At 32.9% G+C, this 71,769-nt stretch overlaps 7 protein-coding genes and 1 pseudogene across 11 annotated transcripts; 4 read left to right on the top strand and 4 right to left on the bottom strand.

Moving 5' to 3' along the window:
* Positions 1-21,984: 21,984 nt before the first annotated feature.
* LOC106360598 (1-Cys peroxiredoxin PER1-like) lies at positions 21,985-23,152 on the bottom strand. The gene is made up of 4 exons (NM_001315637.1): positions 22,999-23,152; positions 22,744-22,892; positions 22,477-22,605; positions 21,985-22,398 (listed from the first exon to the last, which is right to left on the bottom strand). Exons 1-4 carry the CDS (start codon positions 23,114-23,116, stop codon positions 22,144-22,146), a joined length of 651 nt encoding a protein of 216 aa, NP_001302566.1. The 5' UTR covers positions 23,117-23,152; the 3' UTR covers positions 21,985-22,143.
* A 1,184-nt stretch (positions 23,153-24,336) lies between these two features.
* On the bottom strand, positions 24,337-25,236 carry LOC125588420 (glutathione S-transferase T3-like). The gene has a single exon (XM_048759756.1). It carries the CDS (start codon positions 25,234-25,236, stop codon positions 24,337-24,339), a length of 900 nt encoding a protein of 299 aa, XP_048615713.1.
* Positions 25,237-29,100: 3,864 nt separating this feature from the next.
* LOC106452456 (kinesin-like protein KIN-5D) lies at positions 29,101-31,047 on the top strand. 5 transcript variants are annotated; one of them, XM_013894581.3, is made up of 7 exons: positions 29,109-29,311; positions 29,432-29,538; positions 29,777-29,825; positions 29,899-29,971; positions 30,082-30,122; positions 30,350-30,501; positions 30,606-31,047. In XM_013894581.3, exons 2-7 carry the CDS (start codon positions 29,440-29,442, stop codon positions 30,813-30,815), a joined length of 624 nt encoding a protein of 207 aa, XP_013750035.1. In that variant the 5' UTR covers positions 29,109-29,311; positions 29,432-29,439; the 3' UTR covers positions 30,816-31,047. The 5 variants fall into 5 exon arrangements, 3 of the variants coding, with proteins under 3 accessions (XP_013750036.1, XP_013750034.1, XP_013750035.1); XR_001289797.3 differs by having other exon boundaries at positions 29,101-29,538; positions 30,078-30,122; positions 30,584-31,047; XM_013894582.3 differs by having other exon boundaries at positions 29,102-29,538; positions 30,584-31,047.
* Positions 31,048-38,315: 7,268 nt separating this feature from the next.
* LOC106452455 (29 kDa ribonucleoprotein, chloroplastic) lies at positions 38,316-40,193 on the top strand. The gene is made up of 4 exons (XM_013894578.3): positions 38,316-38,878; positions 39,022-39,123; positions 39,435-39,848; positions 39,939-40,193. Exons 1-4 carry the CDS (start codon positions 38,498-38,500, stop codon positions 40,002-40,004), a joined length of 963 nt encoding a protein of 320 aa, XP_013750032.1. The 5' UTR covers positions 38,316-38,497; the 3' UTR covers positions 40,005-40,193.
* An 11,056-nt stretch (positions 40,194-51,249) lies between these two features.
* LOC106345462 (cytokinin riboside 5'-monophosphate phosphoribohydrolase LOG4) lies at positions 51,250-54,065 on the top strand. The gene is made up of 7 exons (XM_013784666.3): positions 51,250-51,500; positions 51,886-51,983; positions 52,077-52,107; positions 52,430-52,529; positions 53,302-53,372; positions 53,447-53,590; positions 53,726-54,065. Exons 1-7 carry the CDS (start codon positions 51,378-51,380, stop codon positions 53,804-53,806), a joined length of 648 nt encoding a protein of 215 aa, XP_013640120.1. The 5' UTR covers positions 51,250-51,377; the 3' UTR covers positions 53,807-54,065.
* Positions 54,066-56,225: 2,160 nt separating this feature from the next.
* Positions 56,226-60,270, bottom strand: BNAC06G14620D. The gene is made up of 2 exons (XM_013896313.3): positions 57,254-60,270; positions 56,226-57,153 (listed from the first exon to the last, which is right to left on the bottom strand). The coding sequence occupies exons 1-2, from the start codon at positions 57,344-57,346 to the stop codon at positions 56,443-56,445; spliced, it is 804 nt and encodes a 267-aa protein (XP_013751767.1). The 5' UTR covers positions 57,347-60,270; the 3' UTR covers positions 56,226-56,442.
* Positions 60,271-61,194: 924 nt separating this feature from the next.
* On the top strand, positions 61,195-61,972 carry LOC106452453 (60S ribosomal protein L12-2-like). Its single transcript, XM_048761046.1, has one exon. The coding sequence runs from the start codon at positions 61,277-61,279 to the stop codon at positions 61,775-61,777; it is 501 nt and encodes a 166-aa protein (XP_048617003.1). The 5' UTR covers positions 61,195-61,276; the 3' UTR covers positions 61,778-61,972.
* Positions 61,973-63,606: 1,634 nt separating this feature from the next.
* Positions 63,607-63,701, bottom strand: LOC125589495 (annotated as a pseudogene).
* Positions 63,702-71,769: the final 8,068 nt, after the last annotated feature.

Here is a 71,769-nt window from a genome sequence, read left to right as displayed (position 1 = left end):
TAACTTTTATAAATTCTTAGATGATTGAAGGGTGATCTTTACAATGCACGTCTAGGAGCTTATATAAGGCTCAGAGACAAAGGTCCTAACGTTCTAAAACAAATAGAAAGGGAAACAAATCAAAACTAAGCAAGAAATCGAAAACTAGCCGTTGGAGCCTTTTGTGAGATTTTGGCTCCAAGTAAAGAATCTGATCTTATTTGAACCTGGACGGTTTTAATGGATAAGAGAGCTTCCTTGGGATCTTCTGTATGGCTTGGAAGGTTCTGATGTCGTGCATAAACTCAAAGAAAAAGAGCTGTTGGAGTTTGAATGCACGAGCTTCCAAATAAGGCAAGTTGGAGTTAATGGGGATCCTCTTGATCCTATGTTGGCTGGTGCATGGTATAAACTTTTAGAACTCCTCTTGGCCGTGTATGATGTCTCCTGATTGGTTGAAATGATCTCCTGGTCGCCAATTTCTGGTTTGAAGCTGATTGAACCGGTTAGCTTCCAATTGAGACAAGTGTAGAAGTGGTTTGGCCGGTTCTGGAGAATGGATCATAACCTCTGATTTCCGTGTCCATTTCTCCTCAAATTGGTCTTGCTGGAAAGATGAGAAATACCTCTTTAATTCTGTGATAGGCTTTGGTTCAGGCCACTCCTTCTTTTGGCTTGAATCTCCTTCTAAAGTCGGGTACTCGTAGATGGATGGGCTGAGAAACCTCTGGCTTGTAAAATTCATAACTCTTTGGTCCGTGAGTCTTCTCTTTAAATTACAAGCCCCAATGACTCCTTTATGAGTTATACTTCTTGTAAAATTGGTTTCATAGACAAAATCTTTCTGGTTGTCTAGATATACTCCTTGGACTGAACGTCTGTCGCTGGTGTCTTCTAGATGGCCGGTTTGGGAGGTTTGGTGAGACTCTGGTTGAACCACGGATTTCAGGGCTACAAAATCCCCTCCCTCTTGACAAGGTTTCGACCTCGAAACTGTATAACCTGCACCAAGATAGAGAAAATCAGCTTTCATTCTCTTTTGAGTTTCTAGAGCCTTACCTTGGTATTGTTTCGGTTTGTGAATGGGTTGTGTATCAGGTGGTTCTCCTTTGAACAGATAGGATAGGATAACGCCTCTGCTCTGGACATGGTTATTGCATCTCTTGTGAAGTACATGGTGCTCCACACTTCTGGTACTCTCTTTTTGGCCATCTTTGGGGCTGATTCTCCTAGCATCAAAAGAGTATCCGGTGAGATTTTTTTTAAAGCTTTCTTCTTTGCAACCTGAAATAATCTCAACATTCTGGACAAAAAGCAAGTGCATTATATCTGTGTTTGGACACTGATAAACATAATGTGAAAGTTCTAGACTTACTTTGATAGCATCCACAATTTGAAGAATGATTTTCTTCTTTGGGCAACTTGTGTTGTTTAGCTTCAACTTTTGATCTCGGTTTGGAGGTCCTTCTCTTTTCTTTATTCCTGTATCAAAACTTTCTTGGCTTGATGTTTCCTCCTCTTTTGGGTCTAAAATGTCCTTGTTCCTTGGACATAATTTTTTGAGAATTTTTGGTTCCAACAAGAATGTGGTCGGTTTTTGTTGTACCTCAAGACCTGTTTTAGCATTCTTGGACAAAGACAAGTGACCATACCAGTGGGAGATGATTTATAAACCAAATTATCAAGTATAGGACTTACCTTAGCCTTTACTTGGACAATAACAGGTTCGGACTTTTCTTTGGAACCATGAGTTAGATACCTCCTTGGGTATATCTTTTGGATCTTAGAACTTGTGAGTTCTGGTGCAAATTCATTCCTCATGACTTCCTTAAGAGTTCTCCACGTTTTGATAGCTGGCTCCTTGTAAAACCATCTATCATCTTCCTCTCGTACCCACCATCTAAAGGCGTCACTTCTTAGTTGATCAATGGCAAAAGATAGCCTCTCTTCCTTTAGGGTGTGGTTGTAGTGAAACCATTCATCAAGGTTCCTCTCCCAAAATAGATAGCTTCTTCCTCCTGAAAATGTAAAGAGTTCAATTTTATCAGCAAAAGAATTGTAATCAAACCGAGAATTAGCAATATGATGAGTATGGATTTGAGAAGTTGGATGTTGATTGATCCATGAAGGATCTGGTGGCTTGGTCTCGACATAGACAGCCTCTGGTGCATCTCCAAATCTTCTTTCTCCTTGCTGTGGTCGTTGGCCTTGTGCCTTGTGTCTTTTCTCCAACCGAGCAATCTGATCTTTTACTTTCTTTAAATCTGCCAAAAGAGTTTGGTTTTCCTTGAGAAGTTGCCTCTGGGTTTCTCCTACCATGGCTTCCTGAAAACATTCTCAAAGATCAAGTGAAAGATATGGGAAGTGATGGTCGAGCAAGAACAATGGAAACAATGCAAAACTAATTAAAACTTAAACCGAGAATTATGCCAATGTGAACCGAAATGAAATCAATTATGCAAAATGATTTTTCTTTTGGTTTTCTCAATGAAAACACGAAATGAAGACGATATGTAATGATAATAAACACAAATAGAAACTAAATATGGAAACAAACTAACAAGGATATTTTTTTTTGAGTTTTTAGTTTAAGAAATGCAATAAACCTAACAATATGCAACAAATGATGTAAAACTATGATGAATATATATTTTTTTTAATGCATCAATATGATATACACGAAATGATTCAATTAATATGGTCTATCAAAATAACTACAATTATTTTTAAACTTGATATGCAATGCAAAAGAAAATGGCAACACCTTAAATGTAGAATTTTATGGCTTTTCTTTTTATGGAAACTAATGAATTAAAACAACTATGACTATTTTTTTTTTGAATTTTCGTGGATCAAAATAACTAAAAACTTCTTCTTTCCTTTTCTTTTATGGTTTATAGGAATGATGAACAGCAAGAAAAGAAAAATACGAAGAAACAAAACTTGAAACAAAAAGACAGTTTTTATGGATTTTTGGTTTATGAATGGAAAAACAAATGCAAGCAATGAATGATGCAAGGATAGAATGACCTGATTCAGGAGCTTGAGCTCTGATACCGAAATGTTGTAGGCATAGGGGGGGGGGGGGGGGAATGGTGGAACCAAGCTTAAATCGGATTGACCAAAGATATGGCCGATTGGTCGATATGACCGGATTATGATTTGATAACCTGAAAAAATACTAACAATAACAGGAATAATGAAATGAAAGAAAAGGGATAGATATGGCGGAATCAAGCTGCTGGATGTATATCACTCTCAGCTTGATCAAATGATGGCTTGAAGTGGAATTGCGGTTGAGGGTTTGATTGAATCTCTCAATCTTGTGGAATGATGGAACAAAGTGATTGACTCTCTCAATCTGTGTACTGAGCTTGTTTGATTTGCACAAACAAACTAGACTCACGAAATCAATATAAAAACAAAGAATCACTCTTTGAATCCTAAAGACCGATATTTTATGCAAAGAACACTCTTTGATAAAAACTGAATAACTTTTATAAATTCTTAGATGATTGAGGGGTGATATTTACAATGCACGTCTAGGAGCTTATATAAGGCTCAGAGACAAAGGTCCTAACATTCTAAAACAAATATAAAAGGAAACAAATCAAAACTAAGCAAGAAATCGAAAACTAGCCGTTGGAGCCTTTTGTGAGATTTTGGCTCCAAGTAAAGAATCTGATCTTCCTTGAACCTGGATGGTTCTAATGGATAAGAGAGCTTCCTTGGGATCTTCTGTATGGCTTGGAAGGTTCTGATGTCGTGCATAAACTCAAAGAAAAAGAGCTGTTGGAGTTTGAATGCAAGAGATTCCAAATAAGGCAAGTTGGAGTTAATGGGGATCCTCTTGATCCTATGCTGGCTGGTGCATGGTATAAGAACTCCTCTTGGCCGTGTATGATGTCTCCTGATTGGTTGAAATGATCTCCTGGTCGCCAATTTCTGGTTTGAAGCTGATTGGACCGGTTAGCTTCCAATTGAGGCAAGTGTAGAAGTGGTTTGGCCGGTTCTGGAGAATGGATCATAACCTCTGATTTCCGTGTCCATTTCTCCTCAAATTGGTCTTGCTGGAAAGATGAGAAATACCTCTTTAATTCTGTGATAGGCTTTGGTTCAGGCCACTCCTTCTTTTGGCTTGAATCTCCTTCTAAAGTCGGGTATTCGCAGATGGACGGGCTGAGAAACCTCTGGCTTGTAAAATTCATAACTCTTTGGTACGTGAAGCTTCTCTTGAAATTACAAGCCTAATTGACTCCTTTATGAGTTATACGTCTTTTAAAATTGGTTTCACAGACAAACTCCTTCTGGATGTCTAGATATACTCCTTGGACTGAACATATGTCGCTGGTGTCTCCTAGGTGGCTGGTTTGGGAGGTTTGGTGAGACTCTGGTTGAACCACGGATTTCAGGGCTACAACACTACACCAAAACTATAATTTTTTTATTAATTTATAGACATATTAATTTATCGATATACTAATTGAACCAAAAACTCAATTTGAGACTATAAAATTGTATTATTTTATAGAGATTTTTAGTGTAAATTAATTTATAGAGTATTAATTTAAAGAGGTTACACTGTACCTATACTAATCACTTAAGCTAATTACCTATACTAACCACCTAAAACTAAACAATGTTTTTAAAAAAAAATTAGAGAGAGGGAGAGGTTACCTTAAGAGGAGTGGAGAGGGATTTGGGAGGAATGAATGAGTAAAGCTCGTTCTGAGGCGTCACCTATATATAAGAAAAGGCATTCCTCGTAAAGTCGTCATAAAGTTACGACGAAGTTACCAGGCCCGCGGATTTTCATTTACGACGAAATTACCAGGCCCGTGTTTTTAAGGTTACGACGAATTTACGTGGACCATGTTTACGAAGAATTTACGTTGACCAGGTTACGACGAATTTACCAGGCTCATGTTTTTGTTTACGACGACTTTACGAGGACCATATTTACAACGAATTTACGTTGACCAGGTTACGACGAATTTACGAGGCCCGTGTTTTTGTTTACAACGACTTTACGAGTCTTAACCCTAAACCCCGAAACCAGAAAACCTAAACCCCAAAGTTACTTATCTTATAACATCATCTCTTCTTCTTTACATCTTCTTCCTCTTTATCCAACTTAAACCCTAAACTCCAAATTATTATTATTATTTTTTTTAAACATATTATATAAACACAACTTTTTGGTACACATATATTAAAATGAGAAAATGAAAAAGAAAAACAACATTTGTTACATAGATTAGATCATTCTGAATCGTTTTTGTTCTCATCAAGATCAGTACAATGATCATCGTCGCTTCCATCGAACTCGTCTTCACGTGCTTCATCTGTCACATCTTCGGGAAGATCTTCATATTGTTGATTTTGCGGATCGATCAGAAGGATTTCATTAAGTTGTTGATCAGGTACATCAACTTCATTGATAGCGTCTTCTTCTTGCAAAGGTGGTTCTTCTCCAGCAACAATTCGTCCACGAGGTGTAATTTTTATAATAGCTAACCAGTTTATCCCAGAACTGCGAAGGCGAGGGTATGGAAGGAAGCTAACTTGCTCGGCTTGAGAAGCTAGAATGAAAGCCTCAAACTTGTTGTATATTCTCCCAGAATTGACATCCACAACACCAAATTTGTTAACCCGAACACCTCGGTTCACAACGGGGTCGAACCATTCACATTTGAAGATGACGCATTTTAGTTTCAATAACCCCGAAAATTTGACTTCAATAATCTCCTGCAAGATCCCATAAAAGTTTGTTTCACCTTTCACACATATTCCGTAGTTACTTGTTGCCCGATGTCTCTCATACTCGTATGTGTGAAAGGTAAAACCTCATGTGAAATACATAGGTGATGTGGTGACCTTTGCTACTGGACCTTGGACCAAATCGTGAAACCATACGGGGTAATATGGATCGTCATACTTAACCTACAAAAAGCATCACCATTAAAATTATCTTATAGCATCAATGCTAAAATGAGAGATATATATATATACATGTGATTTTAACCACTTGACAGATTATCTTTTCGTGCGTCAACCTCAGTTGAGAATATTCCTGGTATTGCTTCTTCAACTTGAGATACAAACATGCTGCAAATAAAATGAATGCATTAGAGCATATATAATTAACATTTTTCATATAATTAACATTCACAAGAATATTTACCTCTCAAAGGAACGGATTATTGCATCCTCGCAGTTGAGCAAAATATAAGTGTGGGCACTATGCTTATCTTCTTCACATGACCACCATACTTCTTTCAGTTTACCACCAAACCGTCCAATTTGACAGAAAATGTCAGGAACACCATCAACTGCATATGATGTCGGTACTCCTCCATCATCATATCTTCTAGGAACTCTTTTTCTCGTACGAACAGTTGGAGCAAAGTAGTATGATGTGAAGTTAGATGTTTCTGCTGTCAAACTCCCAGCAACTATTGAACCTTCGACCTTTGCAAGATTTCTTGCTTTTCCCTTCAAATGTTTCATGGAACGCTCAAACGGATACATCCATCCGTTGTGAACGGGTCCACGAAGCAATGCTTCATACGAGAGGTGGACAACTAGATGCTCCATGACGTCAAAAAATGATGGTGGAAATATCTTCTCCAGATTGCACAATATGATCGGAATGTTCTCATGAAGTTGTTTGATGACTTCTTCCTTGAACGTACGTGTGCTAAGATCTCTGAAGAATGCTCTGATGGTTGTATATTGCAAAAGTAACCCAATTAATAACATTTCATAACATATGTACATATATTATAAATAAATATTTACCTGCAATTTCTTCATGTACATTTGTTGGAAGGAGCTCGACAAAAGCAATTGGAAGTAGTCGTTGCATAAACACATGACAATCATGACTCTTCATTCCTGAGAACTTTTGACCTCGTTCAACACATCTTGACATATTAGAAACATAACCATCAGGGAACTTAACTTCTGATGCAACCCAGTCAAACAAGGTTGTTTTAGCTTCTGATGACAACCAAAAGATAGGAACATGAACGTTGCCATTGCTCTTGATATGTAACTCACTTCTTGAGCAAATATCCGGTAAGTCCATCTTTGACTTCTTGTTATTTTTTGTCTTCTCAAGGACGTTCAGTATTGTATTCATGATGTTGTCAAAAAAGTTCTTCTCTATATGTATCACATCCAGGTTGTGACGTAAAAGAATATCCTTCCAGTAAGGCAGCTCCCAAAATATATTCTTCTTATGCTAATTGTGCGCCACACCATACCCATCAGGTATATTTCCAGGAACATGCCAGTTTCCTCCACACTTAACTGTTTCCTGAGCTCCGTAATAATCAATGTCCGCTTCGATCTGTTATCCGGTGAGATATGGAGGAGGACTGTCTCTGACAACTCTTTTGAACCTAAACAACATCTTATTTCTTCTGTACGGATAAGAAATGGGGAGAAAGCGACGATGACAATCAAACCAACAACTCTTCCTACCATTCTTCAGTTGAAAAGCATATGTCGATCCAAGACAATATGGACAAGATAATTTTCCATGTGTTGTCCAACCAGACAACATCCCATAAGCAGGAAAGTCACTTCTCGTCCACAACAGAACTGCTCGCATCGTAAAATTGTTTTTCAACGAACAATCATACGCCCTCACCCCGTCTGACCACAACTCCTTTAGCTCTTGTATCAATGGTTGAAGAAAAATATCTAGTGACCGTTTTGGATGCTTCGGCCCAGAGATTAATATGGTTAAGAATAGAAATTCTTGTTCCATGCACATTTCCGGCGGCAGATTGTACGGCGTAAGAATGACTGGCCACAAAGAATATTGTCTCCCAGACATTCTGAATGGACTAAATCCATCGGTGCATAACCCAAGATAGACATTCCGAATATTTCTACTGAAATCTGGGTGTACCTTGTTGAAATGTTTTCACGCTCTTGCATCTGATGGATGAGCGACCTCGCCATCCCTCTGGACATGTTCGGCATGCCACCTCATCGATGCAGCAGTCCTCTCAGATTGATATAACCTTTTCAATCTCTCTGTAATTGGTAGGTACCACATCCTTTGGTATGGTACCCTATTCCTCCCACGTCCTTACGTTTTAAATCGTGGTTTCTTGCAGAATCGACACTCTTCTGGCTTCTCATCATCTTTCCAGTGGATCATGCAGTTGTCGATGCAAACATCTATCATCTCCGAAGGCAACCCAAGACTATAAACCAATTTATGAATCTCATAATAAGATTCAGCAGGCACGTTGTCTTATGGAAAATACTCTTTAAATAACTCCGCCCATGCATCCATGCAATTTTCAGGTAAATTATGATCTGTTTTAATATTCATCATCCTAGCTGCTAGAGACAATTTAGAGAGACCTTCTCTACAACCAGTGTAGATTGGTTGATTTGCAGCATCTAGCATTTCATAAAACCTTTTTGCATCCAAATTATATTCTTCTACATTTTCAGTTCCATCAGCCATTGTTGTAGTTGTTTCTAAAAATGCATTAGTAATCATGTCTTGAACCCTATCATGATCTACCATCTGCTCCTCTTGATGGTAATTACATTCATTATGCAAATGATTCAGTTCTTCATTATTATCAGCATCCTCAAAATTATTATTACTACTACTAGCTTCATTTCCACCATAACCCTCTCCGTGTTGATACCAAATATAATATTCAGGTGTAAATCTCCGGTTTACTAAATGCTTCCATACAGTTTCACTACGTGCAAATTTTGAATTCTTGCATTTCCAACAAGGGCAGAACATCTTACCGCTTTCCTGCGTGAGCGGTGTAGAGCCCGCTGGTACATGAATGCATCTAGCCCACTCAGAAATGCATTCGTCACTCTCCTTTCCAAATCTTTATGGGAATACATCCAACTCCATAACTCGTAAATATTACTGTCATCCACCATTTTTAAAGAAAAAAAAAATTTGGGAATTTTTGGGGGGGATTTTTTTTTTTAGATTTTTTTTGGGAAATTTTTTTTTCCTAAGATTTTTTTTTTCTTTGTTTTCGTTTATGAGTTGTGAGAGAGTGAGTTGTGAGAAATGACATATATATAGAAAAATTTCGAGTTTGGTAGGTGAAGTATAACAAGGATTTTACTAGGAATATTTTACTAGGGTTTTACATCTTTCTTACATCTGTCTTACAATGAGTTTACAACGAAATTAGGCAATTCAAAGCGCATTCAATACACGTTTTCACCAATAAATAATGGTAACATGTGTCGTCATAATATCCTCGTAAATTTAAGACGAATATTGTTTGCCACGTACTTTCGTCGTAAAATTACAAGGTATTTACGACGAAACGTTTTCATTGTAATTTTACGTCGTCGTTATAACGAATTTCAGTTTCATCGTAACATTCTCGTAAACTACTTGTAAGTTTACGAGGAAAGATTTTCCTCGTAATGTTTCGTCGTTACGGAAACGTTTTTTTCTAGTGTTGGTCCGACAACATATGAAATAGCCAGACAATTAGACTTTGTTAAGCTAATGCTTGTATCCTCAAAACCCATATTATCCAGACAATTAGAGTTTGTTAGTACATTATGAACCAGCAATGATTTAAAATCTGGAAAAGTGTTTTACACTAAAATTTTGTTTGAAAAATGCATGTTTCAAGTTTTAAATGATAAACTGTTAAAATTTAAAATATTAATACCTTTTCTGCCTTTTTTTATTTGATGTTATACCGATTTTCTCACAGATTAATGCATCCAACACAATACATTTTTGTATCCTTCATTAGGTAACTATATTGTCTTTTAAATTCTTTTTTTATAGTGTAAATATTCTTTTGTCCCTATATTTTGCAAATGGGGGGGGGGGAGTAGTACTTTTAAAAATGTTATTTGCTTTAGAACTATGGAAATTAAAACTGAGAAATACAAAAAATAGTATATTTCCATAAATATAAATTGTATATAAACTAATAAGATAATAATATTTAAAAAAATCTTAGGTGAATAAAGCTAAAATATATTTCTTCTTGATATAACTAAAATATGATTTCACCATCATGAGGATCAATTGGACGTATCTCTAGTGGTTGGGCATTAGAGTAAGCTTATTATTTAGAGAGAAGACCATCTAGAATGGTTTGTGAAGACTACTAAAGAGCTTCAGCTACACGAATGAGTAATAAGTAATAACCTGAAAGTGAAATAAGGATTTGTTTTACCTCCAGGATCTACAGGGAGAGTAGGAGGTGGGTTCTCCATTCCGTTGACTCAGCGACCCTTAGAATCAATCGGATTGTAAGTTTGAGATATGCATTAAGTTTTGTAATTTGTTGCGTTATAATAAAGTCCTTACACTTACGCAGTTTTCGGAGTCTTAACTTGCTAAGAGCTTAGTGGACGGTTCCAATGGTGGTCTTAGAAGCGAGTTGGAACATGTGAAAGAGGATGTTTAGTTTTTCTTTACGCTGTGGATGTTTTTTGGAATGATTTAACTATTTAGGAAGGAAGAGGAGGAAGGATATTAGTGCAGAAGATATGTGATTAATTTCTTACATATTCGGAAGAAGATTTAATCAAAACAATTGTGATTGACATAACGTTTCGGTGCTAAATTTATGCCGTCAATCACGTTCGTTTAATGGTGGAATAATTTTGTTACTTGAAAATACATTACGATTTGTAATATATTATGTTTCCTTCTTTTATTTGGAGGTGATAGTAAGATCTTTTTTGTTGGTCGATAATATATTTTTAATATTGCCTTAATGTTTTATAGCGTAGTTTATTCTTACTTGAATTGTATTTTAAAACTTTGACTGTGTTAGTGTTAACATTTGCTCAAGTAAGGCTCTTATGATGATGGAAGTTCTTAGCTCTCTAGGGTTAGTTTACATGGAAGTTCTTAACGCAATAACGCAATATCGTTTTCTTACGTTTGATTAGCCGAGACTTAGGTTTGTATAGTCAATCTTAGAAGATTATGTCGTGTATCTTTATTATTCCTGAACTATTATTATTTAACCGAAAACATATAAGATTTGAATGCTGTAACCTGTTTGCTTAAAACCAAAAACGTAAATGCTTTAGAACACAATATTTTTTAAAAAACAATTTATATATGTGAATGCATACGTAAATATATAATCCAAGCCTTCAAACATCCAAACAATCAACGTTGTAGAAATGTTCAAACATCAAATATTCATTATAGTTCATTGACAATGTATATGTATTAATTAATTACTTTTTATTAAGTAATATTTTCTAGATCTTTTTTTTTGAAAATATATATTTTCTAGATCTTAAATGTATCAAATCTAGAAGTCGATAACACAAGCGAAACTGGCAATGGTAGTAAGAAACAGAAAATTGTGGTTATGATAACATAATATGGATTATGTTAAAGGAGAAAAACTCCAGTTTAGAAAGAGTTATTTTTGGGTTCACCTCCTAGGGTGAACTACTAACCAATAGAAAATTGTCATTTTAAATCTAGTATCTTTTAATTAAGGAAACCAAATAACTTGTAAATTATATTATTTTTTCAAAATAAAATTTAAAAATAAATAAAAATAATATATAAAAACGAATTCAAAAAAAAAAATGTTGTCAACAAAACACTAAACCCTAAACTCTAATACTAAACCCTAAACTCAAATCTTAAACCCTAAATCCTTGGGTAAACCCTAAATCCCTGGGTAAACCCCTAAACCCTTGGAAAAACACTAAACATGTTGTCAACAAAACACTAAACCCTAAACTCTAATCCTAAACCCTAAACCCTTGGGAAAACCTTAAACCCTTGGGTAAACCTTAAACCCTTGGGTAAACCTTAAACCCTTAGGTAAACCCTAAACCCTTGGAAAAACACTAAACATTTGGATAAATTCTAAATTATAAATCTTAAACACTAAACTCTAAATCTTAAAAATAAATATATTTTTTAAATAATCTTTTTTTAGAACTATTGTTATTTTTATTTATTTAATTTTTTATTTTTTATTTTAAAAGCATAATATAATTTGGCAAGCTATTTTGTTTCCTTAATTAAAAGATACTAGATCTAAAATGACAACTTTCTATTGGTTGGTGAACCTAAAGGTTCACCCTAGGGGGTGAACCCAAGAAAAAGTCGTTTAGAAAGAGAAATTCTTGGGTTCACCCTCTAGGTTCACCAACCAATAGTGTTTGAGTATTTGATATTTGATATCTTTTAAAAAAGAAAATAAAATTGAATATCCAAATTATATTATATTTTTAAAATAAAATAATAAAAATACATAAAAATAGTTAAAAAAATAATTAAATTAATATTGTTAAATCTTCAGCAAAATACTAAACTCTATACCCTAAATCCTAAACCCTAAACCCTAAACGTTAAACCTTAAACTTTGGATAAACTCTAAACCGTTGAAAAATCTTAAACCCTAAATCATACATTAAAAACTAAATTTTACCAACACTAAACCCTAAATCCTAATCACTAAACCCTAAACCCTTGGGTAAACCCTAAACCCTTGGGTAAACTCTGAACCCTTGGATAAATCATAAACTCTAGGGTTTAATTTTAAATATTTTTGATTTAGAGTTTATGATTTATCCAAGGGTTCAGGGTTTATCCAAGGGTTTAGGGTTTAGTGATTAGGGTTTAGGGTTTAGTGTTATTAAGATTTAGTTTTTAATGTATGATTTAGGGTTTAAAATTTTCTAATGGTTTACGGTTTATCTAAAATTTAAGGTTTATAATTTAGGGTTTGGAGTTTAGGATTTAGGGTATAGGATTTAGTATTTTGCTAAAAGTTGATCAATATTTATTTATTTAGTTTTTGTAACTATTTTTATGTATTTTTATTGTTTTATTTTAAAAATATAATCTTATTTGGAAATTCAATTTTGTTTCCTTTTTTAAAAGATATCAAATATCAAATACTCAAACACTATTGGTTGGTGAATCTAGGGGGTGAACCCAAGAATTTCTCGTTTAGAAATGTGTGCCACGGCATGTGGGACGACTTAGGTTATGGCGAATCCACTCCACGATGCATAGGTGATGATGATATATGTGGTTGCACCTCAGTGAGTTTACAACCCCTGTCCCAATGTATTTGTCTTGGCAGATGGAGCGCACTTTGTCAGCATCCTCCGGAATGGGTTCTCTTATTGAGGCTCGTAGGTCGATCAAAGCTACGTCGAGGTCAATCCTGTTGGTCGCTTTATGGTTGAAATCTCTTATAGAGAGAACAGCGCGGACATGTGTGCCTATATCCAGGAATAAAATATAAGAAGCCGATGACAATAATTCATATAGAAATCAAAAACTAACCTTTTTCGAAAACATCCTAAATAAGAATCGTTACTAATAGATTTTACCACAACCCTAATTAAGAATTGATCTAAATCTCTCATTCCTAAATAATTTTCCATAAACGTGAGTCTATATCTATAAGTCTCTATCTTATTCTAAGACAACCAAAAATATAATAACTTGAAGTTCTTATACCTGCATAATCGGTCAATGATGGGATCATGGAAGCAAACATATGACTGGTATATTCAATAAGTTCTACGGAAACTGGGAAGTAGATATCATGGTAGCTAAACATGTGTTCCATGAGATCAGCCGTGTCATCCGTTATATGACCATTATCAGTTGTCGAGTACCTTATGGAGAAGTTTATCTCTGTTTGACTGGTATTTTTCCTCTTAATCTTGATGGTAAGCTGTCTATCCGGATCTGTGGTTGCAGGCTCTATCTCTGAGGAAAAGGAATAGGAAACATGTGGTTGATGGTTCATGATGATAAACAAAATCAAGAACTCTATGCGTACAGGGGATTGCTCATGCTTATATGGTGCTAAGGGCTGAGGTAAGTTGACTGTCTTATCAGTTTTCCGTAACGGTTGTAAGTTACACGTTTGGTTTTATTGTTCTGAGTTAATGAAATTGTTGTTATCACTCTTTTACTCTCTTTCTTTCTATTGTTTGATGCACACAGCTTTATCTTCTTGTGTGTATGGTTTTATCTTCAAACCAGGTCTGAAATTTTGAAATGTTTAATTACAAAGACTTGATTATGACAAACAAAGCAAAAAGCGACAGACTTGGCAGATGCTGGATTTGGTGTTTCCTTTTTGATCACAATGTTTTTTCTGATAGAGCAGTGCTTACTGTACCAATTATTTCCTTTATATGTCGTAGTGGAAGTGACTAATATCCTTGATGGTTACTACCACATATAGATGTTTAATTAGTTCCTTCTCTTTATTTTTCTTTTAAGCTGCAGAAGAGAAATGGACATATGCCCTTTAAAAAGAAAGAAGCTACTCTAATTTAAAACCATATACATGACATAATTATCGTGATAAGTACCATGATAGACTTAAAAAGGAAAAAAACTACACAGCATTCTTTTGTATCTATTAACCATCTTAGTCTCTTCATTCTCAGAGAAGTGCTTTGGTGCAGGCTCAGTTAGAACAGTTTCCATTTTAGGTAGTATTGCAAGAAATAAATGAATCAAGAAAACAAAGTCCACAAGTCTCACTTAAAAGTCGAAAAAAAAGCATCAGATTTAGCAACACTAAAATGATCAAACATCAAACTTAAAGAAAGAAATCATTAAACATAAGTATAACCAACAGAGATTATAAGAAAGATAGTTCAAATGTTGCAAAGATAAAGTCTGAAATTGAAAAGAAACAAAGCATAGATTTTTAGTAACCATAAAACCACCAGTTAAACACATCTTAGCCACATTTGGCTCGCTTGGGCTCTTCTGCCTCAACAATATCAGCAGCCCTTTCACCATCAGATTCTTCAAAGCCTGTGGAAGGACCATCCTCAGCAACTCCCTTCTGCAAAGTTTCCTGGGCGTCTGGTACAATCACATTTCTTCTAAATCGCCTTCAAGTTCTGGAGCTTCTGGAGTGAGCACCTTTGTCACAGTCAAAGATTTGGTCTTGCCAGTCAAATTGTGATTTGATACCTTCACAATGAACTTGCGAGTCTTTCCTATGGTATTAATCAGAGCTTGAGGCACTGGAACTAAGTGATCATCTCCTACACTCTCATTGGCCTAACATACATTTAAACAATTGTCACTATACATTTCTAACTATCTTGGGAGAATACAGGTTCAAATAACAAAGACAGACAGGTTTGTAATTACCTTGAAATAGCTCTCAACCAATTTAGAAGCTTTCTTTCTAGTCAACTCATGACCAGCATCACCAAGGAGCACAAAAAACGCCCGGTCATTATTGTCATACACAGAGATCTTGGCTAGGTACATGTGTCATGAGCAGATTAATAATGAATGCATTGAAAGTATGAGTATAAGTAAATTTGAATCACTTACTGTGCAACACCAACAATATCACTTTTCCCACATTTTTTACACATAAGGGTGGTAGGCCCTTTGGTTGCCTTAGTGTGGCACCCACCGCAGCCTATATAATACCATCCTGAACCATGCACAACATCATCAATGGTTGCTATGCACTCAAACCAAGCAACATGCAAAAATGTTGTAAAAATTAAATGAGAAACTAAGACTATCATAATGAATGTGTTATCCATTGGTACTGTACTATCTTGGCAGCTGCCTACTTCATATAGGAAAAGAGCTCGCCTATGGTCACTGTCTCAGTCTTAGTGACAACGTCTGCATCAACTCTGTTGGCAGCATCTAAGTTTGAGTTCAACCTGAAGACAATGTCAAAACATACATTACAATAATGGAAAAACAACGAACGATATTTAAATACAGGAATGCTTACCAAGTGAGATAATCTCGGGTTGCTTGGACATCACTATCCATAAATACCCGTGATGGCGTCATAGAAGAGAGAGCTAGGGCACCTATATCAGATCCAATGATATAATACAGAAGCAAAAATTATAGTAAAATGAGATGAAGAGATTATGTATATCTATAATATTTGTTATTTCAGAACCTATCGAGTTTACTCAACTCTTAATTCTTCACAGACTTTACAAATGTTTCATAGCTAATAAGCTCCAAATTCAATCAAATGCAGTTCTATTACTCAAAGCCAACCTAACCAGATAAGATTCCTTAACCATCCTATGTAGCTTCTTAAAACAATAAGCAAAAGTTGATATACAAACCTCCAAATCGTTTCGGGTTTAAGGTGGTGACTAAAATAACACTTGCAGTTCTTCCAGATGCTTTAAATTTTTCACTAAAGTCTGAGGCAGCCTAGTCCCATAGGTACAGCTTCATCACCGGACCACTATAACATCCAAAACTCGTGTGGTAAGAGAGACAATATATGAATATGGAAGAAGATTAGCTTACTCATGTGTTCGAACATGAAGCAAAATTCGGCGGGTTGAAGCTATCTCGGCTTCATCTAGCACGAGACTGTCATTGAGAACCTGTCCATTCACAAGTTTGATATGGCCAACATAATCTGCAAAAGAAAACAATCAAACTCAATTGCAATGAAACCTAAATATCTAAGACTGGATCATAACATTATCGTAGCCAAACAATGCTGAATATATTAGATCGAATGAAAACACAATATCTAAGATTAGATTAAACATTATCCTATACAAACAGTGATGGGGTGTAATGATGGTGAGAACTTACCATAAATATCCCCTTTCAAGTCGTAGGCAGCATCAAATTCTTCATATCCATGGAACCGGAAACGATCCTCAGGGAAACAAACCGAACTGTCCTCTAGAACAGAGAGGGCAGAGGTCGATGAGAAGGTGATAGTGACACTTGGTTCAGCTACCCGATACAAAGTCTTGTTATTAGACCCGAAAAAATTGTTGAGTCTGTAAACGCCACCAGCTTTCATGTGTGGCAAATAAGTTTCCATCCTTCCAGCTGGGATGAAGCCCTGGATAACAGTTTCATGTTAACAACATTAAAGAGATTAAATTAGAAAAGCTAGACAGGAAGTCTTAGAAAAAGTAAACAAAGATATTAAAGATATTTAACCCGCAATGACCAACAACAAAAATATAGTGATGGTGCTGACAACAATTAAAGATATAATCTAATAGAACTTATATAGCAAACAGTCGATATGAATTCAGTAAGTGGAAAAAAAAGAAACTATTGAACTAACTTATCCTTCTTAAAATGTAAAGGCGATGATTATAAAAAGCGAGACAGCAAAAAGATTTAGTAAACACTTGTTATGAATTCATTAAAAGAACAAAAGGAATAGACCGATAAGTTTGAATCTAAAAAGATTTCTTAGCATCTCGGCTAAACAATTTTTAAACTAATAATGTAAAAAAGAATTTGGTTTATACCTCTTCGTCGCTGAGAAGCATTTTGAGACCGATAAGCATCTTCGTCAGAACATTTCGAGCTTCCCAAAAGTGGATCAACCGAAACCTCACCTCGCCTTCATGAGGTCAGAATATCACATCTTTGAAAGACATCACTTCCCCAACGTTGGCGGAGACAATGGCTTTTCCCCTGACGCCAGAGGAGACAGCAGCTTTGCCCCGAACGCCGGAGGAGACACCGGTCTTCGCGGTGTGAATGATCGGACCTGCAGAAGAAATATGAGCGTTGCCATCATCAAAAAAGTAAATTCATCTCTGTACCACAATTTTATATGCATTTGTATTTACTGTAGAATAAACTATTATAAAAAATTATATTGTTCATCTCATTGTCTGAGAAAACACAAAGCTTCGGACTTTATAATTTGATAACGAAACTATACGGGTTCACCTACCAGTGGGTTTCTTCGAATTAGGTACGCCGGAAGAGACACCGGTCTTGCCGCTGGGTTTGGTCAGACTGGAAGAGGAGACCGACGCTTCGCCTTTGGCTTTCTTCGAGTGGGGATCGCCGATCGAGAGGCCGGAAGAGACACCGGGTTTGCCGATGGGCTTGATCGGTCCGAGAAAGGAGTCAGCCTCAACGCCTTTTGGTTTCTACGAGTTAGGATCACCGGATAACGTGTATTTTCCGTTGGAACTCATTGCAATATACTAATGAAAATATACAACCAAGTTTGACCGAAATAAAACTCCGATTAAGAGTTTTATAAATAAAATCAGAATGAGAAAAGCTAAGAGAATCCATAAATGAGAGTAAAGGGAGAAACGAAGTGGAGGATGTATTGATTGATCATGGATCAGATCATGAAACGGAAACGAATAAGAGGAAGAGCAAAGGGTTTTACGAATCGATCTAGCAAATTAGGGTTTGGAGAAAATGAGAAAAGGCAAGGTCGAGTCGGCGAAGTATCAGGTAATAGGCATTCAACTTTGATGGGCTTCCTGGCCCAATCGTAGAAACACGACGGATTTTTAAAAAACGCAAAGCCCAACATGCGCAAACCGTAGCTTACGTGGCAAAACCTTATAACATGATTGGGTGATTTTTTCATCTCACGTGGACAGTCTATCTGAGGCTTTTATTCCCCTTTTAATACTTGTTTGATGACTAGTATCGGACCCGCCCTAAGTTAATAAAATGATATAAATATATTTTAAATTTAAATAAAATTTTTAGTTTATTTTTAATTATAATTTTCACTATTTTCACTACAAATTTTACTATTTCTCTTTTTATATAAATTATATATTTGTTACTATATTAAAATAATTCACTAAAAATATAACTACTTTACTTTGTTCAAAATATTTGATTTTATTGAATTTCATAGATTTTTAATGCATTTCTTCTTAAATTTTATAATTTAAACAATTTGAAAAGAAAGCCAATTTATTTTTTATTTTTTAAAAGCAAGTAGCATTAAACTATGAAATTAATTTTTACTGTTTTCAACAAAAATATGGAAAATGCATTTGCTTCCCTTTTTTGACCACCAAAGTATAGGCTAAACCAAAAAATAATAGAGAATCATAACTATTTGATGTATTGTTAGCTATTAAAATTATTTACAGAGCATTTGATGTATTGTTAATATATATAGTTCAAATGTTAAAAAAAAATGTTAATTTTATTATCAATTTTAAAATTTTACAGTGATGTGTCAATGTCAAAAGTTGGAGAAGGTAACCAACCTATATACTTCTTTACGGATACATACATCCAACTTGAATAGAAAAACTCTTTAACTCAAGGATTGTATTTATAAGAATTTGTAAACCATCTTCTGCTAACAAATTCACGCTAAAGCATAAGATGCATCATGTATAGTTTTAAAATATATAAAACAACGGAAAAGTGGAGACAGAAATGTTATCTCATGTTTCTGCGCCAAATGAAACACTTTCCGATGACCCCTTTTTCCACGTACCTTTGAAGAAGCTCAAGGAGGTTTCATGTTCATCAAAATGTCCATATAATAAACACTGGGTTTGTGAAAATGACATTGGAGGCTCAAACTGCAAAATAATATTATAGATGAACATTAATAAATGGTTAAATCCTAGCCTAGATTGAAGTTATAAAATTTCATATATGGATGAAGCTTAGAAATTAGAATCTCAAGTGATGCACCTTCTATGCCTCCTTCAAGTAGAGCACCAATCACTGAAACCATTTTTCACACTGGAGTCAACCCACTGTCGTCAGATGCATGGTTACCAGAGAGAATGTATAAATGTCAAATGATGCTAGTGGTACGGTGTAAGCGCTTTTGAGCAACTCCTCATCAATTGATTCATCATCACCCTGAGGCATTATTAGTTTATTTGAAAATCCAGACTATGACGATATTAATCGACTGGTTATTCTGAAAAGTAGATTTGCTATGAGTCGGTGCTAGTAACAGTGATCAAAGCTTATGTATAGGTATCAAAACTGATGTATAAGCATAGGAGCGTAGGGTAGAAAGAAAGAATAAAAATTATTACCTTGACTGACAAATTCTCACGTGCTGCAGCATGCTTATTATTCATGACCAATTTATCAACTTGACGGAGAAATTAATCAGCAACATCTGAAGCAATCATTCCTCGAACGCTGTAATAAGAAGCTCGACTCATCCTGCAAAAAAAAAACTATATCAGTAACAAAACAAATGTAAAAATATAGAAAATGGTAAGTTAGATATGATCTGACCAAGCAAACACTTATTTCAACTCTGGCTTACATTATTCCTAATTCAATGAGGAGATTGTGGGTCGCTTGATATCAAGTTTCAGATGCAGATAAACAAAGAAAGGAGGAGTATGTACACTAAAATGTGGTTACTTATTTGGTTCTTTGAGCATATAATATACATAGACTATTGGAATGGTTTTTAAATTCTCTCTTTGAAAAACTCAAATTTCTCATTTGTAGGTAGATGTTGTCGTCTCCTATAATCATCCCAGAAAATTAGATTGCGAGTTAAGATTATTTTGATATCAAACTATTGGTGTTATTTTCACCTGCCACAAAGATCAAAAATAGCTCCAGCAACCATGCATAAGGTGTGCAGATTTTCTGTATATGTAGCTTTTATAGATAGCAAGCTGATACGACAGAGCCACCTTTCTCCGACCTCTGTTATTTGATTCAAACATATTGCAATATAGAGCTTGAGATCAAACCCACCGAGCTATCTTTGGAGATAACGTTAGCTGTCGTAGAATATTCTCAGACCTTTCTAAAACGCATCGTAATCAATCTTTAGCAACGGATCTGATCTTTCCTCCATTCTATATTCTTCTTATCTCCGCCTACAAAACATCAATAAACAAAACCTTAATAATCATTCAAATCGAGAATTTACAACTTTTGAAGAAATAGAGTGAAGGTCATTAGTGAATCGGGAAACAACAACTTTTCAAGATATATATCGAAGAGCATGAGTTGCTCGACGACCCTCAAACTATAATAACAGCGAAGATAACCGTTGTTATCACTTGATTTTTTTTAGAAGTTTATGATTAAGAGTACTGAACAGGTATTTTTCAAGGATATGACATACCTTTTTATAGTCTAAGATTCGGAGAAAGAAAGTTAAGGGGATCCATTCATTGATGAATTGTGATAGGAGTTGAAGCTATCGTTAATGATTGCGTTAAAGACACGCTTGAATTTAGCCGAAACATAACAACGACGGTGAGAAGTCGTAAAAGAAATCCAATTTTAAGTGAAATAAAGGTCCATACAAAATCAAACAACTAACCCACTATGAAGCCCAATAAAAAGACTCACCAGGAATGAAGTCTGTTAATGAGACACAGCATTTTCATGAAATGGACAGGTGTCACCGTCTGGTGCACTGACTTAGTAACGTGCATAGCTCTGAAGAGAAGGAACTCTACTTTTATATATATAGATTTAATATATAATTATTTAAATAAATAAAAAGTAATTTCTTATTATTTTTGAATTATTCATTTTTGAATTCGAACTTTTTATATTTTTTTTATTTTTTTGACAAAAAGATCAGAATTTTATTTTGAAATCCAAAAATTCTCATTTAATTTCAATCTCAGAACCATACGTCTCAAATCTATCCCCGAGCATAAATTAGTTGTTGAAGCACCGTAGCGTTGGTTAAGGTTTAAACTTTAAAGGCTTTTACACCCATATCGGGTTTGAATCATGGACTATGCAATTTCTTGCAGATGATAGGATGCAAAGCTTATCAAAAGTTCCATAGAACTGTAGGCAGAGTCATTTGTTGTGGTTATCTACTGAAGAAAGAGCATGTCTATCGAAGATGTCGTATATGCAGAACCGTCCATCCATCCAAATATTTCGGGGATAGATAATGTAATGTGTTACTCAGTGCTTAATAAAATATAAATTAGTTAACCCTAAAAATATAAATGTTTATTTGCTATTTAATGAAATTTCTTTTGTTCATTTTGACTTTTGAAAACTATATTTAGTATAAAAAAAAATTTAGAATCATCCTAGGAATTTTTTAAAAATGTATTTTTGGTATCTTTTTCTTCTTTTATGGAAATATATCACACCAATACGATAGTATGTAAAACACAACTTTTAGAGAAAATCAAAATATACAAGTGGGGGATATTCTCTTTTTACCGAAACTAGTCAAACAGCACGTTTACGATCGGTGAGACGTCGTAGTACACCACTTTATAAAACACATTATTTCTATTAATATAAGGCTATATCCTCCAGAGCACACACACGATACGTTACAAACGTAGTTTTTCATATTTTTATCAACCCATTGTGAGCATTATTATACAATACACTCAGACAACATAACTAGTTTCTTTCTTTTCGGTCTTTCAAGAGACATCGGCGACACGTAGGTAGCCTTTCTTGGACGGAAGTTTGGCAGTCTTGAAACCCTGAGGAAACAACTTCTTAGCCTCTTCGTCTGACACAGCTGGTGAGATAACAACGGGTTCATCTGGTTTCCAGTTAACCGGAGTGGCAATCTTGTTCTTATGTTTGGCCGCCATCAACAACGAGTCTAAAGCCCTCAGCACTTCGTCCATGTTACGTCCCGTGGTGGACGGATACAGGAAACTCAACTTTATCTATAAAAAAAAATCATAATTAATCATATATACATGCAAAAATAAATGAGAATGAAATTATGACATATGATCATTTACCTTGCAATCAGGACCAACTACATGAAGGGCACGAGAGGGACCGTTCTCAATAGGATCAATCATGTTAAGCTGAGGGATGATCTCTTTGTTCGGATCAGCGATTATTGGGTATGTCACTTTGCTTCCAGGCTATATCAATTTTATGTCATAATAAAAGAAGAACACAATGTTACTTGCAATTAATCAAAACGAGAACGTAATAGGTATGTCAAAATGTTAATTAGTTTTATATTATATGCATCATGCATGCATGAAATTAAATCTTACAGTAAATGCCTCAATGTCGGGGATCCAATCTTTGTGCGACTGTATGTCGTCACAAGACAAACCAAGGAGCTTCACACCTCTCTGCTCGAACTCATGAGCGTATTTTCCCATCGCACCAAGCTCGGTTGTGCATACGGGTGTGAAATCCCCTTTGAGTCCATTAAATAAATTGGAGATGCTTCACATATTTTGATCAATTTAAGGAAAAAACGAAACTTGACTGGGTTAGTCAAGATATAAGGATGTCTTATATACCAGGGTGAGAGAAGAGGACGGTCCAAGAATCGGCGAAGTAGTCATGGAGCTTGAAGTTCTTGTGTGTCGTCTCCACCTCTAGGTTTGGCACCGTGTCTCCTAGTGTGATCCCTGGCATTTTTTCTTGTTATCGAAATGAAAATGTATGTATTGGATAAAGCTGAGCTTATCGATGTTCGGTTAAATAGAGATCATACAAACTTATAGGTGCAGAAATCAAAGTCAGAGAAAGAGAATCTTGATATTCAAAGGGGATGCATGCAAAAGAGTATCACGTGGCGTTCTTAAAACTTGGCTTTGCGCCACGTGTGGACGTGTCTTGTATGATCTTCGAATAAAACAACTCTACATTTCGAGAAATTTTCAAAAGCGGACGATTAATTTCTAGAGACTCAAATATTTGTATCATTTGTACTCGATCTTATATAACCGACAAAAGTTTGAGTCTACAGTTCCATTTGGGCCGAGATCAAAGTTAGTGGACCCATGGAAAAATTTCTGAAAAACGGTGTCGCTAGATGGAAAAGATCATGATTAATGAGAGATTCTTAGGGCACCAGCATTGCTAGATCTTAGTATTATTTTAATAATATAATTAGATTAAGAGATTTTGGTAAGATACATAGTAAAAGTAAAGATTATTGGTAGAAGTTTTGGTAGGTTCTTAGCAAAATATTAAATTTTGTTTTTTTGATAATTGTTTGGTAGGATTTTATAATAAAACATATAACATTAAACATAAGAACATTACAAAGTTGAAAAAAAAATTACAAAATAGACAAAAAAATTACAAAGTTAGAAAAAAAAATTACAAAGTTAGAAAAAATTACAATAACATAAACTTCACCGATTTTATTTTAAGACCCAAATTTATCCCATATATATTCGATCAAATCATGTTTCAATTGTTGATGGACTGGTCTACCCCGAACTCTTGCTCGACGATCAAGTGAACTAAAAATCTCTGTAGGCATCTTAACGCAAAATGAAACATCATGATCTTGAAACGTCTCATCTTGATCGTCTGTACGTCGTTCATCTTCGACAATCATATTATGGAGTATGATACATGTTCTCATAATATTAGATATGGAGTATGATACATGCTCTCATAATAATACCTGCACAAACAATTAGATGGCCAAGGTTAATGAACGATGAGAACAGAAATACAAACCAGAGAACAAACACAAAGCATTTATACCAAGATTGCAACCAGAGAACAAACAGACATACATTGATCTTCAACACATACATTAATAAAACACAGACATATATTAAAAAAAAAGCAGAAAAGCAAACACCAAGCATTTTTAGAAACAAGCGAAGAACTATTTCTCAGAACAACAGGTTTAGTAGCTTATTCTTGACAACTTCTTCAGCCACACTCAGTGGTTCTGTTTTGGCTAAGAGAGTGTCTAGAATAGCGAGCTTTGATAGTCTCTCCTTCCTATCCAAATCATCCTTCTTCATCTCCCAATCTTCCCTCTTCATATCCATAATTGTTGCATACTCAGCCACTGACTTTCCTTTACCCGTGTTCCTTTTAGCCTTAGCGGCCTTTATACCTTCAGGCCGGACCTCATCATCAGCAGCAGTCGTGTTTGTACTCTGACAAGGAGTCTCACAACCTTTTCGTTTAGAAGTACCACTCGGTTTAGGAGTGTTGAGGCTTAGCCACTTTTGCTCAAACCTCAGAAGACACCACGCATGCTCTAGAGTAAATTTCTTCTTGTGATCAGCGAAGTAGATGTCGTGCGGCACCTTGAGAACATCGTTCTCACTTTGACCAGAGGTGATCTGTCTCTCTGCTGCTGCATATGCAGCATAGAACTTGTTAGTGAAATCGTTAATCTTGTGCCACCTCTGCTTTATATTGAGATGCTCTCTTGGGTCACCACTCTGTACTGCATGTGGAGAAGCAGCATAATATTCACCAACTCGGGACCAGAAAGTCCCTAGCTTCTGTGAATTTCCTACAACCGGATCCTTAGACGTGTTTATCCAAGCGCTGATTATAACCTCGTCATCAGCTGGTGTCCACTTCTTTCTCTCCTTATTAGAGCCCACTGGTGTCTCGGTTTCTTGTGAACTAAAAGGAGGGATCTCTGATGACTGTTGTGATTCTCCAAAGCGGACACCCGCTTCATAACTTTCATAAGGAAAGTTCTGACTGTTAAGGAGGCCGACTAAACTAGGGGACTGACCATATGGATTCAATGGATTCCTTGAATCCATAACGATTACAACAAAAGAGATTATATAAGAGAGACCCGATAGAAACCGGAGACTAGTTTGATTTCGAAAACAAGAGTGAAAGAAGGTGGTTGTTAAATAGTTGAGAAAGTTAAGGACGGTCAGTAATGACCTAACCATAAACTACCAGGGTCTAATCATCAGTTACTACACTCATAGCAACCAAAAAAGCAATCAAGTAACTAAATTATATAGCCAAATTATATACTACACACATTGCGGTTAGAAACAAACAAGATCCAATCATATAGCCACAAACAAACAGACCAAACAAACTAAAACACCAAACCAATTTTAAAGCGCGAACCATAGTAATGAAACCTTTAACCATCTCACAAAACTAGAAATCCTCATTAAATTCCTCCTAACAGTTCACTCAACTACAAAGCATTCAAGTTCCCTTACAGCATTCAAGTAATAACTCTTCACACAACTACAAAGCTATACCCAAATAACACTTCACACAACTACAGCTATGTAAGCAGTAACAAGAACAGAAACATTCATTTCCTACTGGCAACTACAGAAACTTCACTCATCCTATACGAAGGCAACTACAATTTTATCAAACCTATCTACCTAAGCCTAAACCAAAACATTCATTTCCTACTCACAACTTGACATAACACTAAAAATCACACCTTTAAGTAAAGTAGAGCTAACATTAACAATCTCACTTTCAAAAACTAACTATAACAATATTATTTTCAAGAGTTTAAACATTTAAAGAGTTCACAAACCCGGGTGAGATAGGAGCAACTTGAACATTAACAAGCGATTCCGAACATAGCTAACCCATTCATCACATTTTTTTTTTAATTATCTAACAGAAACCAAACCCTAATTCACTAAACAATCAAGGGAGTAAATCTATCCATTCGAATTTTCCATTTTTATTTCCAAAAAAAAATCAGTTGCGGATAAATAAGAGCCATGCACGAACCAAACAATCACCAACAGCGAAGATATAATCAAAAGAAATCGAGGGATGAGGAACACATACCTTGTTAAGATTTGAACAGTCGGAGGAGAGGATGATTTCGAATTTGAAGGTGACGGAAGAGATCGCTCGAAAGAGGAGAGATCGCAATTGAGGGGAGGCTTAGAGGAGATGACGTCCGCAACAACAACACTGAATCGTCGTCAACGCTTCCGATTTGGTGCCTTCGGCGTCGAGAGAGATCGAGAAAAGAAAGAAATGAGATGAACGAGAGAGAGAGAGAGAAAGAGTGAGAGACAAACCCGTTTCCGTGTTTGTAAACCGTCCACTTGCGACACGTGCCCCTGAAGGATGAGCCAAATAACTTCTTAACTTAGAAGTTTTTCCAAACATATCCAGCCTTTTTTATTTAAATTTTGACCCAAATTTACTAAGAAGTGGGCTTAAGAAGTCCCAATGCTGATGCCCTTAAGGTGAGGTTCTTAACGGAATATAAGAACCCGTCTCTTAACTTTTAACTAAAAATTTGTTCGCGCTACGCGCGGATTACATATTTATATTATATATTTATGTTTAATTATATTGTTTTTTATTTTTGATATAAATTTTAAATAATTTATTTCACGAATTTATTAAGAAATTTTACTTTTTATATCTTATAAACATTTTCTTCTAAATATCTTTTATCGACATAAAATGTTAAAAACCATCTTCAATTTTATATTTATATAGATTGTTTATCCATTGTTTTAGTTTATTTTATAATCTTGTGTAATCTATATTATAAATGTGTAATTATTTATATCTAATACCAATAATTTATATATAAATAAATAAACTGATAGATTTTATTTTAACTTTTATTAGTTGATATATATTGATATTATTCACCTATTTATTTTTATATATACTATTTTGATGTTTTGACATAAGTTTAGACAAAATGTTTAGTATTCTCTTTTGATGGTATTTTCTAATAGAATCAATGTAGTTCCTTAATAGTTTGGTTAGTATTTTACATTTTTTTTTTGTTTTGTAATTTTAAATAGTACTAGATCCTGATCTGTGCGCCCGCACGGGTGTTTTTTAAATTTTTATATTTTTCAAATTTTGTTTTTCTTTTTTTTGGTCAAACACACAAATTTCATTTCATAAAGCAGTCTACACTCCATTAGAGGATGATGAGTTTAGCAATAAGAGGGCTGATATTTATATCTATATTTTTCAAATTTTGTTTTATAAGATAGAATATATATATATATATATATTTTTTAAACACTTACCAATATTAAATATTTGTTTTATATATATATATATATATATATATATATATATCTACAGTAAAATTATTGTGTGTTCAACAATCAATAATTTAGTCGGTTTCATATATATTTGTCTTGTTAGATTTTCTTTCGAATAGAAATAATGATGTAAATATGCGTAAAATTACATTACACAACTATGTGCTTGTTGGTGATATTAATTGAGTATTTACATGTGTTTTAAACATCTTTAGCTCTTAATAATAAATAATCAGGTATTGGATTTCTTTTAAAGATAAAATATTTCAAATTAATTTAAAACATTTTTAATCCACATAAAAATAAAATTTTTCACATTACTTTTAAAACATTTTAAAGTATACCATATTTGGTTAGTTACAATTGTAGATTACGATTTTGTAATAGAACATTTAATTTTCTACTATGAGGTCATTTTATAAAAAGAATATTCATTTTTAAATATTTATTAACAATTTTAATTGAAAGATTGATATTTCCCAAATATTTATTAACAATTTTAATAGTTATCTAATATATTATTAGTCAAGAATATAGATTGTATTAAAAAGATTGATAACTTTTTAGTTAACATGATGAGAAAAACTTTTTAGTTAATATGATAACAATAAATTAGGGATACGTTATGTAAGTTGGAAGGTCATTGATATTAGAAATATTTTGTGGAGTTAATTAAGATAGAGTTATCCAAAATAGTAATTAATAATTTAATATGCATACTATATATGTCAAACAATTCCTAATTTACGTAACTGTATTAAAGTTTTGAAAACTGTGTTTTAATAGGAAGATTTTGGGGAGTCAATTATTAAAAATTGTAGTTTATTTGTATTATCTAATCCTGACCAGTTCTATCTATAGACCGGTGTATTATTATTATATGATATATATTTGTGTAGGATGTAAACATATATACATACACAAAATATATAATTATAGATCAATGCGTAGGATGTAAAATCCTAAACTATAAGTTCCCAGTTCTATATCTGATATGACACACAAAAAATTCATGATGTTTAATTGAGTTCGTGTATGTGTAAGATCTCAAACCATAGGTTTGTTAAGTGGTTAAATAAATTTTTCATCTGGTCAAATCTATTTAAAATAAGTTAGACTATAAACCAGTGGATGTCCGAAAAAAAATCCAGCAATTATTCACCAAAATTGAAAAACGTAGGTCTATAAACAGAGTAAACGGAATTATTATTATTTTATTACTTATTAATTGGTTAATTATTAAATGGTAATAATAAATGATTGTGTTAGATAAATGGATATTATGTCAGTGGTATTAGGTGTAATTAATTAAAACGTTGAAGGGTTCATTTATATTTGTACTTCAATTTTAATAGATTAAATGTGTTTAAAATAATTGTTTTATTTTAAAATTGATATTTACTATTAACATGAAATATTAAATATAAACAACTTTAATCACAAATAAAAATATAGATATATTATACATAAATAAATATCTTATTATATAAAAGAGTTTTTTGTTCACACTCCTGGTAATGTCACATCAGATTCCAGGTCAGAAATTCATGTTATGTGGCCATGACATGTGTTCAATCATCAAAATGCATCGATTCGTCGTTTGGTTACCGGCTGGGCTTTTGTTTGGGCTTGTCTCATGTTTTGTTTTCGGCTCAGCAAGAACCTAAGTATAGGAAAACATGGGTGTTCTTCGTTGTTCTTCCTTCGGCGGATACGGTGACGATCGGTTGTCCTAGCCGTTTCTGTAACTCAGCCCGTTGTGATTTCACCATCTTTAAGCCCATTAAATCGAGCGTTGTTCAGTCGGCGATATCGTGTATAAATAGATTCGTATCTCACTTATGGGAATCGTGTTCTCCACATCTCTCTCTTACTCAAATCTTAGATCTCATCTCTCTTAATGGCTAACTCGGTGGTGTTTTTTTCCGACTTGAAGTCCGGTAAATGTTCATCGATGCCAGGCTGCTGCGATTCTGGGAGGCTAGGAATGTGAAGCGCGGTGGTGAGCTAATGTGGCTTGATTTGCTCCTGGTGGATGTTAATGTGAGTGATTTGTTCCTCTAGATTTCGATTCCTCTATATATCGATTGTTCTAAGTTAATATTTTCCGTCTTACTGTTATTATTTCCGGCGAACTTTAATCTGTTTAAGAGTAGTGATAATGTTTTCGGTGAACCTGATCATATTATTCTGGGTTTCTATAAAAAGTTTTAAATGGCTTTGATGTTTTGTAATAATATAATATGTGTCGTCTGTTTTTGCTTTGCTTTCATTTTTTCAGAAGAGAGAAATCTTTCATGATTCGGCTCCACTGTTGTGGCACTCTGTTGGTACTGTTCCTTCTCTTCTACAGATATTCTTCGTCCACTAAAGCTGAGTGGAACCTTCACATGCTGAAAACAGAATCGAACTATCACAATAACACTTTAGCGGCTGGGAGTGGGAAGAAGACGATGCAAGAAGTTCTCTTGAACAGGTATAAACAAATCTCAAAAGTTCACAACATATATATTGTCCCAAGACCTGGCTTTTTCCATCGATTTTCTTAACTTTTTGAGATGGATAATTTTTGCTTGGACAAGGCAGATATGATTGCACATCAATGGAGGAAAGCTTAAGAATCCCTGGTCAGTAACTTATCACCTCAATATCTTAAACAGAGGAGGCATGGATGCCAATGAGAACCTAATCTCTCAGTTTTCATCCGCTGTATCATCCTCTCTTGATGTTTTTAATGTTGCTAACGCCAGCCTTCTTACTTCCATTGATCGGAGTTAACTAATTCCTTTGAATTTACAGATTTGGATTAAATATTATCGCTGTTTTGCTGAAAATTTACCCTTTCTTCTATCAGATTCGTTGAAATTCAATAATGATGCATGTACTAGGATCAACTCCATGATCATCCCATGCTGTGAAGACTTGATAGAGCCCAAGAGTGATCACAGTCACAAGGTCATAGAGATCACAAACATCGCATGGAAATATCTTCTTGATGAAAACTTAGTAAGTTTCAAGATTTCATACTGAATTAAACAAACCCGAATATCAAACATTATAACTGGTCCTTACATACTGGTGACGATAGGAATGTTCCTTGGTGCAAACAGGTGAATGAAGCTTCGTGTTCAACGCCCATGAAAAGACCAAACGACATACCAAGCATTGAGTCCACTGAGGAACTTAGAATTCAAGCATCTAAGACTTATCGAGAGCGTTTCAATTTTCAAGATGGGAAACTGTTGAAGCAGGCCAGTGGTGATGCAAAGCAGCAGCACCAGCAGCAACAACACCTTACACGTGCTTCCTCTGTTTACTAAGCAGCTGTATCGGATTCAAGATCTCCCTTCTCCCTGCTGTTAACTGAGACCAAAGGTTATTATTGTGTCACACTCTACAGAGAGAAAATTGTTGCATACATGTCAACTTATTTTTTTCGTGGAGGTAGTTTGAGGATTTTACAAAGTCGTTATTTGGTTAGTTAAGATTTGTATTGTTTATTAGTTGGAACCAAATATATTATTATCTTATGAATCAGTATATTATGAGTCATATTAGTTTAAATTAAAAGCAAATCTATTAAGCCTTATGGTGTCAGATACGTCATGAGCTTGAGATTAGCGGTTCCTAATGGTATAGTTCCAGGGAGATAATGCCGGCAAGAAAGATTCTGGAATTAATCGACCCTATGTGGACAGTGTGTTCAACAACTCGGTGATCACCCTTATAGCAACATAAACGTCCCACGAGCACTACGATGACGACAAGGAAAGAATAAGAGTTCATTGTGCTGTTGTTTTAAATATAACTACTGATGTGAAACAATATTTGGCATGCGTGAAAAGAAAATACAAAGAGAGATGCAACAAGGTTTAATCAGAAGTTCAATATCCAATGAAAGTCATTACAATAAACTGGAAACTGTGAAAGATAAGAAATTCTAATGTTGATGTCCACAAAAATTGGATGTTCCATCTGCAAACAAAATGTTAGTATCTATGTAAATTCATACGTCACACATGAGTAGTAGTTAGAAGCAGTGGCGTGCCTAGGGTATAAAAATGATTTGTTCCACGTAGGCATGGCAATTCAGAAAATGATTGACCAATTAAACGTTGAAATATAACATGTCTTCCTAAAAGCACATCATTCTCTTTTGTCTATCCCTGGAGCAGCTCAATCCATTCATCTTCATTTTTCCTCATTTACTTTAAAAATAGTATTTTCATGCACTTTTTTAAATACTTTTTAAATATTATTTTACTTCACAAAATATGTTTACTTCTAAAACAATTTTTGGCTTTCTTCTCTATCAATTTCTCATGGCTTCTATGTTATCTCTGATATGATTTTTAAATTTTAATATCAGTTTAGTCTCAGGACATACAGCCAGTGAGTTAGTGACTTTTCTTACACTTACTGAAAACAGCGTTTACAAATCGTCGCATCCTAACGTTTATATACTTTGTCCTCTGTTTTGAGTTTTACATTTCGTAGACCGACAACTCTGTCGTCTCAAAAAGTTAACCAGATCCCGGTAAGTTTAAACCATCATAAAGACTCAAACCCAAAAGTCTACTAATCGTTTACAATTTTACATATACAGAGCCCAAATCACATATTCTACGTGCTTCAAATACTTTTAAATGGATATACTAAAATAATAGTAACAAGGTGTTTTGCCCGCACATACGGACATAATTTTTTTACGGGCAAATTTTTTATAGATAATTATTAATAAATGTACTATTTATAAATTAAAAATAAATTTATATTATTTTAAGTTGATAAAAAAATTTATACTATTTTATGAATCTTCCAATTTCTTAATTTTCACTTTTATTGATTTAAAAAAATATTTTGGGATATTAATATTTTTAGTTTAAAATATGTTGCTATCTTTAACCAGTTTTTATTATATTAATTTATAAACAATTATCAAATTAAATAAACAAATATATAACTATATATATAAAGTGATGTTATTAAACCAAATTTTTGGAATTACCAAAACCTACAAAATCTCAAAATAAATCAAAATCACAAGAATGTTAAAATGAACCCAAATTTACATATTATATTAATCAAAGTAAATAAAACTATTGATATATGTACAATTATATTGTGAAATACATCCCATGATAAATGAATAAGCACTCAAACAGACCAACCTTGTGGACAAACAAAACACTAATATGTAATATATAATAAAAGAACATTTCAATGTAAATAAAACTATTGATATATGTATAATTATATTGTGAAATATCTATATGCCGTAGTCAATCTCTGTTTTTTCCTATAAAATATAGATTTTTATTTTCCTATAAAATAGTACTTTTATTATAAAATCATATATTTTTCATTTTCAAAAGGTCTTTTAACTTTCACACTTTAATAATTATAGCTAAAACAAATCATTTTGGAAAATACAGGTTTTATTTAAAAAATAGAATCACATTTTTCTTTACATAATAGTCTTTTAAATATATTTTAATTTAAACAAAGTTATAATTATGTGAATTCTTGAAAATAAAAAATTTAAATAGAGTAAATTTTAAAATTATATAAATATAAGGTACTTGTTGTAAATAAAATTAGTATTTGGAAAATATTCTATTTTGGAGGCAGATAATTTGAAAATTTTAAAAATATATATATAATTCCTTTTCCAATAATATATATATATATATATAAAACAGATAAATATTAATATTTTACTTAAATAAAAAATAAATTTTATTCTTACAATAATAAGAATAAAAATGAAAATACAACGACAAAAAATCATATCAACAAACAAATATAAATCAAATTTATTGTTGCTTATATACTTCTTCGTTGTATTTTAATATTAAAATAAATTTAATAATTTAGAAAAATGGCATGACATATTAAGTTTTCAAACAAATAAAAATAAAATATTAGTTATTTTTTATAAACCTATTTTAATATTTTAGTATAATGATAAATCTAATTATTATATGTGTATATATACTATTAAGTATAAAAATTAAAGAATAAGAAAGGAAGATGTAGATAAACAAAAAATAAAGATATGAAATTATCTTTTCTTTTTTTAACAGGTTTTCCATTTATTTTGAGATAATCTTTTAATATTAATTTGTAATCAGTTAAATAATAAAAATAAATAGTGACTCAATCTAAAATTATGGAGAACAAGACAAATATGCAAATTCACTTCTCAAATAATAGTATAGATATATAGGTTTTCAATATATATTATGTTTTAAATGAAACAACACATCTGCTACGTTACATAACACATAAATATAATAGTAATTTTTTTAAAAAACCAAAGTAACTAATTAGTACACACATAATATTGCTAGGTCAAAAAAACCCCGCAACTTCAGATAGAAAGTTATATAAATATATATATATATATATATATATATATATATATATAGACAAATTATTGACATATAATAGTTTCAAAATCTCATATATATATATATATATATTCCCAAAAAATAATTAAACACGGATTACTTTTAACGATACTATAGTTCTGTAGTTTTTGGATTACATTGCCAAAAGTTAACAATCTTTCCACAGCTATATGTTCCTAATCGATGTTTCCAGTTATGTTTATTTCATCCTATATTCGGATATAAATAATTATATATTAATATAATACTTATTAAGAGTTCAAAGGAAACAATTAAAAATACATTATTTCTATCCGGAAAGATACAACAAAAAAACAAAAAAAAATAAAAAACTCATAATATCAGTTTTTTTTTTGACATCTAACGGTCATTCTATTACCCAAACTTGAGGTGGTATGGGTAAGCAGACTAGAATAGAACAACCAATGAAAAATAATCCCTACGAAAGGTCCTAGAAGTTAATTTGTTTTTACCATAAAAAAACATTACTCGCTTGTGAAAACATTCCTTCAACTGTTTCGCCCCCAACAAGACATGAAACAGTTATTATTTGTGTTCAAAGTTCCATAATCTTAAATTTCATGTATCTACCAAATACTTATCAAATTATAACAAAACTCAAACAATATATCAAATTCACATACATGCGTCTCTCCAACAAATGTAAGACTATGAAACATAAAACAACCAATGCTTATTAAACAATATTCCATAATATCATATGTCTCGCAGAAAAAATGAAAAATATAAACAAATTAAAACAAACGATGTTTATTATAAATATATTTGAGCTTTAAAATTATTTTTATAATTCATATCCCGCCCGTAGGGCGGACCGACCCTAGTATTATATAACTATTTGTGCTTTATCAATTAGTTAAAATATGTACATTAGAACATACAATTGACCAATTAGTCAAAGTTTAGTAAACTTTAGATTTGAGTTAGCATATGAAACATTCGGAGCAGATACACCCATATCTCAATAGGAGGGGGGATTCGCTAATGCTCTAATTAGGTATCTCCAAAACATGTTCGGTCACCAAGAAACACATCTAATTGATAACTCAAATCGAAGAAATATTAAAAGATCAAACGAATAACAATATTATACATACAAATATTTTGAGAGTGAGTCGCTGCCTAAATTTTCTATACAGTTTCCCACACAACTTATAACAACACAAATTCTCGATAACTGAGTTTCCGTTCTCAGCCTCTTGCATGTTAGCCTTTTATCATCTTCTATAGCTGGTTCTTTCTCTTTTAAGTTTTTTTAGTCGACCTTTTTTTGTAGCCACCATGCTTGTAAGTTGTAAGTTATACGTTTATAACTTTCAGAGTTACCTAGTCACGCTACTTTAGACAGCCATAGCCCCATCAGTTAGAAGAAGAAAGATGGAGCTCGCATGAAAACAGCGGATGGTATACCAAAAACATTAAAAATAACTATTGAATCTGTAAGCACAAAAAGGGGAACATTCAAGGGATCAATTTCCATGTGCTTTCCACTGAATAAAACGTAGGGAGAGAAGCTGTATGAGTAAAACGTGACAGCTACTTCTCGCACCAAACACGATATATAGGCAGCCCATCCTTAGAACTTGAAAGCGTACGTAGTCTTAGTAGCGGTGGCGCCATTATTGATGTTGTCAAGTGGATCCACATAACAGACACGGATCTATTGCTATTCTTTATAAAACACAGGTACCTTTACATTCAAGGATAAAGCGGGCACCATCCAACTTTTCCAAAAGTTTCTTCCATCTCCTGATCTCTCCTCTTCCCCCATCCTTCTTTATTTTTCTCTCTCTGACTCTCTGTGTCTGTCTTCACTCGATGATATGTAATTAGCTTAGTCGTTTGAACAGGGAAGCTTCATACCATAAAGATTTCGGTTCAGTTCAAGTGTTCATAAAGCTTTTGAAAAAAATGTATCATTGTCATCTGGACATTTACGAATTTATAAATCTTTAACTCTAATAAAAGATGTGCATTCTTCCTCGGTATATCCAGAAAAAGAAACTCTCATTTCCAACTTACAAATCTTCGAGGTTTACCAGTGTAGAAGCTAGGGTGCCATATTTCCTCTAAACTGGTTGGAGCCAAATTGCCTGCAAACACAATTTTTCTTTTTAACAAAATCCAAAGATTCTTTTGATTAGCCTCAAGCGAAGCTACAGTACAGTAAAAAGAAATTAGCAGTGTATATCATATATTGAGTTTTTTAGTAATAGCTTAAAATGTTGCTACCTTCTTGATCCAGTGACTTTGGTTCCATAGAACTCTTCAGGACCACCTTAATGTGTTGTCACAACTATCACCTATGAAGCAAAACAGTTTAACCAGATTAAAAAAAAAAAGAGGGAGAGTTTTAACTTTTTCAGGTAAGTCTGAGTCTGAGGTATTTTGTGGCCAGAATCCAAGGTTTTACAGTGAATTATCTATCACCATCACCGTCTGGAGCAAACCCACAATAGCCCGCAAGAATTCAACTCGAGACATGATGAATCCACGTTTACATCTCCGATAAAGCTTTTCCGCAATAATGAAAATGATGCAATATTTCTGCATCTCCGGTGGCTTTTTTCTTCTTCTTCTTCTTCTCAACAGCTATTCTAGAATCGGAGCACACCCACATTTAATTCTATCTGATGCAGTCTCCGAGACCTGAAACTGAACCCCACATGCTCAGAACTTTACTTAAAAAGTTTATTAAACATCTTTTTTTTAGAGTCGTGACTGATGGGAAGACTATACCAAAAACTATAAAGAATGTTTTTAAAAAGAGTAGCTTGTGATCATTTTTTGGTCGTCACAGAGAGCTCACCATTTATAATCAGAAACTGAGGTAGTTCATTTAGATAGCCAGTAAAGACATGTATATAAATCGAATAGAAATTGTGACGCTGATTTGCAGACCCTTTTTTCTTGAAGATGATGTTGATGATCCGGATCCCGGAAGGTTCTCCAAAGATTCGACACAAGTACCTGTAAAAAAAACTAAATCGCTCAAAGAAAGAAAAATATGGAAAGTATGGAAATTAGATCACGTAAGTGAATTCAAATACAAAGAAGACAAACACAGACTTACGTCTTCACGAGTGTTAATCATAATCAGTTGATTTGACCAGATTGTTCTGAGCTGTAATGTGGAATTGGTCTCCTTCTTACCAATAGTAATCATCACCATAACTCTTCGGTTTCTTGAACCTATATACAAAGATATAGTTTCCACTGCACATATTATGACTGCTCACATGAAATTCAAGTTTCATGTTTAGCTTCCAAAAATCTTTTTCTCGCCAATCTCGCTTGATTGTATTATTTATTAACTAATTAATATAGTGCAGGAAAAAATGAGCTGACCAGATTGAAAACAAAAACAGCTGACGGTTTCATCAGTTCTAGGGTCTTCTTCTGGTGATAGTGATGAGGACTCAACAATCAAGACCAATACACTTATCCATCGATGCGGTGGCATAGCATTTTGGAAGTGGCTTTAGTTTTGTGTGGTATCAAGCATCATGGTTAGATGAGATGAACTCTGGTATAACGTTCGTAAAAGATATTAGACAGTCATATGGAATGTTGAATTTAAATTTCAGGGAAACAAATAATTTTATTTGAAATAAGATTGCATACCTGCTCACTGATGAGGAGCAGTTTTAACCCAATAATCATGCCCCTTTCGTTGTGTTTCTTGCTTCCCATAGATGGATTAAACGGAAACACAAATCCAATTCCGAGAAGCCTGGAGAGACATCGTTGAAAAACTGAGTCATTGCAGCCTTTCTGGTGGATTCCATGGATATGGTTGACATTTCTATGTGGTTTTGTCAGTTTGCGTGATGTTTGTGTGGAACAGAGATACAAATACGGATTAATATAAGCTGAGAAACAAAGGGAGCTGGAACGCTTCCATTTCTTGAGTGAAAAAGAAGATTTAATGAGAAATAGTGGTTGGAGGTCGACTTTAATGGTGAGAAACGGAGCTATTGAGAGACGCCTGAGTTTCTCTGAGTAGAACGATGAAGGTGAAGTGTTCTGTTTTAGAAGCTTTGCTGTGGATTATTGATTGGACCAAAAGACAGACCTGTCCAAAACGTGGGTATAGGATTATAAGACCATGATTAACCCGGGGTTCTTAGAGTGGGGTTCTTACCGGAAGTTAAGATACTGTTTCTTAACTTTTAACTAAAAAAGGTAAGAACTGGTTCTTAAAGTCCTTATTTAAGAACCGGTTCTTAGCTTTTTTAGTTAAAAGTTAAGAAACAGTTTCTTAACTTTCGCTAAGAACTCCGTCCTAAGAACCATGGGTTAATCATGCTTTAAGGATTCAGATAATCAATGGATATGACATGGCAAAATATAAATCTTTTATTGGATGATTTTTTTAGTCCAAAGTGGAGAGTCTAGGAGGAGCTCATATGTGAGAAAAAAAAGGAGAGAGATTCATTATTGGGGATAAATATCTCAGACTCGTCTCCTTTATTTTCTCCACACTCCAATCTGTAGCAGAACCCTTAAACCTTATCCCCTTTCCGAAAGCACATCGAGAGAGAGGGATAAAGCTTTAGCCTTTAGCAATGTCTGCCTCCGCTTCTTCCGTTTCCCTCTCTTTCTTCAATCCTAAATCCCTTCCTCTCTGCGTTTCCCGCTCCGCCTCCGTCTCCGTCTCCGCCTTACCTCCTTCACTCTCCTTCAAACTCCACTCCCTCTCTTTCTCCGCCGTCAAATGCTCCTCCTCACCCGCCCAATACCCATCTCGTTTCGTCACACACGTCGCCGTCTCCTCCGATTTCGAGGTGGAGGAAGACGACATGTTCGCTGACGACGACTCCCCGCCGCAGGAGCGCAGCTCCTTCTCTGCTGACCTCAAGCTCTTCGTCGGTAACCTTTCCTTCGATGTCGATAGCGCCCAGCTCGCTCAACTCTTTGAGAGCGCCGGTACCGTTGAGATGGTTGAGGTAAGAACTGATTCTCTTCCTAAAGTTTGGTGCTTTATAGTTTTGCTGATGAAGTAGAGATTGCCCATTAGCTTCTTGAAAATGGGTTCTGAGTCTTTTGATGATATGATGTTTGATTGTGATGAAATGGGTTGGCTTTGTAGGTTATCTATGACAAAGCTACTGGCCGAAGCAGAGGTTTTGGGTTTGTGACAATGTCCACTGCAGCGGAAGTTGAGGCCGCAGCTCAACAGTTCAATGGCTATGTAAGGAGATTACTCCTCTTCTTTATTGTATCTTTGCTTGTTGTTATACATTATCTTTGTCTGTGTATGTTCTTGTTCCTGGCTTGTGTGTAATAATGTTATTTGGTGTCTCTGATTTCTTTTTTTCTCATGTTTTATGAAATGCTGTTACTTATGTGATCGTTCTTGTTTCTCATTTGGGGATTTGAGTTGCTGAGACAGTCGTTGAACCTTTGTTTCTTTGCACTACAGGCTTACTGTTTGTATCTTGCAGTTTGATCTTTTAGATTTTGTGGTTGTTTTTGCTAATGATGTGGACATGAACATTGCAGGAATTTGAAGGCAGACCCTTGAGGGTTAACGCTGGCCCTCCTCCACCGAAGAGGGAGGAATCATTCTCCAGAGGACCAAGAAGTGGTGGTTACGGTTCAGAACGTTCCAGTTACGGCTCTGAACGTTCCGGTTACGGTTCTCAACGTTCAGGACGTTCTGGCTACGGTTCTGAGCGCTCCAGCTACGGTTCTGGGTCAGGTTCGGGATCAGGTTCATCAGACCGTGTTTATGTGGGCAACCTTTCGTGGGGTGTGGATGACATGGCTCTTGAGAGCTTGTTTAGCCAGCAAGGAAAGGTTGTAGAGGCCAGGGTCATTTACGACAGGGACACTGGTCGATCCAAGGGTTTTGGGTTTGTGACACTCGGTTCTCCTCAAGAGGTCACAAGAGCCATCAATTCTTTGAATGGAGCTGTGAGTAATCATCATTTTGTTTTGATCAGTAGTACTTGCGAGCAAACATTCTCTGATAACACTTTTTTTTGTTGGGCTTCTTCTATAAAGGATTTGGATGGAAGACAGATTAGAGTCTCAGAGGCTGAGGCTAGACCACCAAGGCGCCAATTTTGAGTGAACATGCAACTTCATGTTCTGGAGGTGTAGCTCATCTTGACTGACGACAAGCTATTTATGTTTGGGCTTTTGTTTCTTTATTTCACTTTTGGTTCGTTATGGGCTTTGAATGTTTTGCCTTTATCTTTACAGACTAGGGTTTTGGACTTTGTCTTTTTCTTATATATTACATCTTTCTTTCATCCTTATGGTGTGGGCAAAGCCCAAGTACCCGTGCAGACTAGGGTCTGTTCATTATTCAATGCTTTTTATTTTCTTCTCTTGAAAGAAAAAGTAAACAATTTTCCTAATACATTACACATTCGATCCCAGTTTTATGAAAATGGGCCTAAGCGACAGTTTATAGATTGATTAAGTCTTGTGCCACGGACAACACAGAGAGTAGACACATTTGAGTGTAGATAGTAACACTTTTTCAACCAGTCAAGTGTCATGGCCTCAAAAACTCACAAGTGAACGGTTCGACCGCTAGAAACATAGACGTTAACAGTACCAGCAAATAAATAGATTACGAAAATTCATTACTACCTAATATTATGTGTGAACACAAAATTAGCGACCTGAGTACTTCTGCTTTTCTGTCAGGCTTATGTCAATTGACTCAATTGTAATAAATCAGAAGTGTTTTTAAGAAATTTCCTTCATTTACATTCCTCTCTATTGATTGGTTGTTCTTTTTTTCTTTGTTATTCCAATAAGAGTTAGGCTTCTCTCTCTCTCTCTCTCTCTCTCTCTCTCTCTCTCTCTCCCTCTCTCTCTCTCTCTCTCTCTCTCTCTCTCTCTCTCTCTCAAAACCAATCTTTAGCTGTAAATAGAAACAGTGGCGAAGCTAGGTTTAAGTTTTACGTGGATCAATATTCATTTAATATATAGTTAAAATGATAAATGGGAGAGTTGAAATCAAGACATAGGGTCATAAAAGAAGATTTTTACCATCAGACTACAACAAGACATGAGATATTAAGCCTATAGTTAAGATTTTTTAGATTTGATATGGGTCAGATGTCCTCTTTGACTATAGACCATTTTCGGTGTATTCTCCTATTTTTATCTCTAAAATAAATTAATTCTAAAATAGAAATATGTTTTTTTCCAATGTATTCTTCTATTTTTATTTCTAAAAATAAATATTCTCAAAATATTCTATTTAAATTTTTAAAAAATATTTTTATTTATGAAAGTTGATAATTAACCTTATGTGCTTTTAACTTTTACAAATTTTCATAAGTTATGATTTTGTTTTAAGTATTGTTTCTTTAAAAGACTATTACATAAATAAAAGTGTGATTCAATGTTTATAAAAACCGTGTTTTCTAAAAATAGTTGTTTTGGTTATAACTATAAAAGTTTTTAAAAAGTAAAGAATTATCTTATAAATAAAAGTATGACTCTTTAATAGAAAAATGTTATTTTTGCTTCCATATTTAGAAAAAAATAGCAATTTTTTTTTTTATTTTTAAATAAAAATGGATTGGAACATCTTTTTTCTGTTATAATATTTAGAAGTAGAAATAGCAATTGGTCGTAGATGTTCTAAAGTGGCTCGGCCACTGAATAGAAACATGTTTAATCTATTTATTTTTTCACCGAATTCATTCGACTTAGAGCATCTCCAAAAGACACTCTATAACTTCAAATATGATGTTTTTGGCTCTCCAAAAAGAAACTTCAAAACTTCAAATTTGAAATTTTGAAGAGTGAAACTCTATATTTGAAGTTTCACTACTCAAAACTTCAAATTTGAAGTTTCATATTTTTTTTTTGCATTTTGGTCCCTACAATTATATATCACATTTATGATTTTAAAATATTTTCTCGTTTATCGTTTTAATCCTTAAAATTTTTATATCTCAAAAATATTTCAATTGTTTTACAAATTTAAGTTTTACACATAAATTAAATTAAACTTTAAAATAATATTTAAAATATTTTAAACTATATTTAGACAATAACCATATGCAAAAGAAACTTAACAAAAAAACTTTAAAAAAATTACATGAAGACATACCTATTACAAAAAGAAAAAAAATATTTCAACAACACTAATAGTCAAGTAAATTTGATCTGGAACCTCTAAATCTCCAAAATATTGTCCAAAGAAATTTTGTGTAACCGAAGATGGTTGTTGTTGTTGTTTTTTTGATGTATTTTCGTACGATTCTTTCTTGTTCAGATCGAATGTATTCACGAGTATTAATATCGTCGATAGAAGTTAAGTCTTTTACCAATATTTATTTTTCTCTTTTACTTTCTTTTTCATATTTAATGTATTTACAAGTATTAATATCACCTATTTTCAACAATTTTTAGCTCGTAGTCTATAAATTAAAAATAAAAAGAGTCATTTTTACTTGAAAGTGCACTATATGATCATATAATTTGACAGAATATTATGATATTTTGCTTAAATTTTAATATTAATTATGTCATTTCTATTTAAAATTTTATATTTTAATAAAATATTTTACTAATTAATATTATTGTAATATTTTTATATATGTGTTAATAAAGGTTTTTTGAATTTAAATTAATTATGACAAATATAAGGACCATAGTATAAAATACAAATAGTTTTGAAGTTAAGTTTGAAGTTTTGCTTTTGAAAAACAATACATCTAAACTTCAAATATAAAGTTTTAGAAACTTCAAAAGTGTTTCTTTGGAGATGCTCTTAGAAACGAAATATGGCTGACCCATGTGATTTATTGATTGCTTTTTTTGGGTGACTCTAGTTGTATTGATGTGTTTAATATATTTTGTGTATATAGAAAAATAACTAGTTTATTGCAATTTCGATTTATTTGACGGTTGAGATTAAAAAAAGGAATTTTTTATCACTAGACTAATAGGATAATGCTAAATTAATGTCAAAACCCTGTATATATTTTGCGGACGTCACGTGACGAAGAGTAACTTCAACGTGATTGGTCTTAAGAAGGAAACAAAAAAATGAACGAAAGTAAAAAACAAATAGGACATAGCAATAACCGAAAGCAGAGAAGGAACATTGAAGTGAACTAATGGAAGATTATGTCTCAAAAATGAAGAACACAAAAATAATAAATGCCACTTTGCTCTTTCTCCATCATACTTCCACTACTCTTCTTGCCTACAAGTCAGGCATTTTCTTCCTTTTTAACTCATTTCCCTTTGTGCACAAAAAAAACTCATATTCCTTTTGTCTACATTATATAAAAATCAATTCCATAACCAACTCAATCTATGCATATTTAACTTAATCATATGTAGAAGCAAGCTTGTGATATAGTGTGAGAGCACTATTTTAAGCTGACTATATCTCTATATATTTTACAAGTTTTTTTTGGAAATGATATTCCGATCACTTCCCTGTCATCTTCTCACCGCAACTTACCCATGTTATATACATTGTTAACAAAACTACTTTTACTTCGGTTTAACTCTTTGTGAAATAAATTAACAGAGCAACATAATTATTTTTTATCCAAAGAGAAATTTGGTTGTAAATTCAAACTGGAAGCGAATCATTTTTTCTAATTATCCACAACCATATTTGAGATTTAAAAACACCCAAAATAGCATTAAAATATTCTTTTATTCCAAAATAGCACACAATATGGAATAAAAAAAACTAATTAAAAATATTTATTATTATTTTATATTTGAATGTGGGTTTAGAAATTAACAAGGCCGGCTTAGGGCATGGGACAAGGGGACATGGGCTCCAGGGTCCAAACATTTTTTAACCAACAAATATTAAAAAAAAGGTCCATAATTTTTAAAAATAATTACGGATAGGAGTCCAAAAATTTTAAGTTGTTTATAGATACCTGTAAAAAAAACCTAATTTTTTTTTGCCCAAAGGCCCATTAATACTTTAAGTCCGCCCTGGTGATTAAGGTTTAGTACGGGATTGTTTTTTAAACGTCCGAACTCAATTAAGAAAATGAAGTTCAAAAGGTACAAAATACACGACCAAATGAAAGACCAGAAAATAAGCACAAACACCAACACTATGATCTTAAGGAAAAAACTTAACATAAGTTGGAAAGGGCTTCATTCTGAAGTCTGTTGTTAGGATAATTTAGTTATTTAATCTTTCAATTAGTACTATTTTGAAAAACAAAATCTCTTTGTATGCTATTTTTGTCACAAATAGGTGTTGAATAATGAATACATCGAGAATGAGCTAATTATGTTGTTTGAAAAATTCATCATGGTCGATTATTATTAAGTTAGCTTGGAAAGTGAGAATCTCAAGAGGAATGTGGGGTACAATAAGAAAACAAAACAAAAGAGTTAAATACGCATGCAAGCATGCAAATACAAATACAAATTAATGGCTTCAAGAAGTAATTAAGTATATGTTTATAATCTCTAAACCCACAACATACTATAATCTATTGGGGCAGGTTTCACTGAGTTCTTGGGATTGCCATTCCTTTTTGTTTAATATTATAATTTGTTATCGCACGTATATAAATAAGTATATACTTCATAGAATGGGGTTAACTGTCCACGAAAAACAACATTTAAATAGCACACTGAATAATATAGCTATATAGTTTTTTTTTTTTTTTTTTTTTGATTAACCTGGAGGGATCTTAACCCCCAGAGGACTAACCCCTCGGCGCGAGGCAGCCCATTTGTTACTATGGGAATTTGATACCCAATTGCCTGGCCAAACACTTGGACATATCTGAGGGGGAAGATCGAACCCGCGGCCCTTAGGACCAACGAATTCGCCTCGCGCCACTCGACCACAGGCGCTTGGTTTATAGCTATATAGTTCCCTAGTCCATACTTGAATAAGCTGTGTAGCGTACCATTTCATAATTAAAATCTTCCGTATATTATACTATTGTGTTATCTATCATTGTATTGGATTATTATTTATATATTTTACAATGCGTGCTCTTTTTGCAGCTATATGTGGAGTAGATGCATGGCCGTGAGTTAGATATCCCTTATCCACATGAACAAGGATATGTGTAAAACAAAAAAAAAGGTAGGGGAAAGGTATGAAAATACTCTATGTTTGATGCTTAGAACAAAGAGATAGAATAAGGAGTTTGACTACATAGGGAGAGTGAATGAGACCACGGAGAATAAAAACCATAACTCGATTACTTTGTGTTTCGTATTTCAATCATCAATGGCACGGTGCTCCATAACCACAACCAGACATTATCATCACTAAGGCTATGAATGTTTTGAGCGGAACCCAAAGAATGCACTGCGGGACATACAAGCTGTTACCATTCAATTAAGTTCTTTTGCTTTTATATTGTTTTAAAATTAAATAAACAAAAAACAGAAAGTACTGGTGCGGGAAGAGTGCGGGAAGTAATTGGTCTTGGACCACACCTTCTTCTGAAAAGAAAGCAATTAGGGTGATTAGACATAAAAAGCTACAGATAAATTTATTTTTATAATAGAAAGAACACTATACATTCATTGATACTGTATTTATATAATATACAAAAACTGATGTTTAATGTGTATTGGTTGGGTGATTAATTAATTTTGTCAAAAAAGAATTTTATTCATCAAATAAATTATAATATTTAGGAACTATAATAAAATATTATAAAAATTATTTAATTATGTTTTTAAAAAATGTATATTATTTAATTAATAAAATAAGTTATGTTAAAAAATTTCCATTATGTATTAGTTTTAAAATTTTGTTGGTAAAATATAATAAATATTTTAATTTATTTAATTTTGTTTAAACAACAACTAACACAATTATAATTTTTAAAATAAAATAAGAAATTGACTATAAAATCTCAACAATAGTATATTAAATTTAATTTCATATATATATATATAATTTAAAATAAATAAATATATTAAATTAAATTAATATCACTGATTTATTAATTTTTAAAATATAAATATATTAAATATATTCCGCAGTTGTCCCGCAGTAATCCCGCAGTCACCATTCATATTTTATTTTGAACCGCTAATTTTATACAAACCGCAATTGTTCCGCAGTACATAAAAACCGCAGTTAAACCGTACCGCTGTATCTAATTCGCTTGTCCCGCACCGCTTAATCTACCATTCGGAGCCTTAAGAGTTTACAATACTATATATATATGAGACGACAAAATATATATATATATATATATGCGCGCGCGCGCGCATATTTTACATATCCGTCCATTACTTGATCACACTTTCATTTAAATATTAAAGAGATAAAGTAAATTATGTTTGGACCCATCTTATTGTCCAGAATCCAGATATATGTAGACAAATGATAATGAAATTTTGATTTCTAATTTCATCGTCAAAAATGAAAATTTTGTTCTGTTTCTTATAAAAGGGAATCAAAAAGTGAAGTAGCTTTATATCTAATCAGTTTATTTAATCTAAAGATGTTTTCTTTGTTACTTCCTATATTCTTTTTAGCACAACAAATTTAGATATCATTATGAAGAATATATAATGAATGCAAGGAATATTTCCTTTTCAAGTATGCAGTTTTTAAATAAAATGTCTACATTCTTTAATATATATATATGTATATTTACATTTATTGTAGATAAAAAATTTCTTTAACCAACCCGTTAATAAAAAATTCTCACAGAAAACTAAATTTCAACACGTTACTCGATTACTTACATTTACTATGAGATTTAGTTTTCTGCGAGAATTTTTGAACAATAACGATTTCATTAATTCATTCATGGAAAGATGTTTTATTTTATTAAACAATAACGATTTCATTAATTCATTCATGGAAAGATACAAAGTGAGATACGATGTTAAGATACAGATGCCGGTAGATCTTAGACCTCCAGAGACAAAACCCCAAACACGAGAAAACTAAAGCTTCAACACAGACAGACAATGAACAAAAGAACCGATCTTTACTAAGATAGGCAACCAAAAGACCCAACACTCTGAATAGTTTCAACACAAATCAGATAAAAGGGAACCAGAAAATAAGCTTGAAAAGAGCTAAATCCTCGCCCAAACTACTGACAAAAAGGAAGCAAGCGGAAACACTATTTACTACTTTCATCGGAAAGCCAAAGAAACTGAAACTGACCAAGTCTTCAAAAGGATATGAACCATGCTCTTCTACAGGACCAAAGCAATTAAAGAACCAGAACCCATACCTCGTCCATACATTTAGATTAACAGATCACCAGAAAAACCTGAAACCAAGAGTGTAGGAGGCAATGATGAAACATCCAAAGATTTGCCAGATCTAGGATGAAGACGAGCAAATCACACACCACAAAGGCCAAACCTGCATAATCAAACATCAAAGATCTATAAAAAATAAAGCCTCGAAAAATCCAAGATATGGCTTTAACAACTCTTATTCACGGATCCAAGTAACAACTCTTCTTCACGGATCCAAGCTAAGCCGAGAGGAACCAAAATCAAAGAGGTCAAAAAATTCAGTTGAACAAAGATCGGTTCGATTATAACTCTAAGACAAAAAAAAACACAACACCGAGGTTCGAAAGCCAGCGAAAACTGGCCGAATACTAGGCTAGGCATGGGCGGTTCGACCCGGTTCCTTTCGGGCCCGGATCTTTCGGATCCTAAATATTTAGACCCAATACATATTTAGAAATTATCGGTTCGTGTCGGTTATTCTCGGGTCCAGATCGGTTATTCTCGGATCTATAATTAAAATACCCATAAAATATCCGTAATTTTTCGGGTCCATATCGGGTCCGGATCGGATTCGGGTTGTCATATATATCTAAAATTTTACAAAATAACTTAAATGAAACTATTAATAATTAAAATAAAACATTTTTAAACTCTAAATTTTACATTTTAAAGCTTCATATTACTTAAAAATGTTAAAAAATAATAACAAATATTGTTAACAAAAGATATTTCAACTAAATCATAAAATAATATATATAAAATAGAACACAAAAACATCATAGTTTTAGATATACATGTTTTTAAGTCGGGTACAAATCGGTTCTTATCGGATCAGATCTATTCGGATCGGTTCTTTTCGGATAAAAATTTTAGACCCAAAAAGTACTTATAAATTTTCGGTCCAGTTCCGAGTCGGATATTTTTGGGTCGGTTCGGGTTTTCGGGTCCAGGTTAAAACGGCCAGGCCTACCGTATAGAATCAATCTGGAGAAAAATGATTTGACCAGCCTTAATTTTCTGATTAAAGAAGATTATTAAAACTCGTGGTACAGATTTAATCTTCTATATATTTATCATGGAGCATTACGATATGTTTTCGTAACCACGTATCATCACTAGGATGATTCTTAGAATCCTTAGAAAAATAAGTTGTTCTATATAAATATATATTATATTTTTTTATTAAAATAACTATCAAACTCATTAGTAGTGTACAAAATAATATTCTCATTATTTTATTAAATAAAAGCTACAGAATTATCTAATATGAGTAACATATATATGATAATTAATGATTATGAGTAATACATATTTAATAACAATTTTTGTATTCTCTATTTTTTTGTTTAATTTTATATTATTAAATAAAAAACACAATCACATTAAGCATATAATAAAAATTAGATTTTTCTTATACGTTATATTTTAATTTTTTTAAATGACTATAAATTAGAGAAAATGGTAAAAGTCTCACATTGAAATTTTTTTGATCAATGGTTTAATTTTTTTTTGTTCAAGCAAGATGCATGATCATTATCGTATGAAGATGAAGTATCATATTATCTATATATATATATATATATATATATATATATATATATATATATATATATATATATATTAATATCATTTAAATTAATTTATATACTAAATAAAAATATAAAAATATGTTGATATCAAAATTTGCTTTGAAAAATTATTGAGATATAAATATTTTAATTTTGAAATTTGTATTAAAAAATATCACATTAAAAAATTTGTGATTAACGGTTTAAATTTTTGTTACGGCAAATATACAAGTGTTAATAAAATCATATGAGTAGAAAGTGTCAATAATAAATATTTATATTAAAATATACTATAGATATATAGATATCAATTTCAATATCACTAAAATTTAATTATATACCATATAAAGTAAATAAAATGATTTTTTGACTTTTTTACCCAAAAACATGATTGTAAATAAGCAAAATGTATTAGTTTTGATTTATGTGTCTACTCTAATATATGCACTTTAATGTATACAAATTATTTTTTAAATATGTGGTTTCTAGTATGTTACTTGATCCTTACAATCCCAGAAATACACTTCTTCAAATCGAAGTAAATTTTAATATTGAAAGCATTATATATATATATATTATTTCATTCAGATTAAATAATTTATTCTTGATTTTTATTCTTAAAAAACTTTTATTGAAATATCATGACAAGATTTCAATCACCTCTTTTTGAGTTTGTTCGAAGAATGAGAGATTTGATCATTCGTCTAATGTTTGTTTCTCATTAATATTCTATCTAGCTATTATAATTGTAAGAATGAGAGATTTGAACTATTTATTGTAAGTTTTCTGGTTTATCATTTAATAAATCAAACAATTTTTAGTGTATACATATACTTGAATGGTAAAGCATTATATTATTTTTATCGGTATACTCTTAAGTAACTAAACCTCAAAAGCGTAGGTTAATAAAATAAGTAATTTATTTTGTTGTTCTACAATTAGATGATTTTTAGACCGAACTAGTGAATATAACTAGACATATATTTTTATATTTCGAGTCTGCACTTATATTATATAATAACTTGATATATTAGATTTGAACACTAACCTGTGAATATAATTTGCCGGTAATTTTCTTCAAAATTTTGTTTTTAGATATGTATCTGGAGTGGAATTAATTTTTACAGATGTCATTCATTTTAAATTGACACTTATATAATTCACCGAATTCACAGAAGAAGTTAAAAAAGAAACAAAACTTATATTAGATACAATTTTATAAAGGTAGAAAATGAAATCACTTATGGATAATCAATAGTAAAAAAACTGAGAGCAAAAACATAATCCCCTTTTGTCATTTTACAATCGATGTTGCCTACCTGATTTTGGTGAGTTGTGTCAGCCGCAAAACCATTATGACCACATGCTGCACACTATGCTTTCTTTTTGTGCATATGAACTCTTAAAAATAATAAAAATGAGTTGTAATACGTTAACTTTTTAACAACGATGCTACATTTAAAAGACTAATATTTGTACTCGTCATATTACAATCGATAAAGTTTGTAGTGTTACGAAATGTTAAAACTATTTAATGAATAAACATTAATATAAAAAACTCTTCCGCACATGCACACGAATTATCGACTAGTGTATATCTTATATGTACTTTTTGTTTATGTAACCATTTTTATGTTAAACATCTCTCATATTTGTAATCTTTAGTTATTACTATACCAATTTCTTATTTAGTTTATGTTATTTAATACAACTTTCAACCAAAGTTCTCTAAACATCTATACCATTTTGATTTTTTCGGTTCCAGAATCATTGGAGTTAGTTATTAGATGTCAAAGATGTTTCATACAGTACTTTTATGTTTAGAATACAGTCATAAAGGGAAATGAGGAAAGCTAATAAAACAAAAAATAAAGGGAAGAAAAAAAAACAAATAACGAGAAACAAAAGGAAATGGTCCACGCGTGCCAACATGAAATGTAAGTGCTGGTGGATGCAACGCGCGCGCTTAATTTTCTCACGTGAAAAATTCCCGAAAATACAAAGAAAACTATTTAATAAAAATATTGAGAAATTTCCAAAGATAAACCGAAAGAAATATCATAGGATAGCACTAAATTTTTTTTTCATAAATAAATATAGATTCTAAAAATTAAAATGACCAAAATGTTTTATTACAAAAGTAAATATACATTTATACTCCTAGGGTTAACTAATTTAAACTTTAGGGTTTATAGTTAAGGGAGAATTTGAGATTGAGGTTTAAAATTTTATAAAATAAATATTAAAAATTTGAAAATAAAAATTTTTAAAATAGTTTCGAAAAGTATTTTCGAATTACAAAAAGAAAATTTCAAATTTTTTTTTTTTTTTAAGTTTGAATTTGAAAACATATAATCTAAAACTATATATTTTTATATTTTTATATTTTTTATTTTTTTATATATCTATGGTATTATGGTCTTTTTAACTATTAAATGAAACAATTTGATTATTTTAGTTATTATGATGTATTCTCTGTGACTAAAACTTTGAAAATGGTATATTTACTACAATTGCCCATAAATAAATAAGCATGACGCGAGAAGACGCACTCTGTATTTATAATGCTTCTTCTTTGACATTTGTACGGTGTGTACCACTGTCAGCAAACCCAAAACTATTTCTTACTTTCTGTTTTCTTTGGGGCAAATAGATTAGATTTTTCTTTGCTTAATCAATGGAAGTGAACACTGAAACCATGCAAAAGTCGAAGTTTGGAAGAATCTGTGTGTTCTGTGGAAGCAGCCAAGGCAAGAAGAGTAGTTACCAAGATGCTGCTGTGGATTTAGGCAACGAATTGGTATTACATACGTATCTCGATCTATGTTTACTTTTCACAGCTTCCATACTCTGGTTACCAAATTCCCCTCTGTTTTGTTCTGTTACAAACACTTAACATGTTATATAACTTACAAGTAATTTTTTTTTGTGCGACTAACTTACAAGTACTAAAACCTTTAAAAGTACTGTTGATATGTGAAACTTGTGTTTCTTTGATAGCTCAGTTTTCATTTTCATTTTCATTTTCATTTTTATCATATTTATCTTTTATGTCTGCATATGTATGATTGTACAAATAGGAGTATCTTTGGTTTTGATTCCTCTTCATAGCTCATTAGTCAATCGTATCTGTAGTAAGAAAAAATGACTGAGAAGATTAATCTCTGTTTTGTTTGACTTTACAGGTTTCAAGGAACATTGATCTAGTGTATGGAGGTGGAAGCATAGGTTTGATGGGTTTGGTTTCACAAGCTGTTCATGACGGTGGCCGTCATGTTATTGGGTAAACTCTTCAAGCAGTTACTTAATCAGAGACTTGAGATTAAAACATACTAATAAGTGTATTTTTCTCATTTTTGTTCTCATTTTACTGCAGAGTTATTCCCAAGACACTCATGCCTAGAGAGGTATTCTTGCTATAAGCCCTGAGAAAAAAAAACTTAAAACTGTTTCAGTTTGGTTCTTGAATCCTCTTTAACTATTATCTTTCCTATCCATTAAATCAAACCTTTTTCATATAAAGCAGTAGTTTTGTATGGTTGCCTTAGAAAAGAGTGAGATGGAGAGATTGATTGCTAAGTCTTTTAAGGAATTTTAAAATAATCCCATTTGCTTACATGTCATCATTGCTTCTGTCATAGAACAGTCTAAAGCTGCTTTGCTTTCCTTCTTTTAATTTTATTGAAAGTCTCAAGATTATTGGTTAAATGGGGGTTTTCTTTTTGGCAGTTGACCGGTGAAACAGTAGGAGAAGTAAGAGCAGTTGCAGATATGCATCAAAGAAAAGCAGAGATGGCTAGACACTCTGATGCTTTTATTGCCTTACCAGGTTAGTATTGAAGTTTTAAAACCTTTCTTGAATCTTGAAGTTGTTCAAAGTCCCATCTGTTTTTGTATCTGTCAGTTTTCCAAACAAGTAATGATTATGTGAGATAAAACTTGTCACAGTCTAGTGACAGCCTTGTTTAAGGATCTAATAAGCATCTTCTTAGGCTTTGTAATTTCTTAATTTTGCAAAATCAATTAAAACGAAGAAGAATAATGCTGATTAAAAAAAGAGCACCGAAAAGGGTTTTAACTCTTTGACTAGTATATTGCCAAAGAAGATGGAAGAGGAAACATTGGTAAAAACATGTTTTCTTGGTCAAACTCAAGCTGTATACATTCTTTTAAGTTTGAAATTTTAAAAGTATATGATTTTAAGTTTTTATATGGGCAATTTTTTTAAAAAAATAGATAAAGAAGCCTTGACCCATCCACATCTCGCACTGAAAATAAGACCTATCTCTTACTCCATATAGCTTGTTGGGTAGTGTTACTGTGACCAAAGTTTTAATTTTTTTTTTTTATTACCTGTTTCATGTATAAAGACAAAACCTAAAACAGTCCTAGAAAAAGCATGTTTTGCCCATACAGGGAGGTCTTGTTCTTCAATAAGACCCTGCTTTTGTGATCATGTCCATATGTAAAACAGAGAGTCAGAGAACAGGACGAAGCATTGAATTTATCAAATAATATAGTAATAATAATGTATAGAGATAAAAAAAAATAATAATAAATAATGTATAGAGATAATAATCTCTTTCTGCTTCTGAATACAGGTGGGTATGGAACACTTGAAGAACTGTTGGAGGTCATAACATGGGCCCAACTTGGGATACATGACAAACCGGTAAAGATTCAAAATTTTGGTGGATAATTACAAACCCAAGTCATTAAAAACTAATCTTCATTGTTTTGATGCAGGTGGGTTTGCTTAATGTTGATGGATACTACAACTCTCTGCTCTCTTTCATTGATAAAGCTGTTGAGGAAGGATTCATCAGTCCCAATGCACGCCAGATCATAATCTCTGCACCCACTGCTAAGGAGCTTGTAAAGAAGCTTGAGGTAACCTGACAATTAGCAATATGATGGAACCAAAAGAAAGAAACTGGTTTTTAAACAAAAAAAGAAAAAGAAAGAAACTGGTTTCTGAAGTTTTGAAAACATATAAACTGTGTTGTTGTTGTTGTCTGTTTGCAGGAGTATTCACCTTGCCATGAAAGTGTTGCATCTAAGCTTTGCTGGGAGATTGAGCGGATTGGCTACTCCTCTGAAGACTGAGGATCATTATAATCGTATAACTCTATAATTATTGAATGTCAGGAGATTTCAAGACAATCTCACTTTCAGGAAGGAAACATGGTTTTAAGATCTTAGAAACTTTTGATTAGGAGGTGTAAACTGAAAATTTCCACTTGAGGTAGGAAATGAATTTGTGTAAATTTCACTACTTCCCTTTTTAATTAACTCTGAAATGTTTATGTTTCAATGAGTCACTTTCCTCTGTGACTTAACCAATGAAGTTAAATGTTTTTGGACTTATTTTTTGGGGTGAACCTCTAGGCTTCTAGGTTCACCAACCAATAGGATTGTGTTATTTCATATTCGATATCTTTTAAAAAAAAACAAAATATTGTCAAATTATATTATCTTTTTAAAATTAAAAGGTAAAAATAAATAAATAAAAAATAGTAGTAATTAAAAAAAAAATTATCTTAACGTCGTCAGTAAAACATTAAACTCTAAATCCTAATTCCTAAACCCTAAATCCTAAACCTTAAACCCCTGGGTAAACTCTAAAATCTAGGATAAATCTTAAACTCTAGGATAAATCTTAAACTCTAAATCAAAATCACTAAACATTAAAACACTCAAGGGTTTAGGGTTTAGGATTTAGGGTTTAGAGTTTTAGGGTTCAATGTTTTTATTTAGAGTTTAGGATTTATCCAAGAGTTTAGGGTTTACCCAAGGGTTTAGAGTTTACCCAAGGGTTTAGGGTTTACCCAAAGGTTTAGGTTTACCCAAGGGTTTAGGGTTTAGGGATTAGGATTTAGGGTTTAGTGTTTTGTTGACGACGTTAAAAAGATTTTTTTTAATTCTTTGTTCTGTAACTGCTATTTTTTTTTTACTTTTTTATTTTAAAAACATAATATAACTTGATAATATTTTGTTTCCTTTTTTAAAAGATATCGAATTTGAAATAATGAAATACTATTGGCTGGTGAACCTAACCCAAGAATAAGTATGTTTTTGGCCTTTTTATCTCAAACAAAAGGAATCAAAATTTGATCTTTATACTAAAAGAGAATCAACTTTTGTTGCCTATACAACATCTGACTTAAAACTAAACTCACACAACTAGTTGCTGTGTGCAAAAGACTAGGATTCACAGTAATGACTTACTATAATCTCTATGCTCTGTGTCATTATACAATCAAAACTATCAGGTTAGAGATTAGATTGATTCTTCTTCTTCGTCTGTATCTCCACGATCATGGCAGAACTCTGAAGAACTAGATGAGTTCTCAGTCTCTAGATTCTTAAGCTTATAGATAGCATATTGTACATCAAAGAAAAGAGCATCTTTAACTGCTCTCATCGAATCCTTCTTCTGCTTATCTATAGGTCTCATGTTCTCTTTTATCATCGTTTGTTTAGATTGTGCTTTTCTTTTACCTTCCCTCATATGCTTGATCTTCTACACTCTCAACGATTCTCTCTATCCAAGACCTTGATCCATATGACTTTCCTTCTCCAGTAAATGTCTCATCGCTCTCTTTGAGAGATTGCCTCATCTCTGTCGTATCTTAGCCTTTGGTGAGTTGGGCATTTGGCAAGAACCGAAACAAACCGAACCGATCGAACCGAAATTTTCGGTTTTCGAATTAACATTCAGTTTAAGCTTTAAAACGATCAGCAAATTTAAAATTCACTCGGTATTCAAGAATCGATCGGTTTTATACATAGCAACCTTATTAACCGAAATAATCCGAATAAATCAAATTTTGCATTCCAGAATTTGGAATTTACACCGGACTAACCACATACTTATATGTAAACTGATTTTGGTTCAATTTGAAATAGATAATACCAAAACCGAATAACTCGAACTCCAAACCATAGTGAACCAAAATATATTTCGGTTCAATTCTGTGGCATTTATTGGAAAACCATATGAACCAAAAGGCAGCTCTAACTAATATGCATTTATTTGTTTTAGTGAGATCCTCAAAGTCCATATATATTTGGATTTTACACCAAACTTACCACATAAACTGATTTCGCTTCGGTTCGGTTCAATTTGGAATAGATAATAACACCTAAAAACAAAATCTAACAACCCGAGTTCCGAACCATATCGTACCAAAATATTTCCGGTTCAATTCCGAGGCAGTTAAAAAAAAAACATACAAACGGAATGACAGGTCTAAGGCCAAGTCCAACGGGACTGCAAAATGCCAAAATAGTGCTGTATTTGATGATTTCTCTCTCCAATCAAACTGCAAAAGCAGCGCCATTTTTGTGTGATTCCCTTCCTTGCTACAGTGTCACACCATATTTGGTGTAACACTGTGGCAACGGCAAAACCTTTTTTTTTTTTTGTAAAACTGTTTATTTCAATATTGTTTGACCAAAAAATATTGTTTAATTATATTTGACTATATTTCTGTTACAACATTATTTTTTTAATTAGATCTGATATTTTAATTAAAATAAATATACCATATTTCTTTTGTTATCTTTAAAATTGATTTAATATAAAATATTAATTGATATGAAAAAAAATTAAAAACTAGATTAAAAATACATAGCAAAGTTTAATTCAAACACAAGAAATTTAAATTGCAATATTAAAACTAAAAAATAAAAATTGCATACAAGAAAAGAACTTTTAAAACATAAGCCTAGATAAATATCTAATAATTAGGGAAATTATTATTCATCCCATTAAAATAATTAGAATATGGAGTAGAAACTTCTAAATCATTTGGTGATATTTGATCTTCACTGGTAACTTGTTCTCCTTGAACTTGAGATTCTTGATATTGAGATCCATGATTTTGGTATTGAGAGTCTTCTCCATGTTCTTCAGGTTGGTTTGTTTGTGTTCTTTTCTTCAAAATTCTTTTTCTCTCGTTTTCAATATACATACGACAAGCTGGATCAGTTATAGAGCTTAGATCTGTGAATAATATTTTATTCTCTTCATTCATTTTTGCTACCTTGACCTTTTGTCTCTGAATTTCATTTCTTTCAGATGTGCCTTTAGTAATAGCTTTAATAAGCTTATCATTTTGCTCCATCATTTGTTTAAATTGCTCCTCAGATTGTAGTTTTTTCTTAGTTTTTTTCATACCCATCGGTCTTGGAGATAAACTAGAAGTGGTTTCTTCGGAATTCATATTTAAATCAAATGAATTCATACCAGGAGATGGAGATGACTCAAGATCAATTGAAAATGATGGAGATGATGTAACATTACGACCTCCTTCTTGGAATGTTCTTGATGCATTGGTGTTGTTATTTGCAAAATTTTCTATGCCTTTAAGGATGGGCCATACATGGTCGAATTTGAATCCTCTACTGTATTTGACATCTTGCATGAGCAACATCTTTGCTTGGTTCAACTGATTAAAATTAACAAAAAATAAATAAATAATCAAGTAGATACGATAAATTTATTAATATATAAAATTTAAAAACCAAAAAAATAATGTATATACTTACAATGTCTTGTTCTGAAGCACCGCTTGGATTCTTATTTTCAATTTGATTAACACATCCCCTTAGCTTGGAGAAAGCAGACAGAATTGTTGTCATTCGAGTTTGTAAAGATCTTCTTGGTCTTGATTGATGACTAGAAATTTTTGACTTCTCATATTCATTTTCAACTCTTGCTCAAAACTGATCTTTTGATTGGTTTATTCTTATGATTGGATTTTGAGAAACATCAAGATAGACATGACATAAGTGCATATATTCTTCAATTGAATATGACAAAGATCGACTTGAAGTCATTTTAGGAAAAAGTATTACTTGTAAGAAAATGAGTTGAAGATGTGTAGATTATTCAAGATTAGTATACATTTATATAGAGAGGTAAAGAGGAAAATCAATGGCTTAGATTGATTTGTCTTTTTGTAATAATTTGGACATGGAGATGAGAGATGAAATGACAAGTGAATGCAATGACTAGATCTTTGTCAAAAATATAAATTGCTTTGATTAAATTTTTTTTTTCTTTATTAATGTAGTCATAGAGATAAGAGATGAAATGACAAGTGAATGCAATGACTAGATCTTTGTCAAAAACATAAATTGCTTTGATTATATTTTGTTTTTATTTATTAATGTATTTATGGAGATATGAGATGAAATGACAAGTGAATGCAATGGCTAGATCTTTGTCAAAAACATAAATTGCTTTATTATATTTTGTTTTTTATTTATTAATATATTTATGGAGATATGAGATGAAATGACAAGTGAATGCAATGGCTAGATCTTTGTCAAAAACATAAATTGCTTTGATTCAATTTTCTTTTTTTCTTTATCAATGTAGTCATGGAGATAAGAGATGAAATGACAAGTGAACACAATGGCTAGATCTTTGTCAAAAACATAAATTGCTTTGATAATATATATATTTTTATTCATTAATGTATTCATGGAGATAAGAGATGAAATGACAAATGAATGCAATGGTTAGATCTTTGTCATAAAAAAATTAATGGCTTAGATTGATTTGTCTTTTTCTAATAGTGTTGTTATGGAGCTAAGCCACAAAGTGCCTATAAAATGTCTATCATGGGTGGAGAAGAAGATCATCATCTAAAATTTCTTCTACTAAATGATGAATTTTACCTTTGGTAGCTCATCTCACATATCTTCTTCTTCTTCTTCATCTTCAAAAAATGGTTATTATGAAGATCTTGAAAAGCAAGTAGTTTGTCAAATTACTGCAAACAATAACTTTTTAATCACTCAAAATCTTTTTAACGAAGGATCCCATGGAGGATCTATTCCTGGTCATATAGTTATCAACTGTGATCGGGAGAATGCTTCACGTAATCTCTTCAATGATTACTTTGCTGAGAATCCTTTGTTTCCGGAGATGATGTTTCGACGAAGATTTCGGATGAGTCGTACTTTGTTTCTTCGTATTTATGAAGCTATACAAAGACATGACAATTATTTTGTCCAACGAAAAGATGGAATTGGAAGGCTTGGGTTGTCCAGTCTGCCGTGTTTCGAATGTTGGCGTACGGTGTACCAGCGGATTCCACTGATGAGTATATCAAAATAGGAGAGTCAACCGCGTTGGAAAGTTTAAAACGATTTTGTCGTGCTATTGTGGAGGTATTTGGAGGTCGTTATCTTCGGTCACCTGACGCTAATGATGTTGCACGACTAATATACTTCATATTGGTGAATGCCGAGGATTTCCAGGTATGTTGGGTAGTTTAGATTGTATGCATTGGAAATGGAAAAACTGCCCAACTGCTTGGGGGGGGGACAATATGCTGGTCGTAGTGGTTCTCCTACCATTATTCTAGAGGCTGTAGCTGATTATGATCTTTGGATTTGACATGCTTATTTTGGTCTACTAGGATCTAATAACGATATTAATGTGCTAGAGGCATCTCATTTTTTCTCTAATCTAGCCGAAGGTACTGCTCCACCTGCAAATTATGTTATAAATGGAAAAAGTTATAATATGGGTTATTACCTAGCTGACGGTATATATCCAAAATGGTCCACTCTTCCAAATAATTCACGATCCACGTGGTCCCAAAAAAAATTATTTGCAATGAAGCAAGAATCATGCCGAAAATACGTGGAGCGGGCTTTTGGAGTATTGCAATCAAGATTTGCAATTGTAGCCGGACCATCGCGATTATGGAATAAGAAAGTGTTACATGATATAATGACAAGTTGTATCATAATGCACAATATGATTATAGAAGATGAACGTGATATAAATGCAACAATTGAAGAATATGTTGAAGTTCCAAGTGCAGAAGTTGAGATGACAGGTGCTGATGATGTTCAATTTTAAGAATTTTTAGCTCATCATAAGAAAATCAGAGATCGGGAAGCTCATTTCGAACTTCGAGATGCATTGATTGAACATTTGTGGTCTGAATATTCGAATTCTTAAATTTAGTATAATGTAATTTGGCTTTTGTTATGTGTTTTTAATTGTTTAATGTAAGAGTTTGTTTTCATAATAATATTTTAATATAGTTTTGTCATATATTCATATTTGAATTAGAAATATGTTTTACAAAGTGAATTAGAAATATTATTTTTAACTACAATTTTAATATAAGTTAATATATGTTAGTCATAATATATTAAATATTCTACTAAAATATTAAAAATAAAGAATCTTTTTAATAATTTAGTAATGGAGAATATTCTTTTTAGTGTAAGATTTGGTGTTGTGGTTGGAGAGTCAAAAATATTTAGTGCTAAAACTGCACTAAAATAGTGTAATTTTGACACTAAAATAGTGTTATGAGTTGGAGATGCCTAAATACTATGCATACTAGATTAAGATCCGCGCCTTGCGCGGGATAAACATTATATATATAAATTATTTTATGTATTATATGTTCTTACATATTACGAAATAATAAATATATATTGAATAATTTAAAGTCAGTAACTATTACATATATAATTAAATTGGTGCGAACGTATAAATCAATTTTATCAATCCAAACAATTTTTTTAAAAATTTGATAAGATATGTAATTAAATTTAAATGATATTAACAGACATGGTATATTTTTAGTATTAATGTCTATTAAATGATGTTTTCTACTCATATATTTTTTTTTATCATGCGCATCTTTAGTAGCAAAAACTCTAAATTACTGATAACAAAATTTTCATTGTGGGATTAATAATTTTAGTAATTTATAATTTAAAAACAATTTTCAATGTTAGTTCAAAACTTTTATCAAAAAAAATTATTCAAAGTAAATTTTGAAATTAAAATATTTATTTATTCAATATGGTTTATAGTTAAATTTAGAATGATATATATACATATATATTTTAAATCTTAATGATTAATTAAATTAGACTTTTATTTATATGATTTTGTAATCATTTGTATTTTGTCATAACAAAAATTTTAAACAATGGATCGCAAAATTTAGATGTGAGACTTTTAATAGTTTTAGTAATTTATAGTCGTTTTTTAAAATTCAAAATATAACATATACAGAAAAATCTAAATTTTTATAATACGGTTATTGTGATTTTTTTAAATTATTTTAATAGTTTAAAATTAAAAAAATTTGATAGAAGATACATTATTTTTTATCAGATCTTTATTATTCAAAATCATTAATTGTCATATATATTTTAGTCACATTAGGCAATTCGTAATCTTTATTTAAGGAAATAATAAATGACATTAATAATCAATTTATGGTTAGTTTAATAAAAAGCTTATTATATAATTAGATGGACCAACATATTTCTCTAAGTATTCTAAGAATCATTCTAGTGATGACACGTGGGTACAAAAAGAAGTTGTAAATAATATATAGGGGATGTTTATTTTAGTGAGATTTTCTAAAGGCCCATATATATTTGGGCTGGGCCGTTACACGAGTAATCTACATCATCATATATAAAAACCTAGGTTCGGCCACAAGTTTCATTCCTCTCCTTCAAAAAAAGAAAAAACCCTAAAAGAAATCATTTGACGGCGCCTCTCCCCACTCTACAACCATGCCGCCTAAGTTGGACCCAAGCCAGATCGTCGACGTCTACGTCCGTGTAACCGGAGGAGAAGTCGGAGCCGCCAGTTCCCTCGCTCCCAAGATCGGTCCCCTCGGTCTCGCCCCCAAGAAGATCGGAGAAGACATCGCCAAAGAGACCGCCAAGGAGTGGAAAGGGCTCCGCGTCACCGTCAAGCTAACGGTTCAGAATCGTCAGGCTAAGGTCACGGTGGTTCCATCTGCTGCGGCGCTTGTCATCAAGGCCTTGAAGGAGCCGGAGAGGGACCGCAAGAAGGTGAAGAACATCAAGCACAATGGTAACATTTCGTTTGATGATGTGATTGAGATTGCTAGGATCATGAGGCCTAGATCTATTGCCAAGGAGCTTAGTGGGACTGTGAGGGAGATTCTTGGGACCTGTGTCTCTGTTGGGTGCACTGTTGATGGGAAGGACCCCAAGGATCTTCAGCAGGAGATTCAAGAGGGTGAGATTGATATTCCTGAGAACTAAGTAAACGAAAAAAATGTTGTCTTTTTTTGATTTATTTCAATTAGAATGACTCAGTTTTGGATTTGTTGTTGCGTTTTCTTGTTTCTGTTTCAAGAACCATGATGAGTTTATCAATCTCAGTGTCTTGAATCTATCTTTGGTTGATGATCAGAATGTATGATTGATTTGGTCTTTCTATGCTATTGCTTTGATCTGCTTGGTGGATTATGGTAGTTTACTGCATAAGGATCATTTCATAGTTATCCTAAACTTTCCTCTTGAACAATTTGTATCATTTTCTTCGTTTTTTTTTTTTGTGATTATTGAGTATGGTATAGTTTGCTTCGATTTCTAGGCTTGTTTATGTTTACTTCAAGAGTATAATGTTGGGATTCATTTCGTAATCATCCTAATCTATCTCCTTGAGCAATTGATATCATCATCTTTTGCCCCTCGTCATTTACTTTCTTCAGTATCATTAAGGTTTATGCTACTTTGCATTTATTGCCATCTCATTGGTGTGGATAACATGGCCATTTGGTTTCATGGATAGTGTTTTTGGCTGAGTTTATACGTAGACACTCTTATCTGAAGAATTCCAAAACGAAAACTCTCGTCTAAGTTCGTGTGTCTATTTTGTTAGAGAGCCTTTTAGCTGAAATTGGGTTGCCTTCTCTGTTGTGTGACTGTGAGAGAACATGAAGAATGTGATGTTTATTAGGGTCTTGAGCTCCTAGTCCATAGTGTTATTGTTTTATGGTTCTTCACTGGCGGACAACTGAGAATTATGCTAGCACAAAATTAGATTTAATCGTTCGAAGCATTTGACTCCTAGAACCAGATTGGGGTTTAGTGTTAAGAATCAACTCTAGATTAATCCATAACACACACCATACACTGTATCTCTAGGAACTCCTCAAGATTTCACTCTCTCACAATACGAGTATCAATTGGAACTCTTAAGCTAATAGATTGATAACTCTCTCGTTCACTCTATAGCTTTCAGTAATTGTCGAAGCTTCTCATTCTCTCAGAGTCTTAGCTCTTCCTTCCTATCTTCTTCAACGTCATCAGCTGATGCTACTTACAGCTTATCATTAGGTCTTCATGACTTCCCAAACAAAACATAGAACTGGAGAATCATCATTATCTTTATCTATATAGTAGAACCAACGGATTCTTTTGAAGATGACCAACAGATTTAACTCGTAAAATGTTACAACTTGGGTATTTCTCATTTGTTCAATCTTAAATGAAACGTACGAGCTCGTGGAGTGATTTGTTGCTTCAAGCAATCTTGTATCATACTAGGTGGCGTTGAAGTAGATTGATAGTTTATGTACGAACACAACGTAATGTGAAGATTTTCATTAGATTGTTCATTACTGAGTACTTTTGAGGCTATTTCCACCAATCTTTTGTATTTGAGGTATAAAGAAAACTCATTGCCATGCTTTATGTGCTATTCTTATAAAAATGTCATTCTTGAAAAAATGAAAATTCGAAAATAATATAAAGACAGCATAGGACAAGGCGTAACTTTTGTCCACCCTCCATCACGTAACTCAACCAAAAACACTCTAGGTGAGAGATTGTGCCGCAGGGGCGGACCCATAGTAGAATGGGCTGTGACACGTGCCATATACTAAAATATAATGCTCTTGAAAACATAACAACAGATTGTTCTTATTATCTCTTTTGGTATAAGACTCACAGCAGTAGTACCCCACGCTTCAGGAGTTCGACCCTCGGCCTATCTTTTTCAGTTTTTTTTGTTTGTTTGTAACTAGGCTAAAGATTATTTTTTTTTTGTTTAAAAAAAAAAGGCTAAAGATTATATGATTGATAAATAATGTAGTGTTTTAGTTTAAATCAAATCTCAAGATCGAGACCAGAGACAAAGCTGATGTTAACACAATATTTTTTTCTATACGTTTTATTTTAATCACTTTTCATAATATATATTCTTTTTTATTGTGTTGCTAAAATTTTTATGAGTGATTTTCTTTTCTTTAGTATATAGTTTTTCAAAAATAAAAAGTTTGCACTTTATTTTGTTATTTATTTGTATTAATTTAGTATTTATTAATTTTAATACTTTTTCCAATATTAATTGTAATACTTAGGTAAAAAAATAACAACTATATTGAATAAGTGTTTATAGTGTCTTTATCTTTTCATTAATTACGTCTGATTGACTAATGATATTTGAGATAAATAAGTTTATTTATTAGATCAATGTATTTTACAATTAATATTCAGCTGAAAGTAATTAAAAACTGCATTGAAAATCTAAAACGACACTTTTTATGTAATAAGAAAAAAAAACTATGACAGTATTTAAGAAGAACCAATCAACAAAACAAACGTCTGGAAGCTATGACTGGCTAGTAAACGTCGAAATCTTACAATGCTAAAAGCAAGATATCAAGCCCTCTAAGCGCGTCCACGTCAGCTATAAAATCAACCTATCTGGAACTTCCAAATCGCCACGTCATTTCTTTATTACTCGAAAGTAGTTTTAACAGGCCAATTCAGGTGAAGCAATATTAAAAAGACATGGTCCATCTTTAACTAGCCCAAACCTCCTTCCAAATAAGTCGTCTCCGCCTCTTCAACTTCACGATCATCGTTTCCGACTTCTGCAATCCAACGTTTCTGTTACTTACTCACATTCAATTATGTTCTTTAAACCTTTTTTTAATAAGAGATGTTACCTTCATTCATCGAAGCTTTCTACCTCCCTTTTTTTCTGTTCTTATATAAACCTTACATCAAAGCTTTCATCAATGATCTACGTCCTCCATACAACAAAGTCAAGATATAGCCATGAAATCGGCTGATATCTCCAGCAAGCCATCGTTTCTTTACCAATTTCGTAACCACTCCACTGGTTTCTTTTCGAACAGAACACTGTCATGCAAGGTTTCATCTCATCTAATCGTGCTCCACTCTCAAACTAGGAATCACTTACAGTCCAAGATTTTGAAGCCAACTATGGCCTCATGGGTGACCTCTATGGTAAGCATATGCAATTTGATTGCTTATCTGCGTAGTTATAGACATTTGAAGGCCACATGAACCTGCTAAATGCAACTGTTTCCCAACCAATGATGTAGCTGTCGTTGGCCACATGATGCTGCTAAATGGACAGTCGCTCATTCAACGCCCGGTCCTTCACGAAGTGGCTTCTTGATCCATTTGCAAACTAAACACTATGTTGATCAAATGGTTAATCTTTTGATCTAAGTTATTTTTTTGTTCTTGACAAAGTCAAAATAAGAATTTAAAAATATCTCCTATAATTATCATACTGGTGCATTTAGTTAAATACAAATAGATAGACCGAATAATATTACTTCAAATCAACATTAGTTACTCAAAGCTGACTTCAGCTACGTTATGTATATAACAAGATAAGTTTTCATTGGGATCTAAAAATATAATTGTATACAATCTGATTACATTAGATATATAAATAAAGACGATTTTATACTATTCCAAATGTTGATTATCAATACAATACTAAAAGGGGAATAAGCTGATCAGAGAGGCCCTCCACGTCGACAGATAAAATCAGCCAATAGGGTGCTTTCTTTTGTCCACGTCACACAGACTTGGCCTGATCTTGGGCTTCTAAATCCGTGCAAAAGAAAAGTCCAGCATCGTACGTAACCAAACCCAGAATATGTGTGGCCCTAGCTCTATCTCATCTCATCTCTTCGGTTCCACGGAGATCTCTTCCATGACTCATCTCTTCCCTTTTCCCCTTCTCGAACGGATTGATCAATAAGACGTGGTATCCTCCTCCGAGCCGATCAAACTGGAGTCTCTCTCGATACAGCTGCCTCCGGCGATTCGAAGTATAAGAAGCAAGACGACAAAGTTATGTTTGATATGTTTAATTTCTTTTGCACCTTTTTTTAGTATCTTTGTGGTTTTTTTCCCTCAGTTATGTTTGATATGTTTACTGATTCGGAATTTAGTCTGATTCTATGCTTCTGGTTTGATAGATGAGCAAATAAATGAATCAGAACCATTGATTCGATCGAGTGGAGGCAGAGCGTCTGAAGCTTTGATGTCATCGAGAAAAATCTTTTGTCTTAGAGAGTTTAAGAGTTCCAGGGGAACAGGTTTAAGATGATAAAGGCAAGGATGATGATGAAGAATCAAGGCAAGCCAAATTGTACCATGATATTTCTTCGTTTCTTTGAAATTTTAGTTTCTTAGACGGACTACTGTGACCTATTCTCAACTTAAGCAACAAACTTTCAGGTATGTTTTTTGAGATTCCAGCCCACAAATCACCTTGGTTTCTTGATCCATACTCTAATCTTATATTTGACAATCTTTCAGTCAATCGTCTGATATTCTATGGATTGTTAGAGCCTATGATTTTGATTTTTTCATAGTATTGTGTTGTCTACAGCTTTGTGCAAATTATCTATATATATGATTTATTGGAGATTAATATTTTTGGCCCAGAGTCATCGAGTCAGTCATGGAATCTGCTGCCAAGAAAAAGCAAAGAAATACCTTTTTGTACTCAGGCTTGCTCATATAAGACAACAGTATGTCTAAATGTTCGTCGAACTTGAGGGGTGGATGGATATAAGGTTTTTAATTCTTAATAGCTGTGGGATGCTGTACCGTTACTGAAAAGCTATGGGAGAAGGGCTCCATCAGGAGGACAGCGTGTTGAGGAAGGCGGTAGGGAAAACAAAAAAAGGGTGGTAAAGTAACAGAGAATCTCCTGGACATTGACCCGCTAGGAAACATGGTTAGAAATGATATTCAAGTGTAGAATAATAAAGAAAGAAAAACTTCAAAGGATAAGGTAAAACCCCATCTTTACATTTTTCCATATAATTTCGTTTGACGAAAATTTGATCCATAGGTTTCTTTGTTTGAATATATTTGAATTAATGGCAGGAAGAGTAGAAGACCATGCCAAGTAGACCACCAATATTGTTGATGAGAAGGTCGATATGTTTGCCTTTGGTGTATTGGTTCTAGAAGTCATAACCAGTCGTAGAGCTGTTTGATACAACATAAGCCATGTCGACGGTGGTTGTGAATGCGTGCTATTTCAGAATCACACAGCCCCCTCATACCTAAACGAACTCATCTGCCACGGGCAATTCCTAATGGAGTGAGTAGAATCAATCAAATAAAAATTGATGTCTGGTAACTAATGTGCTTATGTCTTGCCTTAGTCACCCTTGACTGAGTTTTGTTTCTTAATATTCTTTATTGGTTGCTTCTTTTATTTCGTCAACCAAACGGTGAATATCACCTAGATGTGTCTCTATGTTGTTTTACTGATCTTTGTTTAGGCTCAAACCCCGAAGGTGTTGTCAATATTCTACAGAGTTCGTTATAGTTTTAACCTAAGCATAAAACCCCAGTGGACAAATAAACTCCCAGATTAAAAAGTGTTAAATATATGGACCTTATTAGCAACAAGCTCTGCTTCCTTATGTCCTCTACAATCTTTTTTTTTTATGTTCGTTAATCTTAGGAAAAATATAAATTTATTTTTGCTTTGTACATGGTAAATTATGAATTCTGGAGATATTATCATTAATGAAACTTTGGGGCTGATAGTGTGTTTAAATACAGATGCACATCTATAACTTTTTACAATTTTTTTAAAAATTCTACTTTGTTTCTCTGTTTCCTGAATTCATTTTTAAAACTGTTTCCAAAACAACTGAGATTTGTTTCTATTCTCACGTTTGTTATATTATCTTCTACACAATCAATACCCATGACTAATACATCTACACGTATGTGATGCATTAATTACATTTGCATGAATTTTCATCAGCATGCCTTTGTAACTCCTTTCGCTGAGGTTCCACATGGGGCAGAAACTAAAGACCAATCCCAAGTTCACACAGAAGAAACTGAAGCTCAATCTGATGTTCCAGAGGAAGTTCTTTTTCCTTAGTTATTTTTCCTTCTCCAGACGAAGGTTGTGCTGAGGAGGAACGGGTGGGTAAAGAGACTGATGGAAATTCTGAGGATGACTGTAGGGAAGTTTGATGCATAGAAACAGAGATGATGTCAGATGTCACTAGACATCCAGAGGAAAATATTCTGCAGAGCAGTTCATATAGATTTGGCGTTGTTAATGCAGAAGCAGAACCAGTATCTTTGACAGAGCCAAAGAACCTACAACTATCCATTGAAGAAGAACCAGTATGTGTGACAGAGCCAAAGAACAAACAACCACCAACTGAAGCTGAAAAGGAAGAGAAGGAAGAGGAGGAAGAAGAAGAAAGAGTAAAGGAAGTGAGTAGTGCCTCTACTGAACCAAAACAAGAAAGCAAACTCATCAAAACCCCTCCACCATGCTGATTTCAAATCATCTCCTGATGAGTTTGGTACAAGCCACCTTAGTAGTAGTATTTATCACTCCCTCTCCTGAAAAGCCATTCTCTTGGCTTACGGAGAGAGAATCACAACCGGTCAGAGGCATGAAACTGACTAGAAGCCGGAGCTGCAGAGCAAGCGTGTTATCGAGTTCTTCCCCATCTTGGTTTGAGAAAGATGCTGCTGACACACCGCCAAGTTGGTACGACAAAGGATTCTTCGTCAAAGCAGCTGAAATGCGCGACATCAAGAATGAGAGGTTGCTGCAGGATGAGTTTAGCGGGAGGAGCATGCCAACAACATGGATCGAGAGAAGCTTGAGCGACACCCAAACTGCGTATGCTACTGCTTCTTCACATAACGAAATGTCGTCATCACCAAATGAATCGCTCTCCCGCCCTCTGATGTTTCTGTGTTTGAGCTTCAGAGCCCTTCTACAAGCCAGGAGAAAACTGAGGAAACTGCTGCTCAGAAAGACAAGCGAATCATTCATCGCTCGGTTAGTTTTTTTGGTTCAAGTTTACCTTTTTTTTTTTAACTTTATCATAAAACATTTTATAATTTCTCACATTAATTATATAGTTACATTTGATTTATGATAAATTAACAACTATGCTATTGTTTATATGGGATAAACAAGCAGTTTCTTTCAAACAAATATATTGAACAACAAAGGAACAATCCTTAAATATATAAATGTCAGACAAATATTTTCAATTAATTATGTACGATTTTGTTTTTTTTGATAAATGACGTAAATAACATATGAAATTTATACTCGGTTCAGCATTATTAAAAAATTCATTTTCAAGAACTTCATAAACATTATTCAAAACTCTAATTGGGTATTTTAACAAATAATTATTTACAAAATAATAAATACCAAAAAGTTTAATATTGAAAATAAATTATGGCTTCAAAACTTAAAAAATTGCTGAATCATTTTATTGGTTATCAAAATTTACAGAAGTATTCAAAATTATTACACATTTATAAAATTATATATTTATATGAAATAAAGGTTATTTACCTATACTTCAAAAATCAGACGATATATAAGAAAATATATAATATATATAAGATGATAGATTTTTTTTTATCTTATTAAATGTAGAATATTTTAAATTTTAAGAAAGATTTCAACATGGTTACGAAAAGATTAATAGAGACATTTAATATGTTAACACAAATTAATGATATTTTAAACAAATAAATATATCGAAACAAATAAATGATATAATATTAAAAAAAAACAAACTTAATTTTTTAAAAAAATCTAAAGTTTAATGTTTATAAACAAACAAACCGCGCGTAGCGCGGTAAAATCTCTAGTAATAACTAAATTCAATTTGACAACAATATTAAAGTGAATGTTTGATTTTAAAAACTCATAAATCAAACTAAAAATATACATTTACTTAACTAATTTTTAAGGGATAAGTGTATGTATTTTCTTGAACCCTCATATCATATTTGAAGTTTTGAACTGAAAGTTATTCATGTGTCATACATATTTGATGTTAGGAGATTTTTTTGTTACAATTTAGATGATGTTTTCAATTTTTGATATAAAATTTATTATTTTAAGCTTTATGGTTATTCTGTAATTTATTTTTCTGGATCGGTCTAACAGCTAGACTTTAATGGCTGAGTTCTTAAATCACGTATCTAAACAATACATTACTACTATTTCATTGAAGAACTAAAGTTCAAAATAAAAAAAAAAGTTGCACCAATAGAAAACAGACACACAAGCATAGAAAGTTTAGGAACGGTTCTAAAAAGTCTTTTATTAAGAAACTTTTGATCAGTTTTTAACTTATTTTCTTTTTTCTAATATTAAAAATCTTAAAAACTCCACCTCCTCATATACACATTGGAGGTGCTCTTACAATATTGAATCAATATTTGGTCCAGTTTTTTAACATTAAATTAAAGACAACATAGTATTTAGTTTGCAAATGGATCAAGAAGCCACTTCGTGAAGGACCGGGCGTTGAATGAGCGACTGTCCATTTAGCAGCTTCATGTGGCCAACGACAGCTACATCATTGGTTGGGAAACAGTTGCATTTAGCAGGTTCATGTGGCCTTCAAATGTCTATAACTACGCAGATAAGCAATCAAATTGCATATGCTTACCATACAGGTCACCCATGAGGCCATAGTTGGCTTCAAAATCCTGGACTGTAAGTGATTCCGAGTTTGAGAGTGGAGCACGATTAGATGAGATGAAACCTTGCATGGCAGTGTTCTGTTCGAAAAGAAACCAGTGGAGTGGTTACGAAATTGGTAAAGAAACGATGGCTTGCTGGAGATATCAGCCGATTTCATGGCTATATCTTGACTTTGTTGTATGGAGGACGTAGATCATTGATGAAAGCTTTGATGTAGGGTTTATATAAGAACAGAAAGAAAGGGAGGTAGAAAGCTTCGATGAATGAAGGTAACATCTCTTATTAAAAAAGGTTTAAAGAACATAATTGAATGTGAGTAAGTAACAGAAACGTTGGATTGCAGAAGTCGGAAACGATGATCGTGAAGTTGAAGAGGCGGAGACGACTTATTTGGAAGGAGGTTTGGGCTAGTTAAAGATGGGCCATGTCTTTTTAATATTGCTTCACCTGAATTGGCCCGTTAAAACCAGTTTCGAGTAACAAAGAAATGACGTGGCGATTTGGAAGTTCCTGATAGGTTGATTTTTATAGCTGACGTGAACGCGCTTAGAGGGCTTGATATCTTACTTTTATTATTGTAAGATTTTACTCTGTATAGTATAGTTAAGTGTCTAGCTATGAGCTGATTTACATAAATACCTCAATGTATTTAGGCTCACTTATCTTTCTCTTTTTGTATTTGATCTTCTACTAAGGGTTCTTTGTTTTTTGTTTTTAACTTTCAGTGTTGCTTCGGTTTAATATGTGCAGACAGAATACTTTTATTGTTAGACTTTTAACTTAACTTGGAATCCCTCCGTTATTCTGCTTCAGTTTTTTAAAGAAACACTTGATATATTGTATTCCATTAGCAATACGTTTGTGCTTCTTACTTCCAAGGAAGGACTTAGCTGCTACATGCTTTGTGGTTGTCCCGGATTTCCGCTTACTATACACATACTGAAGTTTGTAATAGTTTCAAATAACAAATATACGAAGCTATGGGGTTTTATAAAGAAAGAAAGCAGAGGAAATAAATCACACCTCTTTCTCCGTGCATTTAAATTGATATCACATACTTTCTCATAACATAGTTACTTCTCATTTAGTCTTCTTTATGTAGCAACAGCTAAACGTCAATATAGTCAAAGTTTAGTTCAACCCCTGAAATTAGGGACCAAATCATTTAGACCACCTAAATATAATTATGAGAACATATCGTAATACCATAGTTATATCTTCGTAAAGTAAACATATAAGATAAAATTTCACGGGAATAAATTCCATTTTCCACCTTTCTACTTAGACGTAAATAATCATGTTAAAAAAAAAAAAAAAACACAATGCAAGGAATAACTATGTTCCTTCCACAAGTTTTTTTTTTTTTTAAAGCAACCATAGACCATCCTTTAAGCTCCTCCATTGCGACACAACACTCCAACCAACTGCGTAAGTGCAAGAATTTTCTGTTCAAACCAGA

The sequence above is a fragment of the Brassica napus genome, chromosome C6, assembly GCF_020379485.1.
Source record: "Brassica napus cultivar Da-Ae chromosome C6, Da-Ae, whole genome shotgun sequence".
In the NCBI taxonomy this organism is placed as follows: domain Eukaryota; kingdom Viridiplantae; phylum Streptophyta; class Magnoliopsida; order Brassicales; family Brassicaceae; genus Brassica; species Brassica napus.
Note: the sequence above shows the minus strand (reverse complement) of the source record. Positions and strands in the feature narration are given on the sequence as shown.

Excerpts from the sequence above, each read along its gene's own strand:
- LOC125588420 (XM_048759756.1), bottom strand. The coding sequence starts at position 25,236 with ATGGATTCAAGGAATCCATTGAATCCATATGGTCAGTCCCCTAGTTTA.
- LOC106452453 (XM_048761046.1), top strand. The coding sequence starts at position 61,277 with ATGCCGCCTAAGTTGGACCCAAGCCAGATCGTCGACGTCTACGTCCGT.
- LOC106345462 (XM_013784666.3), top strand. The coding sequence starts at position 51,378 with ATGGAAGTGAACACTGAAACCATGCAAAAGTCGAAGTTTGGAAGAATC. Across the intron at positions 51,984-52,076 it reads GGTGGCCGTCATGTTATTGG|AGTTATTCCCAAGACACTCA; the intron begins GTAAACTCTTCA and ends ATTTTACTGCAG. Across the intron at positions 53,591-53,725 it reads AGCTTGTAAAGAAGCTTGAG|GAGTATTCACCTTGCCATGA; the intron begins GTAACCTGACAA and ends GTCTGTTTGCAG.
- LOC106360598 (NM_001315637.1), bottom strand. The coding sequence starts at position 23,116 with ATGCCAGGGATCACACTAGGAGACACGGTGCCAAACCTAGAGGTGGAG. Across the intron at positions 22,893-22,998 it reads CGTCCTCTTCTCTCACCCTG|GGGATTTCACACCCGTATGC; the intron begins GTATATAAGACA and ends ATGGACTCAAAG. Across the intron at positions 22,399-22,476 it reads TAGTTGGTCCTGATTGCAAG|ATAAAGTTGAGTTTCCTGTA; the intron begins GTAAATGATCAT and ends TTTTTTTTATAG.
- LOC106452456 (XM_013894580.3), top strand. The coding sequence starts at position 29,440 with ATGTTCATCGATGCCAGGCTGCTGCGATTCTGGGAGGCTAGGAATGTG. Across the intron at positions 29,539-29,776 it reads TGCTCCTGGTGGATGTTAAT|AAGAGAGAAATCTTTCATGA; the intron begins GTGAGTGATTTG and ends TCATTTTTTCAG. Across the intron at positions 29,826-29,898 it reads ACTGTTGTGGCACTCTGTTG|AATCGAACTATCACAATAAC; the intron begins GTACTGTTCCTT and ends TGCTGAAAACAG.
- BNAC06G14620D (XM_013896313.3), bottom strand. The coding sequence starts at position 57,346 with ATGACAACAATTCTGTCTGCTTTCTCCAAGCTAAGGGGATGTGTTAAT. Across the intron at positions 57,154-57,253 it reads GTGCTTCAGAACAAGACATT|TTGAACCAAGCAAAGATGTT; the intron begins GTAAGTATATAC and ends AATTTTAATCAG.
- LOC106452455 (XM_013894578.3), top strand. The coding sequence starts at position 38,498 with ATGTCTGCCTCCGCTTCTTCCGTTTCCCTCTCTTTCTTCAATCCTAAA. Across the intron at positions 38,879-39,021 it reads GTACCGTTGAGATGGTTGAG|GTTATCTATGACAAAGCTAC; the intron begins GTAAGAACTGAT and ends TTGGCTTTGTAG. Across the intron at positions 39,124-39,434 it reads CTCAACAGTTCAATGGCTAT|GAATTTGAAGGCAGACCCTT; the intron begins GTAAGGAGATTA and ends TGAACATTGCAG.